This window comes from Peromyscus maniculatus, chromosome 22 (genome assembly GCF_049852395.1).
Source record: "Peromyscus maniculatus bairdii isolate BWxNUB_F1_BW_parent chromosome 22, HU_Pman_BW_mat_3.1, whole genome shotgun sequence".
NCBI lineage: Eukaryota > Metazoa > Chordata > Mammalia > Rodentia > Cricetidae > Peromyscus > Peromyscus maniculatus.
In genome coordinates, this window is record NC_134873.1 from 24,957,394 (window position 1) to 25,029,482 (window position 72,089).

The following is a 72,089-nucleotide window of genomic DNA, read 5'->3' on the forward strand; positions in this document are numbered from 1 at the left end:
GAGAGTGAGACCTAGCTCAAAAAATTAAAATATAAAAATTAATACACATGATGATATGAGTGAAATGAATGGTTTCAATGAAATGTTTTATATATTCTTCAATCTCCAGTTTATTCATTAGCAAAACAAATAACTTAAGGTATGCTTGGCAGGGCATGGTCTATCCTGGTAATCTAGCCACTTGAGAGAAAGAAAGAAAGAAAGAAAGAAAGAAAGAAAGAAAGAAAGAAAGAAAGAAAGAAAGAAAGAAAGAAAGGAAGGAAGGAAGGAAGGAAGGAAGGAAGGAAGGAAGGAAGGAAGGAAGGAAGGAAGGAAGGAAGGAAGGAAGGAAGGAAAGAAGAAAGGAAGAAAGGAAGGAAGGAAGGAAATGAAGGAAAATAAAAGAAGGAAAGAAGGAAGAAAAGAGGGAGGGAAGGATAAATGAAAGAAAAAAGAGGGGAGGGAGAAGAGGGAGGGAGGGAGGAAGGAAGGAAGAGATAGATTCAGTGGTACATTAGTCACATCAAAAAGAAGTATAATATGGGAAGAATTGAACCAAATTTTTGGGCTCCAAACTTACTAGTTAATCCCCATCTATCCAATGGGAAGGAGTGAAGAGAGACAGAGAAAGCAGAAACCACAAGGTAGTTCCTTCAAGCACAAAACAAGAATGCATAGTTTAGGGAGTACTGGCTGCCATGTAACAGTATTGAAGACTAATAACATGAACTGTCAAAAGATTTTCAATTTCCTAGCAAATAACTACATTTCCAGAAACATATTTAAAGAAAATGCTCATCTGTGCAAATAGATAGCAAGTCAAATGCTCATTTTAGCAATAGGATAGGAAAATAACAACAGTAGGGGAAAGGAATAGTACACGCCCGCTAACATGATTTATGAATGATTTTTGTGAAAGAAAAAAGACTGTAATGGTGAGTTTTTAAAAGATAACAAAATTGTATTACAACATAATCCCAACAAAAAATGTAAATGTCTGTAAAAGGATAGATTCTTAAAATTACATGAGTATTTTTTTCATGGTCTATCCTATCATCAATATGATCATGAAATGCTTACTTTTTCCAGATCCGTTAGGTTGTTTTTATACATAATTGAATTCATTCTTTATCTTACATTCTAATTTACTAAGATGAAATTTGTTCATACTTAAGTATCGTTCTTTAGCAACTTAAATTAAAGCAAAGCAAACCTTGTAAGCCTGGTACAGCATATTGTTATTTGCAAAAAGGTAAATATTCACAGCTGTACAGACATACCCACTAGTTTTACATCAATGAAAAAGTTAATCTCTTCCTATTGTAATTTATTTGCAAAACTGAGGCAAAACATTGCCTAAAACATTTATTGATTCGAGGGGATTAAAAATCAATGAATGAATGCTTTTGAAAGCTACAACAATTTTAACTTTTAATTATTCATTATCAGGGATGCCAGAAAGAATATAGGGGGCCCATCCAGATATGAAATTGAGAAAACATTCAACTCCTTTCCTTCCTTTTCACTCCCTCCCTTCTTTCTTTCTCTTCCTTCCTTCTCCCCCCTCCTGTAGATGTAACCAACCGTCTTATTAAATAAGAAACACAGAAACAATGTAAAAGAGAAAGCCGAGAAGTCAGAGCTCAGAGCTAAAATCTCACCCTTCTTCCTGCTGTCCCAGCTTCGCGAAAAGAGACCTACTTCCTGTCGGTTCGTTTTTTTATAGTATGTTGTTCTGCCTTCTCATTGGTTGTAAACCCAAACACATGACTGCCTCGTCACTGTCTGAATGTACAGCCCCCTAGGTCTTAAAGGCATATGTCTCCAATGCTGACTGTATCCCTGAACACACAGAGATCTTATGGGATTAAAGGCGTGTGCCACCACCGCCACACTCTTGCTATGGCTCTAATAACTCTGACCCTGAACACACAGATATCTATGGGATTAAAGGCGTGTGCCACCACCGCCACACTCTTGCTATGGCTCTAATAGCTCTGACCCCCAGACAACTTTATTTATTAACATACAATCAAAATAATAGTTCAGTACAATTAGATTACCACCACACCCTCCACCCCTCCTCTGCCCATTCTTTCCTTCCCTCCTCTTCTTCCTTTTTGCAATCCTGCCAATCAAAGTGAAGCATGCTACACAAGTGCTCTACCACCCGGTTACACTTAAGCCACACTTACAGCCACAACATTTTCTGAATTGTGTCTTTTGTAATTTTTGAGAATGTAATGTAGTCTTTGGAAAATAATTGTTCTAAGAAAGTTTTCCTTGTTATCTGGCTTACTAATTTAACCTGTGTGTGTGTGTGTGTGTGTGTGTGTGTGTGTGTGTGTGTGTGTGTGTGTGATGACATATATAGGCAAATGCTCCACCACTGAGCTATATTGCAAGCCCACCATCCTAAATTCTTAATTATTAATGTGGCAACCCTATTCTTACTGTCCTTTCAAAACTACATTCTCTGCTCTAAATATCCAACACTCTGGTTCCTGCAGGAGACAGAACGATTAAATTAACCAGAAACCAGTTCATCAAGCTAAAACTAGAGCTTTCTCATTCAGATGAAAACTCCCAGTGAGGGTACTTAAAGCCACCCTGTGCTTATAAAACTCAGCGTTTGCCACACTGTAATTGCCTTTATGGACCTCTCCCCGCTCCCATCCCTGTTGCATATTCTCAGATAAACCAAGAGCAGCGGGGAATCCAAGCGTCCTCATTTCCAACTAATTCTAGAAGAGATGTCTCCAATCCCCCACCCGCTTACTCTGAGAACTGCCCTAGCTGTATTCCAATGAACCAATGAAAAGGGTCAGACGACACCAGGAGTATGGCTTCCCAGACAGCAAAAGAAGCAGAAACAACGTATTTGGACTGGGACATTCTTTGCACTGGACAGTAACAAGGACTTGTAGAGGAGAGGCGCATAGCCAGAGAACACACACTGTAGAGTGTGCAAAGGCTACAGCTACTCTAAGTGTCGGGATCATTCACAGATGCTGCGCTCCAGGAAAAGGAAAGGCATGGACTCATTTCTGTCTTAGTGACACAGGGGGCAAGTGTATGGTTTAGAGTCAGTGAGGCCAGAGATGACAGTAACCTGAAGTAGGAAAACAGCAACAGAGTAGGGTAAGTGTGGGTGGAATTCTGGGGATAGTCTACGGGTAGAGCTAGCCCAACCTGAAAACGCAGGAGAAAGAAATGGGTTAGAAGGCTAACGTCCTTGTTTGGCTCAGGACTGGTACTTACTAAAGTAGGGAGAAGAGCCAAGGGCAAAGGCTGGTGCAAGGTCCTCTCCTTCATTATGCAATACAAATTAAACCTACCTTCTCAGACCACCATAGGTTCTCAGAACAGAGAAAGTCAGCCCCAAGAGAATTTTCTTCAGGCATGAGAAAAAGCTGTGATTTCAAAGCAATGCTTTTATCGTAAAACAAGCATTTCAACAATGTGTTATAGGCACCAAGCAGATACAGTGTTCTGACAAAAAGATAACATGTTGGTATTTTCAGTTTGTTTATTTTATATTACTTCTAAGGAAGAACACAGTTCCCCTCTCCATAAAAGCCCCTTCCAATCAATAACGTGTTTAGCTTCAACTTTAAGGGGGTTTTTAAATTAACACAGGATTCTCCAGTTCGTTTGTCCCAGAGAAGTCCCACAGAGCGACTTTCTAAATATTGCTTTTGTCTGGGCCAAATCAACTTGCCATGCCAGAAATACATTACCACGAGGCTGCATTATGAGACAGCACCATCATAACAAAACAGTGCACAGCAGAGCGGGTTTTTATTAATAACAGCAGAATGTAATTTCGTTGGTTTTAATTTACCATTTTCACATTTTACTATGACATTATCCAGATATAAACTGTTATGATGAGAAGCCATTCACTAGGGACCAAAGAAAGTTACAACTCTGCTTTGTAGAAAAAAGACTTTGCATATATCAGTGAAGGACACACTAATAAAGATTGGTCTGGAATTCCTCTCTTTATGACGATTGACTTATCAGCAATAGTTCTTGCAGCACAGTTGGAAATTAAATAATTGCCAGAAACTGTAGATATTTGACTTGGCAAAAAACCCTAGGTTTATCTGATTTATTTTTGTTAGAATTGGGCCCTGTGGATATTTAGAAATGTTTCATGAAAGAACAGTAGAATATAAATGAAACAAGCAAAAATCCTCTTTCAAAGGCTGCCTTTAACTCCATCCTCACTGTTGTGATAACACAAATAAACCAAAGACAAACCTTCGGTGATGGTGTTGGGTGAAAACAGTACTCTAAATTAAAACATTATGGGTTACCGACATCTGGCTATTTTCTCCCTCTTCATAATCATTCTCATCCATGAGCTGTGTGCTATTTGTCAGCGGGCACTACAGAATGACACAGAGTCTCAGAACACATGTCTGGTATACAAAGCTACAAAACAGGAAGGGCTGTTCACCCTGGTAGGCAGGCTCTCCTGACCCCTGCTTGCACTCTGAGACAAGGCCACCCATTGTCTGGGGAGAAAAGGAGACAAGCACCGCGCTACGATCTTGGCTTGCTTTAGTTAGGATGAAAGCTTATAGTCTTGAACTTTGAAATCTTGTGCTCTAAAGTAGACATTGGGAACTATGATGTGCTAAGCACTGGGGGATATTCAAAGAAGTGAAGATTCTTGGAAATCTATGGTTTTATTTGAAAAGAGAAAAATCTTGTAGACATTCATCAGTAATATGGCTAAGTTTGGAAAACAGTTATAATCTCTATGAAACATGTAGCTCATAGTTAGGTATTCTATAATGACTTCTCCCAGGTAGTGTTTAATTTTTAATGTTATTTTTCTAGGATTTATGTATATTTTATGGGTTCATGTAAGTGCCCACATGAATGTATGTAAGTCGTATGCATATCTGGTGCTGTAGAGACAGAAGAGGGAGCTATGGTTGGTTTTAAGCTGTCCTATGGGTGCTGGGAACTGAACTCAGATCTCTGCAAAAGCATCAAAGGCACTTAACCACTCCATTACTGACAAAAGGATTTGGACATGAGAGTTGCTTTAGGAAACTGAATCTAACTGCTCACAATGCACAGGTCTACATTATGTCACATCTTCCACTGTATTCTGGGAAATTTAGGAACTGTATCAAATGCTGGGCAGTGGTGGTGCACACCTTTAATCCCAGCACTCGGGAGGCAGAGGCAGGCAGATCTCTGTGAGTTCGAGGCCAGCTTGGTCTACAGAGCAAGTTCTAGGACAGGCAAGGCAAACAGAAAAATCTTGTCTCAAAAAAAAAAAAAGAAAGAAAGAAAGAAAAAAAGAAACAAACAAAGAAAAGAAAGAAAAAAAGAACTGTATTAATATATTAATATTCTATGAAACATGAGATTTTAAAAAGTCATATCCAATAATAAGGATATGACAACATATTTGATGAGAATTTAAGGTATTGGGCTAAGATTGCAGGATACTGCCTCTGCCACTCATGAATCTTTATTCTCCTGTTCCAGATCATTATGTTGCACCAAGAAAAATAATCCAAGCAGGAGTCACAAAGAGCCAAGAAAGTCAAAAGGGGCAATATGTAATCTTCCTGGAAGGCACTGGTAATTACAGTGGAGGTAATAACAGACCTACAATTTCAGGGATGAGTAGATTATATCAAATATTTCCAGGAAAGCAAAAGTTTCCTGGAAATTGAAAAATGGTGACAAGGAGAGGAAATCAGTTGAAGGAAGAAAAATGCAAAGTCATAAGTGCTCACTGTGGATTATTCAGAAATGGTAGTAAGTCTGGTATCTTTAAAACCTAAGTAAGAAAAAGAGGCAGCAGGAAGTTTAGGTCATGTTAGCTAAGGAAATTCTGGGTAATAAAAGATACGATGTCTTTTTAAACAGGGGAGCTGCGAGGGCAAATTTGAAAGGTTGTTCTGGTGTGTATGTGGAAGTAAGGCACTGGGAAAGAAACATTAGAGGCGGGGAGAGAAAGAGGGTTCTTAGCCTGCTCTGTAAAGTCTCACAGTATAGATGTACTTAGTATGTTGAGCAAAGCCAAAAGAAAGAAATATGGAAATAGGGAATATATTTTAGTGAACCCTGCAAAGGTGGATTGTGACTGGAGATACCAATATAAAACTATGGCGTTGAATGCTACAGACTAATAAGCACATAATGAGATGCAGGAATCATAGGATGACCTATCGGTGTGTGTGTATGTGTGTGTGTGTGTGTGTGTGTGTGTGTGTGTGTGTGTGTATGAGAGAGAGAGAGAGAGAGAGAGAGAGAGAGAGAGAGAGAATGTGTTCTATCCAATGAAAGGGCTTACAAACAATAACCTATGGAACTGATAAACACATGTAGCACCTACACATACTTCAGGAGAAAAAGCTGATTTCTGGGATGAAGGAGAGAATGTACAAGATAATTCTAGGGATTTTATTATTCTAGAAAGCAACAAAATACTAAAATAAATAAGGGGTACTTTCAAAAGCACACTGAGACAGACACAAAAGAGCTTTCTATTGGCTAAATATGAGGTAAACGTGAGAATCAAAACAAAACAATGACAACAATAAATTGCACCCACTGAATAAAATTAATATCTATGAGTCCGTACTCATAGTGTAGAAGAAGAAAAAAGCACTTTATTAAAGTGATAGCTAGTTAACATAGAAGGCATAATGAAGCTGAGGAATCACCAATGGAAACTATAAGCAAAGATAAAAGATTGATTGAAAAGAGTATCAGTTTCCCGAACGGCTCAGACAGGGACAACTGGTGACCTTATAAGGAAAGACACAATCTCAACAAAGTTACCAAACTAATAATATGGGTACAACAATGATATCATGATCTCCTGAATAAGATGAATTGAGCCCTCCCCCATCCACCCATCAATGTCTGAGACAGGAGAAAGAGCTGGCCCTGTTGTCACAAGAACGGGAGAGCCATCCCTGACCCCCACCAGCTGCAACACTTGGGAAAGCAGCACACGAGAGCCAACCCAGTTAGCACAGGTGTGGGTGAGCCAGTCCTGAAGCTGTAAACATGGGCGAGCTGTCCCGATTTCTCATCTGGCAGATCAACCCTACAGCTACCCAGGTCTAGACCCAGGGTTATGAGTTGGCCTACCCCAATGTCCACCCCATCTATGACTTGCTGAAGCACATGAAGGAATCTAACCCACAAACCCAAAACTGCTAGGATACCCAGGAAGAGTCCTAGTGAGGACCCAGCATTGATAGTATGGTGGAAACCAAAGGCCTCAAACCAGACCAGTGACTCTTTGCAAGGAACACTTACACGTAAAGACATATGGACAAAGGGGTTTACCGCATGACTCACTGTGTCTCACTGCAACTTCCACGACGAGATTTTATATTTTTACCTTTTTTTAATTTTTCCTTTTTTCTCTTAAATTTTGTTTTATTGAGGGGGGAGATGCAGGAGTGGAGGACAGGTGTGAAGAGATAGGGAAATGAATGGGATGAAGATAGATGATGAAAAAGACACATAGGATAATTTTTTTAAAAAATATGGCAAAAAAAGGTGAATTAAGGATATAATTTAAGGTTATAATTAGGACATTCACTGCCCTAAGCTAAAGGGCAGTGAATGTCCTAATTATATCCTTAAATTATAGAAACATTTGTCTCATGAGAGTCAAAAATCCAAGGACAAAAACAGTTTTAAACTGTAGAAGAACTATATCAGAAACAGAAGACTGACAAAAGCATGTGAAAACTAAATGTAACTTCTAATATATATTGGATACTGAACTAAGATAATAACATAAAAAAATTTTGTTGAGACAGCTACCAAAATGAATGTAAAGCACATTTTGGATTACAATATCTTATTAATGGTAAGTTTCCTGTTTGTGGTGGCTACTATGTGCTTAAGTAGAAAACGCTCTAGCTGATTAAACACCGACATATTTAAGAGAGAAGGAACACAGCAATTCCAACTTATTTAATGATCAGAAAAAAGGATGTCTATCAGTCCATAAATCTGCCTACCTATACATCTATCTCTCCAGCATTAGTTTGAGAGATTCAGTAGGATAAAACTATAAACAATAGAGGAATATATGTTAAAAGTTTCCAAGAGTTCTGTAAGTTTCAAATTACCCCAGAAATCAAGTGTGCTGTGCACTTATGGAATTTCATGTTCCCAAGAGCTCATAGTCATGCAAAGAGAAAGACACTCAAACAAATACCTAAGAAATAATATGTCAATAGAGTTTTACTCTCGGCACAATGGCCAGGCAAAATAACATGCTCCTGAACTCTACACCTGCTGCAGAAGTCTGTGTGGATGCTCCTGAACTCTGCACCTGCTGCAGAAGTCTGTGTGGATGCTCCTGCACTCTGCACCTGCTGCAGAAGTCTGTGTGGATGCTCCTGCACTCTGCACCTGCTGCAGAAGTCTGTGTGGATGCTCCTGCACTCTGCACCTGCTGCAGAAGTCTGTGTGGATGCTCCTGCACTCTGCACCTGCTGCAGAAGTCTGTGTGGATGCTCCTGCACTCTGCACCTGCTGCAGAAGTCTGTGTGGATGCTCCTGAACTCTGCACCTGCTGCAGAAGTCTGTGTTGATGCTCCTGCACTCTGCACCTGCTGCAGAAGTCTGTGTTGATGCTCCTGAACTCTGCACCTGCTGCAGAAGTCTGTGTGGATGCTCCTGAACTCTGCACCTGCTGCAGAAGTCTGTGTGGATGCTCCTGAACTCTGCACCTGCTGCAGAAGTCTGTGTGGATGCTCCTGAACTCTGCACCTGCTGCAGAAGTCTGTGTGGATGCTCCTGAACTCTGCACCTGCTGCAGAAGTCTGTGTGGATGCTCCTGAACTCTGCACCTGCTGCAGAAGTCTGTGTTGATGTGATGGGGGCGGGGAAAAATAAACAATGAAGGGGAAATGAAGGACCCAAGAGTTGCTGGGAAAGTTACATCAGGAGATCTGAGGGACCCAGTGCCTAGAGGGCTCACAGAGCTGAAAGCTGCTCCACCTGGCCCTCCTGTTCCTGCCCAAGGCTCCCCATGATAATACAGAAAGATCAAAGAGGTCTTGTGGGGCCCCAAAATAAATCCAGTTGGGGTCATATCAATTTTAAGATACCTTATGTCATGAAGTCTACTCATGCTTAAGTTTCTTTAGAACATTCTGCTCTTCAGAGAACACTAGTCAATTACTGAGAATATTTTTGGCTGGTTATAAAAATTCTAATAGTCAAGTAATTAATCTAAGACTAAAGATTAAGAGTTTCAGGTCTAGAAAGTCGTTCCTCAAATCTTTATCTGCTCTCTGACAGACTTTCAAATAAGAAGCACCTTTTTTTTAAGATGGGGTCTCTCTAGGTACCCCAGGCTAGGACTATAGGTATGCACCAACATGCCCAGTTTTCTCTTATTCTTTTGTTACTTTGGGAAATAATTACTTGAAACAGTGTACCATGGGCAGTTGGGCATGCAGAGATGGAGAACAAACAGAATCTAGTCTCCAAATTTGAAAATTAGTGAGTAAAAAGAATCAGGACAAATTATTCTAGCCAGGCAAGTGTGGTGTTTAGTACCATACCCAGGATGCCATGAAAGGGACCCCATATAACACTGGGTATGCAGTGGGAGTATGAGGCTAGGTTCAAGAGATATTACATAAACCAGACCAAAGGATGCTATTAAATTTCAAGGAGAAAGACTCAAGAGTCGAGAATTAATTCTAGGACTGTACCACCTACAGAAACCAAACTCTGAGGGAGGCAGTGGTACTTTGTATTTCACAGGGGAGGAGGTAGTAGGTATCCAAAGGTATTAACTGGAAAAGAGCGGGAAGCTGTCTATAGCAAAGCCAAAACTTTCAAAACTAAACCATGTCACTAAAGCTACATTGCCCATTAGCAACATCAAAGTACAGAACCCAAGCAGGCGCAGATTCGGGACTCTAACCTGACATGTGCTGTCGTCAGGGGCATTCGTCACTGACGGACACTCTGTAGTTATGTCGGTGGGTAGGAGGTGACCTCAGGAGTAAGCTGCTCACTCCTCAAATAGCAAACACACGTATTTTCTCACCATGGAGGGGGCTGTTGCCAGGAAATCACACAGACCCCAAATAAAAAACAAGCCAAAGAAAAACAAAGAGACGATATTCCCTGTCTTTTGTCCATGGGGCACCGGAGTTCAGGGCACGGCCCTCTGTAGGTGGCCTTGGGATCCAGAGGGAAACCTATCCACAGCCCCTGAAATATATTTATGCTGGTGAGTGGGGAGGCAGGGGTCCTGGGAAGAGGCCAGGTATTGATGCTTGTTCTAAGTATCACTGGATTTTCCCCTCCCCTTGTCTCCTTTTCCCTCTGCAGTAAGTATCATTATCATCCCTCCTTTTATAAAGGAGGAAATGGGGGGGGGGGTTAGAGCAAGCAAGCTACAGAGATGCATTGCAAAGAACACTGTTACTCTCAGAGCCCAAGCTATAATGCTGCTTCATTCTTTAGCAACATATCACTCGAGGAGGTGAGCACATCACCTGGGATGTCACCGTGCCTAGAAGTGAAGGCCACCACCACACAGAAAATAACTATCGACAGAGAAGGCACAGCGGGATGAACCCTGTGCATGTGCTGATGATTCAAATTCTCTGCTTCTTTCTGTGGAAGCTATCTAATATAGAAAATGCCTTGCTTTCCAACATTCCTTCTTAGATCATCAGTCGCCCTCATGAGCCAGTAAAGTATGAAACAGTCCTCCCTACGTTGTTCTACTGAAAGCCTGGCACAGATGGCAGATGCATCAGGGTGTCACATAGAATGCGTCTACATACAGACCAGCTTCTGGGACGCACGTCTTTCTGTCTATATCTACTATAATTCCAGGTGTAACTGCTGCTGCGCCATGTGTATACACATAAGCTCCACTTAGCCCTTGCACCAACTGGCCAGCATGAGCAGGAAATCACCCCCTCCCTGGATGAGGCATACAGCAAGTTGATTAATGATGTGAGACAGAGTTGGCTGAGCAGAGGAGTTCTTCACATGCCTTCTTGAAGAGAGCTAGAGCTGGCATGAGGAAAGAAAGGTGTGCTTTGTAAGTAGGAGGTGGCAGGCAGCACTGGCTAATTAGGTTTTGGTTAAGGTTGGTGGGTGTTGAACATTCCTGCTAATGGCTGTTACTAATGGGAAAAATGGGATCATTTGTTAATTTTACTTAAGAGTGGGTGTTGAAGGCAGGGTGGAAGGAAAAAAAAGGTGAATATGGACCGTTTGGGCTAAACTGGATGAAAAGTGGAAAAAATAAGTCACGATTTCTGAAAAAAAAAGAACAAGATACCAATTTCACATTTGGGACCAGGCTATCTTGCCTTTATGAAAATGTTATCACCATCTTCTATTTAGCCAGGCAGATTTTCAAGCCCTTTGGCTGTCTTCCAATTGACCTTTCTCCCCCTATCCAATTTATAGATATGCTTTACATACTGCTTGTCTTGAAGTTATGTGTTGCTAAGAATGTCTGGGCTGGGAGTGTAGGTCATTGATAGAATGTTTAGTGATCAGATCTGGGACCGATTCTGCCACTGAGAAAAAAAAATTGTGGACTTCCTATATACTTTTACTTCCATGACTACATTCAGACATTGCAACAAAGCTATTGGGGTGTTGGTGTGTGCTTGTGTGTGTGTGTGTATGAGAGGGGGGGAGTTTGATTTTGATTCCTATTTTACAAGTGAGAAGATTATGAATACTGCTTTTTTGAAAATTTTATGTTTTATGGCACATCTTTACATTTGAGATCCCCTTTGGTAGAATTTTTTTTAATTCTTTACTAAATTACCAGTGTTTTACACTAAAAAATTTTCTTTCCTAGTCCATGAAAGACATTCCATCTCAGTTTTTGTAGACAGAGTTATTTGGCCCTCTGAATCCATGGTAACCCCTGAATGTATGGATACCCAATATGGACTGGATCAGGAACTGTGAACTTCAAAGACAACTTATTCTTCATGAGGGATCTCTGAAGAGCACTCTTCTCTCTGCACAGGATTCTTAGGACTTGTATTTCACAGCCTTGGCCTATACATACATAATGCTGATGTTACCATGACTTAAGAAGAGCTTGGTATAGACACTGGCCTTCAGTCAAAGTTTTTGACAAGGAATTTCCACTTCACTTCAGCTTTTGGCAAGAATATTCTAAGAGTGTGTTGAAGTAGGGACCCCATGATGGGTGGCTCTTTAATCTTACCGTGAGATTTGGAGAGACGCAGCATTCTTGGGTTAAAACTCCTACTTGGAAACTGCAAATATGTCTGATCCAGTTCTTAAGTCTTTCTAACTAACTGCACTGGACTTCAGATGACCTACTGTGATAGTAGATGTAGAAGACAAGGCAATTGGAGATGAGGAAGGATGGTTAAAATGCCAACTATTATAAATATTAGAGGCCCAAAAGACAGAAATAGAATCCTGATTCCACCAATTGTCACTTTGGAACTTCAGGCAAGTTGTGTCACTTTATACCACTTACAGTTTTAAAAAAAAAAAAAAAAAAAAAAAAAAAGGAAAACAGTGTGAACTATGCATGTCTTCAAATGCTTGTTCTCTTTGTCTATGCTTTCTCAGCCATGAATATTTCAATCCAAACTCAGGGTAACAATAACCCCAGAGATTAAATCACTTAAATACTTGCTGTGACCCCCTAAGGTCTTGGAGGAATCCTGTTACTTTGCTCCCTAAAATCCTGACCCAACTAGGCATAAAAGCGCCAGCTTTATAGACACAAAGAAACAAGACCCCTGGGTTAGCCAGAGAGGTATAGCAGTTTAAAAAAAACTCAAAACCATTAGACTTAAAAAGGTATAATGATGACATAGGTAAACTGGGCATGGGGGTATGGGCCTATTATCCTGTATGTGGAAGGAGAAGAGAGAAAAATTGGAAAACTGAGGCTAACCTGGTCATATAGTGAGACCTGGTCTCAAAACCAGAGTGTGGGCTTTCAGATATTCTTGGAAAGCAACCATGAGAGGTACCTCTATTTATACAGAAAACAACTAATATGAATGTATCCATTTCATTTTTATATTTAATTTTAGAAATGCTCAACAACTATCTTTGTAATATAAATCCCTTTAGGTTTAGAGGAGCACCCAGGTCTGTTCAATTCCAGTCTAGACAAGAATGACCTCAGAGGAGACAGGAGAACTATACTAATCGTCCAAAGACATCCAAACAAAAGAACCTAAAGGACTTAAGCAAGTGCTCCAAAACTTCTGTGCATATTAACTATCTTAGGCCACCATCTTATTAAAAATCGGGACATGTCTTCAAATCAAATGCCCAGAATTGCCTGTATTTGCTGAATGGATGATGATCATCACTGATTGCAACCCTGAGCATTATTCAAGTAACCCCATGCTTTGAAAGTTTAACAAGGCAACATCAATGAAGAAGTATGTGGTCACACCTTGTAACAGCATCAGCAACACCACAGCCAGGATACTGACACTGATGGGATCAAGATACCAAAACAGATCTTCTATGTCATTCTCTTAGAACTACATCCACTTGTCCTGACTAACTTGTTAACTCTGGCAATTACAATTCTGCTCTCCATTTCTACTATTTGTCTTTTTAAGAATAGTACACAAATGTAACACATAGTCTATTACTTTTGAAGATTTTTTTCTCTAGAAAATTGTCTATGTGACTGGCTGTATTGATAGTTTTCTCTTTTAATTGTTAACTAGTATTCCATGTGTGGATGTGTCATAATTAAATTATTAATTAGCCTGTACAAATCTCATTTCATAGGATTGCCAGGTAATCTGATGCCTTCTCAAGTATGACAATGACTAATCTCTGGATAAAGTGCTTACAAAGGTGAACAAGAAAAAGAAATACAGTTAACGGTGGTGGAAGAGGCAGATACAGGAGGACCGTGAGTCTGAGACCAGCCTGGACTACATATTTAGGGGCTAGAGAGATGAATCAGTGGTTAAAATCACTTCTTCTCTTCGAGAGGACCCAAGTTTGATTCCCAGTGCCCATGAGAGACAGACAGCTCACAACCACCTATAACTCAAGATACAGGGAGATCTGATACCTCTGACCTCCTAGGTCATATGTGTGTGCACGTGCAAACACACACACACACACACACACACACACACACACACACACACACACACACACACACATGTTTTAAATAATAAAATTAAATCTTCCAAAAATAAATAAATACAGCAGTTCTCTTATTTCCCACCCTCTGTACTAGTACCACTTCTTGAAGCAAAGACAGTGACTTCTCCATTCCACTTGTACCACTACTGTTAACAGAGGCCTCTGTGCCTTTCTCATCACTGCTAAATGAATGACTTCCCTAGTAGATCAACGCATCCATGAGACAAACATTTAGTAAAGCGCCTGCTAGGAATTGCTCTGGAACATGAAATCACAACACAAGGCATTTCTCAAAAGCTACTTTCACTCCAGTGGGGACTGGAAATATGATCAATAAATAAAATCTTGTGAAACAGAGTCAGGTCAAAATAGCTATTGTGAACAAAAATAAAACAGGTAAGAGTTATAGAGCTAATGAAAGGAGGGTACCAACTTTAATGACAAAGACCTCTGGGAGATGCCATGGGTGCAGAAAGCCAGCTGGAGTGAGCAGTTGAGCTGTGCAGATGTATGAGGAACGTTAGCAGACAGAGCATTAAGTTTAACTGTCTTGACTTGAGACTACTCTTAGCTCATAGACCTAGGAACGGTAAGATAAAGAGAATGCTGTGGGAGATGAGATGAGATGAGAGCTATCATACAAAGAACATTGACTTTGCTTATGTGTATTTGGAGAAATAGAGTTTTGAGTATGATCACAGCTTTAAGTCATCATTTGTGGTGTTGTCTCAGGGTAGGAAAGAATGGATGTGAGATTGCAGAGACCTACTGAGGTCTATCCAAGTGAGAACTGATGAAATTGGTTCTCCGTAATATGCCAAGTTGAAGGCGCTCTAACTATCTGCTGGAATTACTAGCCATTGTGAGAACAGACTTCATGCTAAAGAAATTTTACTCTGGTTAAGCAAAGAAGCAAGGAAAACATTATTTGTACTGAAGAAACATTGGAGATGTCCCCTGAATTCAATAGTAGGAAATTCCTTATGTAAACTATTGTGTATTCAGTCTTTAATGTTATATAGTCATTAAAAGCTATGATTCCCAAAGCAAGTAACAATATGGAAGCTATACTTAGTATTATGCACAAAAAAATCAAAATACTGAATTTTGATTGTTATATAATTTTTTTGCAATACTTGACAGAAAAGATGTTAAACCAGATAAATGAATTCTAATAATTATATTAGTATAGGAAGTTCAAAGATTTTATGGCTCTAATTATTTTATCTTATGATATTTACTCACTTACTTTCCTTGCTTCTTTAATTTTTAAAAAATTGAGTCATTTTTATGACAATTTCATTCATGTTTATAATGTATTCTGGTTACTCTTTCTACTTGTATCTCCACCTGTGCTTCTAAAGCTAACTTCTATGGTCTCATCACCTCTAAGCCTGAGTTTCCCCATATCTCAAAGCACTTTAATGCAGCAGTGAAGGTTGTTGACATTTTTTATGTATTCTTGTATCTTCAGACTCAGTAAAACTAGTAGACTAGGGACATAAAAAATCTATTAAGGCAACAGAGCCACATCCCACAATATTTATTGCTACATATCTGAATAAAACAAGGTAGTTATGGTGAAAAAAGGAGCCCTTGAGTTCTTCCCTGGATAGTAATTTTTAGTTGACTCAATCTTTGTTTTATACTTTTTGAAAAGCTGCAGACAAACCAATAGTCTACTAACATCTCCAAAAATTTCAAGTGATGACACTATTGTCCCAGAATATAAAACCTAGAGGAGGCATGGCCAGGTGGAAACTATGTTCCAGAAATCTTTCTGAACCATCCTGTTAATAAGAGCACTGGTAACACAATGGGTAGACCATCTTTGTAACCATGGCAAGAACTGAAAAGTATTGCTCCAAGGAAATAAAGAATGCAGATTTACAACTCTCCATGTTTCGTGGTTTTCTAACATTCCTTCCCAATCCCTTTATGGATATCCTTTAAAAATTATATACAACTGGAACTGGCCATGATAATTAAATCATTAAAACCTGTCAGAGGTGGTCTTCGAAGGCCACACAAAAATGCCATAATGATGTTTCAATTTGCCTTTATGAGCAAGGTCAAACTCCTAGAGAGAAGAATCCTAGCCAAATAAATTACTTACCTCCTATGCATATGTGTGCTTTTCCATGTTTAACAGCAAAGTTAAAAAGTAGACAAGAATAAAGGAAAATAAATAAAGAAATCTGAAAATAAGCATGAAAGGGCTGTTTAATGTCACCTTCAGAGCTTGAAACCAAACAACATAGCTATATATTTAGATCTCAATTCATAAAATAATTTTAAGTACTTATTAGAATCCTAATCTCAGCCATGCAGTGGTGGTACACACCTTTAATCCTAGTACTGAGGAGGCAAAGGCAGGTGGCTCTCTGAGTTCAAGGCCAGCCTAGTCTATAGAGTAAGTTCTAAGATGGCCAGGGCTACACAGAGAAGCCCTGTCTTGGGAAATAAGAACACTACTCTCTCACATGCTGTGTGATGTTGGAAATATGTAATTGCAAGGTTAGTTGGAGGAGTATAGAAAAATGAGACAAAGATGGTAGGTGCGGTTTAGAAAGTCCAATAAGAAATAACACTGATTTCAGCTCTCTTCTTTGTAACATCTTTATTCTGCAGTCAAATGCTCTATCACCGATATAGCCACAACACCTACTGTATTCTGTAGAAAGCAGGTTAGAGTTTTCCCACAGCCTGTCCTGTGTCAACTGGATAATTCACTGTGCTTGTACCACTAAGGCTACCATGTAGGGGATAGGAAGACCACAAAACTGACATTTGATCGTTCATAAATCTAGATCAACAACAAGTATACTTTAAATTCTGTTCTTACAACTAGATATCAGTAGTTTCTAAATTATTTAAGTTTTTCTATGTAGGTGCAGTAATAGAACTATAGCAAAAATTATGAGCAAAATGAATAGCTAATGTTTATTACTCACTTATAAATGTTTTTGCATACTCTACAATATCTCAACAATTACAACAAATGTGTGTGTGTGTTCACTGATAAGGATGAAAGTGGAGGTCAAAGGTCGTCATTGGGACATCTTTGTCAATGGCTTCCCCCTCCCTATGTTTTGAAACAGGGTCTCTCAATAAACCTGAAGCTGGGCATTTCATCTAGAGAGGCTAACAAGCCTCTAGGAAGCACCTGTCTTCGCCCTGCTTGGTGCTATGGTTCCAGGTGCCCCCAGCATAGATGACTTCTTACAGTAGTGTCAAGGATCCAAACACAGGTCTTCATGCTTAACCAGGAAGCACTTCTTACTCAATTTACCTTGCCAGCCTCGACAATAACTGATTAATATTTATTCAGTTATCCTCTCCATCTTGTAATTAAGAAAATTAAGGTCATGAAACGTAACCAACCCGTTAGAGATCCCAGAAAGATATGATGGTAGAGAGTGGTGATGTAAAAAAAATAAATAAATAAATAAAATCAGATATGAAGTCTGAATGCTTTACTCACTAAAAGATTTTTTTGGAAAACGTCTGCTATTCAAACTTGACAATCAGTGGCTTCTATGAAGATCAGAAATCTGTCTCTGTCTTTGATGGTTTCAACAGCTCATGCTGGCAGGACACATGAATCTTACCTACATTTGTGTGAAGATTAAAATCAGAACAGAAAAACATAGAATATTGTTCGGCTCTGTAAACCAGAGTCTAAGGACTGTCTTTGATATAGTGCTCTCTGTTTACACAATAGGGAAAAATATTTATTTCAAAGGCTAAGGATTGGGCTAGCATAAGGAAAGATAGACAAAGATAGTATAGGCAACATCCTACTCTGTCCAGCCATGGAAAGCATCTTTGACAGTAACTTAAAGAGCCTTTGCTATTATAAAAGCAATGTCACACACTAAAGCAATACTCAGAACCACACTTCATAACTAGAATAAATTCTCGGCTGTCAAGAAGTCTCCAGCTCTGCAGAAAAAAAAAATTTTTTTGAACCCACAAATGCACTTGTTATTCATTGCAACAGTACCAGAAGATGGAAGATCTGAGTAAAATTAATAGGATGAGTGTCAGAATAAGACTTTTAAGGACTTATAAATAATTAAGTTATAAAATTGATATTGTTGTGTAATGGACATTTAAGCAGTTTACACATCAACTCCTAGAGTTTCAAGGGAATGGCTATAAGTAGATATGTTGAAATGGGAAAGAAGGCCATTGCTCTATACACACACACACACACACACACACACACACACACACACACACGCACAGACACACACACGACACAAGCATAATTACATATTTGTGGCATCAGTTAGTTACCACGGAATCACACATGATGTCATAAATTTGACATTCTAAATTCAGAGCTAGACTGAACCAGAAAAGTAATAGGAAATGGGGCTGGGGAGATGAAAACCTTCGTAACAACAAAAGAATTCCAACAGTTGAAGAAATGAGTCAAACATCTTTGAAACAGAAAAAGAAAGTGAGTGAGTGAAGTGCCCTAGAATCTTACTAGGAAGTCGAGGACATGTAAACATTAGTCCATCTTTTCTCTCTGGGAATGCTCTGAACAAACAAATGACGTGTAGAGGGGAGTGGAGTGGTAGTGTGTGGGTCACCCTAGTAAGTCAGCATTTGCTGAGCATATGCTCATAGTTAATATGAAGAAGTTAAGTTCAACGACTCTGTAGGACAGAGACATAAACAGTACAGTTCAGTGCTCAGCAAAATTTGTATTAAAGACACAGAGGAATGTTCAATTCTGGACCCAGACTGGGATGAGCTAAGCTCTGAAGAGAAAGATGGTTTCCACAGAAATGGCAAAGAGAAAAGCTACTTAGCCTAAGTGGAATGTAACAGGAAGGTGGGGAACATGGGAGCCGTAGGTAACGGGGGTCCATCCTGAGGCTTCTGGTCCGCCTGAGTAAATACAGAGTAGAGCCAGGAATGAGCTAAACTAATTTGGCTTACATCTAATTACAGAGACAAATTTGGAAATGGAAAGGCTTTAGAAGCCAAGAACGGTGACCTGAGAGCCAGCACAGAGAGGAGGAAGAGTTGGATTTAAATATCTTTGGGAGCTAGAAGTGACAGAATAGTATTGAGACTAGAAGAGGGGCATGGGAGTTAGCGGACAGAATTCAGTCGGTTCAATAATTATGCAGCTAAGCCATTCCTTATAGTCACATTCTCATTCACCTAACACGTGGAAGGCACTCCTGGGCAGGCGCAGGGAGTAACTGGATGAATACAGAAGTCTCTGGGAGGACTTGGGTCTAACTTATGTGTGGAGCTCCAGAAACAGACACTTAACACCAATATTAGTCACAGTATGCATCTGAATTATCGTGAAACAATACAAATAGTGTCCTGATAAGTATTTCCCAATTAAAAATGAAAACGTCAATATTTGATTATGTTTCCAAGGGAGAAATGGTCATCCTCTCTGTGCTTGATTTTTCCCTATGGGTTTGTTCAGAGGAAATCCCCTTTTTCAGCTAGACGCTGAGAGAACTTTGACATTAAGAACAGATGTTCTGCCAATAAATCCATACAAGATTAAAGTCCTTGTTTGTAAAAATCAAATTAATATTGGTTAGGGTCAGTTAAATGAGTTTCTGTTTCTATATGGAAAATGAAAAGTTCCATAATTAGCAGTCTTAAGAAAATCAGAGGCGAAGAAACAGCTATTATGCAAAGCAACTTAAAACTTAAATCCAAGAGCTGTTGACCCCTGGAAGACTCTCATTACATTTCTCATGTTATCATTCTTAATGATAAACACTGCTCATATTCTGAGTCTATGGAATGACTGAGTCATAGAGCAACATGCTCACGTAATTTTTATTTATAAAATGTGTTCTTTTCTTATACTTGTCAGAACGGGCAAGAAATTGTGTCTAAAGTTCAACATATATTTTTGATGTTGGCAAAGAGACGAAGTTTAGGCTTTATGTACCCTTTTTATTTCCAAACCCAGGGTTTGGAAACCGACATTAATAAACATTCTTTGTTTCCATATTAAGAATGAGCCTGGGATGAGGTACTCAAAAGAGAGTCTAGATGCAGAGAAAAGAAAAGATCCTGACAAAAACGGAGCTCGGCTGAGCACTCAGGTGAGCTACTCCCCATAACACAGCTGAAAGAGCAGAAAACCCACTGGAGGAAAGCAGGTGAGAAGCTGGGGGAGAGCCCCGCGAGCCATTTCAGATCCATACCGTGGGGTAGCTAAGGTCCAGTGAGGAGGTTAGAGACACACTCAGGAGAAGCTGGCCCTCACCCTCCCTCCAGTCCACAGCCCGCCTTGTTCACGCAGAATGAGAAGCGTAGAAAGACCCCAGTCTCCTCCACTCGGCCAACAGGAGGAGACTGGCCCATGCAGATCAGGGAGGGAAGGGAAGTCTGGCCATCGCATTGACCCGTTTTCTGCACAATCTTTCAGATGAGGCGTGCAGGCTATCCGAATCACTCGCTGAGATGTTGCCCCATGCGGTGTCACCACTCCTGTAGACGCTGCCTTTGTGCAGCTGAGGGAACTAGCCCCTGTCGCACAATACGTATTTATATTCACATGTGCCTGTTGTGGGAACAGGGCCGGCACATCACCATGATCAGGGTGAGCAGAGATCTCATGACTCATTTGGGAGGGGAGTCCAAGGCATCCTTGGGTAGGGGAAGGATACGGGACAGAAGCTAGCCCACTTGCCTCTCCCAGATGTCAACCATGAAACAAAGGCTGGCAGGTTGTATGGACTTGTGTGTGGCTGTCACAGAGCCCTGCTGCCGCTGTGGCTTGGTTGCCGTGTGCCCTTACTTTACAGTATGGTAAAAATCACAAAGATGTAATGTGTTTACATATGAGTAGCTTGATCTTTAGCATTAGTAGTATTAGTACTACTTTACTAATTAGTAGTTTGAGCTCTAAGGGAGGATGGAGGTGGGGGAGAATATATGATCAACTGTTACTTGCCATGGGAGAAGAGTCCCAGGTGGCAAACTCTCAGCTACCACAGGAGTTTCTCACTATTGGATGCTCATGCTCTTCTAGGGGAATCTCCACTTTGTTACTTCACGATGAGGTTAGGATCGAGTCCAAAGTAAGAACAGTACAACAAGGACCCAGAAGGACCTAGAGTGAATCAAGAGTCATGGGGGCAGGGGTTGCATCTTTCCATTTGTTGCTGCTGATTTTAGCCTGCCAAGCTTATTCTGTGGGCACATGCATGTAAGGAGTGGGTGGTTAAGAATTAAATATTTGGGTCTCTTCTCTTACACAGGGATCCCAAGAATTACCTGTGCCTAATTCAGACTCTCGAGGGTACATTGTGCGAAATCAGTGGTCCCGAACATCACGGAGTCCATCTACCGGGGCTCCTTCAGTGGATGAGCCCAGAAGCAGGAATACAGTTGTCAAGGTAGAGCTAGGGATAAAAGAGAAGCGTGGACGATAAATAATGACGTATCTATTGGGACTTACTTTTCAAAGTACTCGGGCCCTGCTCTGGATAAGTTACTTGTTTATAGTTGATTTAGCTCTTTCAGAAACACCCAGGTAAACACAAATTTACTACCAGGAAAACTAGAACACAGGGTCATCTGCCCTGGTTTTCACACTGCAAAGCAGTAGAGAGCAGTGTTACACACAGCCTTTAGCTCTAGCTGTATGTTCTCTGTCCTTCAGCCACACAACAAATACGAGCTTAGTACATGTGGCACTCGAGAAAGGAAAGGGACAAAAAAAGTTAAAGCAACAAAAGAGAAACATAAAATGTCATTGTGTGCTATATAGGCCCTTAACTAGGCCTACCGCAATAAGCAAAATTACAAGATTCTTTTCAGGTGCATAGAAAATAATAGATCCCTGGGCTGATACATGCATATATATGTATATATGTATATGTGTATATATGCATATATATGTATAAATATATAGTATATTTACACCTATATTCTGTTGAATTTGGTTCAATAATCTCACCAAGAATATCCTTCCCCACATGTGAAACAAACATAAATTGAGGTAATATATGAATTTTGATAACTTTTCACAAAGCTGTGTCAGTAAAGGTATTTTTTTCTCTAGAATTGCCCCTTCTTACACAGTTCTGCTGTTACCAGATAGCATACCAAAACTGAAGGCACGTGACTCCCCAGCCTCCCCAGCAATCACATGCTAGTCGCAGGGCGAGCAGAGCCAGAGAGGTTCAGGAGAAGTAGAACATTCAAGCCACCATGTCTTACCCAGTTTCTTCATAAAGCTGGCTGGAGTCACTGAGTGAGACAGGGTCTGTGATTTATGCTATGTAAGGATAAGAGGACTTCAGCCTCTTTACACAAAACCAAATTGCAGGTATTACAAGGAGCGCCTGTGGTGTACATTCGTGAGGTGCAGGTAGGGAAACTGGAGGATGAGAGCAGAGCAGTCTGTCTATTTAAACAGTAAGATCCAATGTCTGCTTGGCTGCTTTATGGATGCTTGGTGGCCTAGTTAAAGGAGCTAGAATGCACTAGGATTCTTTCAAGGTCTAGAAATAGGCTAGAGCTAGGAGATGCAATGTTGGAGATCGGGATGTGAATCCTCATGGGCCTGGGCTTCAACCCCCTTTTCTTCAGCAGGCCCCCAACAGCTCCGCGACCTCTCGAACTTCCTCTGCCTCCCCCAGCCATCATGAAACCTCGCCTCCACCTCCATCTTCAGAGAAGCCCTCCCTACAGCAGACACCACAGACCAGACCTAACACCCAGCTTGACTCCCAACCTCCCACACCCCCGGAACATGAGCCCACCTCCAAGCGGACTTCAAAGATGTATGGGGGCAGTGAGCCCTGGGCTCTTAGGGACACCAGAGAGTCTAGAGACTTGCAGTTGCGGGACTACGCGCACAGTTGTGACTCCAGAGAGCTGATACCCAAGACTGCTCGAGAATATACACGCCCTTCTCCTACTGAGTGGAAGCCCTATGTACAGCGTCGCCTGCAGTATGGCACCTCTGTGGACATGGACCAGGAATGTCTGTCTGAAATCCAGCAGCAGCAGCAGCAGCAGCAACAGCAGCGGCGACAACAGATAGAGGAAGATGAGATAGATGAGGCCTACTGGGCATCTGTGAGCATGCTGTACGAGAAGATCCCCAGCTGTGCGCGACCCAGGCCGGTGAGAGTACCAAGGCCTTTGGCAGCCCTGGGCCCCCTTTTTCCTGTCCCTCAACTCCCTCCCACTTAAGGCCTAGGGAAGTCCTTCCGACCTCGGTCCTCTTTCCCTTCCCAGCTGCATTCCCCACTCCCTTCTGTATGCCTGTTGACTCTCCTTCCCTTGACTTTCTCCACAGCCCAAACCCAAGCACGCCATCACAATTGCTGTCTCTTCCCGGGCACTCTTCAATATGGTGGACGACAGGAAAATCTACGAAGAAGAGGGTCTAGAAAAGTACATGGAGTATCAGCTCACCAACGAGAACGTCATCCTGACTCCAGGGCCAGCCTTTCGGTTTGTCAAGGTACTGTGCGAACTGCCTTGCATTCCCACCAGGGACTCTGGATGGCAAGAGAAGGACCCAGGGAGATCTTTGGGAGTTTGTCCAGTCTTCCTGATAATCCCTGGACCGCCTATATAATTCTTGCCCCATTCCAACTGACCAAGTCTCAAAGACTTCTGGAATTGTTGAGAAAAGGTGTTTTGTGTGTGTGTGTGTGTGTGTGTGTGTGTGTGTGTGTGTGTGTGTGTGTGTGTGTTTTGTTTTTTGTTTGTTTGTTTGTTTTTTTGTGTTTCAACCTGCATCCATGGTTTCAGATCTTGGCTTTTCTTAAATGGAGCCCTAGTTGTCTGACCTTTAACAAAAGCCTGTTTCCTCCATACATGTAGAAGTAGGAAGTAATAGGGAGTAAACAATGGTCCTGAGTAGTGGAAATACAATGCCTCATTAAAATGATAGAATTCACTTTAGCTTGTCTGACCCCAAATATATCAAGAAAATCAAGATGCTCCTGACACTTCAGATCATGAATGTGTACTACAACATGTAGCACTTAGAACTAATCTCCTTTGTAAGTTATAGGATTGTTGCACAATCAATCACATGACCATGGGAAAGCCAATGACACCTCTATGGTTTGGGGTAAACAGTGCTCGCAGGACATGTAGAAGCATGGGGAGAAACCACGGGCCTATGAAAAACATATGTTCTAAAAATTAAAAATCTGGATTAAGGGGCTGGAAAGGAGGGTGTGGCATTAGAAGCAGGCACTGTTCTTGAAGAGGACCTGATTTTGGTTCCCAATCGCCATACAGAGAGAGTTATAACCATCTGTAACTACAGCTCCAAGAAATCTGACACCTTCTACGCTGTGGGCACCTGTTCTTCTCACATGTGTGCGCGTGCACACACACAATTAAAAATAAGTTAAATGTTAAAATTGAAATAAATAAATCACAGCCTATGATCTCCCTTCCATAGCACATACAAAAACAAAACAAAACCACTGAGATTATCAATCTGCCTCTGTCTGTTTCCTGCACATGAGTAACATGTAAGTTCCCAAACCATTCCGAAATTTCTCACAATAAAATCAGAATTTACAAACTTAGACACATAGACAAACCAGAAGGCAAATTATAAAAGGGATACCCTGATATTTTTCTCAACCTACCCATGAGATAATTATAGTAAAAAGAATGCTGTCATAACATCCCATGGACATTACTCATCTGTGCCCTGGGCATTAACTGAAGCCTATGTGTAGGAGTTATAAAATGCAGGAATGGTAACATAACCATGTCTTAAAGGAGCACTGATTTCTCAGCCAGGACTCTGTGAAACTTGATTCTGAGCCTGCCGAGGTGTTTTTTTCCGCCTGCTGCCTAATCCCCACCTTGCCTGCCCTTTGGTATACACCTATGTTTGTAACCTGCAGGCGCTGCAGCATGTCAACTCTAGACTCCGTGATCTGTATCCTGAAGAACAAGACTTATTTGATATAGTACTGATGACTAATAACCATGCCCAAGTGGGAGTACGGCTTATAAACAGCGTCAATCACTATGGTAAGTAAAATAAATACCATGTGGAAGACCAGCTCAGAGCTTTGCAAAAAAGAGGCCAGGCTATTTTGCTAACTGTGGCTTAAACCACGGCAGTGTCTTTGATACCGACAACCCCTTCTGCGTGGGGAATGTTTATTTGCCTATGTCAGAACAAAAAAAGGCCATGCTCATTTTTAACTTCAGCACAGAGTTGGGCTCAAAGCTCTGGACTTAACTTGTCAAGTGTGAATTTCAAAGTCTTAATCCCAGGTCCTCAATATATTTCTCTGCTTTATGTTTTTCACTTCTGAACTTGACTTCAAGGAGCCGTCAGCCCAGAGACTTTTTCTACAGGATCAAACTTCTTCCTCACCACAGATCCATGTTAAGGGTTTAAGGGTTTAAAGGTTTTCACCTCGCCTTCCAACTCTTAAAATTGGATGCTTCTGGCTGCCCTCTCTCTCCCACATTCAAATCCATATTCTTACCAGCAAAATTGTCTTTAGCACTTTACATGGAAAAATTTCATTGGTGCTAGTCTTCCAAACATTCCGATTGATGTGTCACTTTCTTGTAAAGTTTCCCATGATTGTTCCATTATGAAATTACCTAACATTCTCTTTGGGACACCATTGTCTAGTTTTCTAGGAATGGATCTAGTTGTGGGTATGTCACCTAAAATACCAGGTTTAACTTGTGCACATAGAGATCCTAGGTTTAAATCAGACATTAACCAAGGAGTATTACAAGTTATTGAGTTTTATTTTATTATTTCATATGATTCTAATTATAAAATTGGCATCTGAAATGTATTTTAATAATGCAACCTTCATAATGTTGTGAATTTAAAAGAGAAAGTGTGTGTCAAAGGCTCTGAGGGGCATATAATATTCATTCAGTGAATGAAGAATATTTCTATGCTTTTGGTTTGCCTTCACATATGTCCTTGCTATATAGCCCAGGCTAGCTCTAGATCATCTTACCTCAGTTTCCCAGTACTGGGATTATAGGTGCGCACCATCATACCCAGTCTTACTGATTAAGTAAGTGATACTGGTCTTTCTGTCCTTTAGCATGTTAAAAACTCCAAGGTTTCCAGTTTCTTATATATGAATTCTGCTGATAAACCAGTCAGTACACCTTTCCATCTTGCCATTTCCATGGAATTACAGCCTTTACCTTGGAAGAGTTAGTTAGTTCCCTCTTTAGGGTACAGAGGACAGCCCATGTCTATCTCTACTGTGGTCTTTGCTACAATTTACATGCCTGGCTCCACAATAAACTGGATTCCTTTGAGAAAAAAAGAGCCAATGTTTTCATTCATTTTTTTAAGTCCTAGTACCAATACATATTTTCCAGAACATTGTGTTGATGTTACTTAAGGGTTTATTTTTTTTTATTTATTTATTTTTTTTTTTTTTTTTGGTTTTTTCGAGACAGGGTTGCTCTGTGTAGCCTTGCGCCTTTCCTGGAGCTCACTTGGTAGCCCAGGCTGGCCTCGAACTCACAGAGATCCGCCTGGCTCTGCCTCCCGAGTGCTGGGATTAAAGGCGTGCGCCACCAACGCCCGGCTACTTAAGGGTTTATAAGGTCTACTTTTGAGTCATGTATGCCCAACATTGGATCAAATGAAAATTCGGTAATATTTTGTTAACACCGAAGCAGATGCTTCTACCCACATTGTTGACCTTTGTCTTTCGTCCTTCAAATAGCTGACTAGACCCCGGGTTTTGCTTTTATTTAGATAGCGTAGTTACCCAGTTTATCATAAATTTAAAGCCAACTTTGAATAAAGCACATAAAATTTTATACTATGCATGATAGTCTCACACTGATGAATGCATTTCCTTTCAAATATAATCCTAAATTCGGACTTTTCGACATAAATATTTACTAAAATTTTGTATTATTCCTAAAATAATATCTTCAATAAAGGAATCTCTTTCTAGACAACTTATACCAATCTATCCTTTCATTCATTGCCAATGTGGGTGCTAGCTTTACAAAAATCTTTTGAACAGTCAATTTTTTCTTATAATTGTTGGAAGGTATTTAAGAGTATATTAATTGGACGTTGAGGCAATAGGCTTAGAATGCCAACTTTTCAGAAGACTACAGCAAGAGGCTAGAGGATTGCCGTGAGTTCAAGACCTACCTGAGCTACACAGCACCACAGCAAGTTGACAACCAATATGGGCAACTTAGCTGTATCTGACTTAATAACTTTAAGAAACTAAATGGATGTGGTAGTTCATTGGTAGAGTGTTTGCCTCTCATATATGATGCTCTGGGTATAAGCCCCATTACTGAAAAAGAGGAAAGAAAATCCAGAGACTATTAATGTCAACTCTGCTAATAGCTGTAATCAAATATTCTAGTCAAGAAGGAGTGAAATTTTCCGATTATCTTTAGAAAACAGTTTAAGTGCTAGAGTGACTTATTACTAGTATTTTATTAAAGAAATATAGAGGAAGCAAGGAAGAGGCTGTAGTTTAAGGAAAGAGAGATATCCTAGTGCAGATATGAGTTAAACATACGGGCTGAAGTCTGCCCTATGTCTGTGAACCAGTGGACTGGATTTTAATTCAGTATCCTTTTCTATAAGGAGAATAATATCTGCCATGCAGTTTTGAGTAAATTGACATGGTCTGTGTGAATATGTTCCATAGACTATAGTGTACCAAACATAGTATATGAATTATCTGAGAGCTGTGAAAGTCATTTTTAATTTTCAGTAATTTATAAGAAGATAACATTCCGTTAGACTTGCAAATGAACTCAAATAGATTTACTAATACAGGCTTTTATTTCTACAGTAAATGTCATTTGGATCAGTGTTGTATCTTTAGTCTGCCTTTCTCACTTGACATTAGGTCTGCTAATCGACCGATTCTGTCTGACTGGCGGGAAAAGCCCCATTGGCTATTTAAAGGCATATCTTACCAACTTGTATCTTTCGGCGGATTCCGAAAAAGTACAAGAAGCAATAAAAGAAGGTAATGGCCTGGGTTTATTCTTCTAGCTCATAAGGTTTATACTGATGGTCAGGTGCCTTGGGTTTCACACAGTTTTAGGTGGCTTATCGTCTTACTGAGTCTTTTGCTAGTGTTTTTACACATGTGGCACCCCTTATATCTGTATATAAGGGGTTTGGCCTCCCTGGGAGGGAACATTTTCAGTGATTATTCCACAACTCATGTTCACCTTCCATTCTGTATAAACAGAATCAGTACATAGATATCTGTTCTGAGATTTGTAGTTGTGGACAGGAGCACAATTATGTGGCGATAGCTACAGAAGAAATATCACTGTGGGGGAGAAGTTTTTACGGGAGGAAACTAAAAACCTTAGGCTTCAGAAGAGTACTAATCTCTCCATGTGATGTCAGGCATTGCCTCTGCAACCATGTTTGCCGGAGCCAAAGACATGGCTTATTGTGACACGCAGCTCCGCGTGGCCTTCGATGGGGATGCTGTCCTCTTCTCCGATGAGTCTGAACATATTGCCAAGGACCATGGGCTGGACAAATTTTTCCAACACGAAACACTATTTGAGAATAAACCTCTTGCTCAGGTAAGTTTACCAAGCTCCCTTTTCCTCTGCTCATCTTTAAGGTGTGAATATAGAGAGCGTTCTTTGTGATGTGACTTTAATTAATTTTAGGTGGCCCCTCTGGTCTCTCTGCACTTTGCTCCCTTTTGTTTGTGAATTCCTTTCTCTGGAACATGTACTGCTGCCACCGCTGGTTTCCACATTGGGCATTCTTTTATTTATCCTTTCGGAAGCACTTCTGCAGTCTGTTACTAATGAGTTAACCCTCAAATCCTTGTAAACACATAGCATAGCTTACCAAGAAGTCATTCCAAAATCTTCAGCCCTCAAAACAGTAAGGTTATTTCCAATATACTGCTCAGTAAACCTTTTCTTGGGTTGTCAGTCTGTGACCCCAGATTCAAGAAAGATGCTGTTTAATTGAAAGAGCTTCAAGACTAAGAGCTCGGATCCAAATAAATAATTAGCCTCCAACACCTCTTACAAGCCCAAAACAAGTATTTGGGAGTGTGGGTTTTGGTTTGGGTTTTTTTTTTAATCTATTTCATGAAGTATTAAAGGTCAAGATCTGAAATGGACATCTGAACAGAAAGAAACTGGAAGCATGAAAATGGTATCCAAATGGAATCTGAACTGATGGATGATCCTTTTGCACTGAATCTGCTCAATTTAATGTTCAGTAACAGGCATGAGCATGGACTGCCTGGCCTCAATCCCTGTCCTTCAAAGGGTTTTCAATCTTACAGTCTTAGGTAATGTGTCTATAGGACCTTTTCAGATATCCTTGGTCAAGTTGAGGATCTACTTACTCACTATGCACTTTTGAGGGTTTATAGAATGAATGTTGGATTTTGATTAATGCCCTTGTACCATGCACTGAGAAAAATCAAATGTCATTGACATGTAAAGTAACTGAAGGATTTTAACTTGTTGAGGAGGTTCTTCACTGAGGGTACACTTGAGATGGCCATATAGTGTGATCCTTTTTATATAATCCTGGATCCAGGCTATAGAATTGAGAAATTGTCTGCCTTCATATTTATGAGGCAAGTATTCTAGAGTTGGCTTGTATCTCACTTGAGAAATAATGATTTCATAGAATGCATGAAAACTAAGCAAACGTCTGGTAAGCCTTTCTAAGCAAGCTAGCTAGGTCTGAACATTTTTAAAGGCTTTTGTATAGTAATATGTATAGTGTGTGTGTGTGTGTGTGTGTGTGTGTGTGTGTGTGTGTGTGTGTGTGTGTGTGAACATACAGAACCAAGAGATGGATGTCAGTAGTCTCCCTCTATCATTCTCCTTCTTGTGTTTTGAATTCACAACGAGAGCTGGACAGCAAGCTCTGGGCATCCTCCTGTCTCTGCCTCCCTAGGGCTGCCATAACAATCCTCCGCTGCCACACTTGGCTTTTTATGTGGGTGCTAGAGTTCCAAACTTGGGTCCTCCTGCTGGCAAGCACTTTACTATCAGCCCCACTCTAGTACCTGCACATGGTTTGAGATGCTTAATTCTTTTTGTTTGTTTGTTGTAGTCACGACAGGAAGACAGTATGGAGGCATCCTAATATAACTGGGGGCTTACTGACTGATTGAGACAGGATCCAACTATGTAACCAAGGCTTCCCTTGAGCTCACTGCCCTTCTGTCTCAGTTCCTCGGGTGCTGGGATTACAGGTGTGTTCGACCACACCTGGCAGTTTTAATCAGTGTTGTATAATGTATTTTAAATCCCACATAGTGAGGATCATTGTGCATATTCTTGACATATTCACCAACTCCTCTTTCTCATGCAATGCTGGCCTAAGTCTGATATTCATATATTCCTGATTTTTAGAATAATGCTGTATTGTTGTATATTTTCAGTACTTTTGTCTTCAACCAGTCCATATCTTGATATTTATCTTGATATATATATATATATATAAAGATATATATTAAGATATATAAATATCAAGATATATATATCAAGATAAATATCAAGATATATATTTTTAGACAACTGAAAATTATTTTTTTAATTATTGTTTTAAATTCTTTGTGACATCCACTCTGTGGGGTGGGTTGTTTACAATTAGTTGAAACAAATTACAACTGCCAAATATTTGAAGAGGTTTTTCCACATATCTGTTACTATGTACAAGCCTTACTTACTCTACCATAGCCAGAAAACATATTTTGGGTTGTACTTTATGTTTTCTGTTTGTCACCTGAGTGTGCTTGAAATCATTTAAATATAATGGGATCAATAATAACTGTTGTGGTAAAATCTAATGTCTTCCTACTTTCCTCTATATAGTCTTTTAATCTTTGTCTCCAGTTTAGTCATTGTGTTTCAGATTCATCTTTATTTATATTACTTAGAAGCAACTGAAGGTTTTCCCCTGTGTTTATAAATCTTGTAACACACAACTTCAAGTAACGTTGATACATGGTCACACAATCCTATTTACCTTGTCTGTAATATATGAACCTTGCCACAGATCACTCAAAAACTCCTCCAAACTTATTCTGTGTTGTGTTGACATAACTTTCCTTTATGTTATATATTATTTACTCACAATAAATTGATGTTCTTTTTGCCTTTGGCAATGACTAAAAGTGAGTAAGAATCTTGTATAATATTTGAGGGACTAGCCTTAATATTATACATCCAAGGGGCTCAGGAGAGAAAACTACAAATGGCGAGGACTATTTTGGGGGAAAAGAATCTCAGCACACTGAGCTCTATAGTCCACTTGCTTTAATTCCTCTAGGATAGCATCCTATTTGCACAGCTTAAGTTCTGCTCTCGTGCCTAGCTCCTGTCTTGCCTGATTTCTCTCTATACTTATCTACTGCTCCCTCTAAGTTCTATCTTAATTCTCTCATCTTAATTCTGCCTCCTCTAGGTCCTTTTCGTCTCGTTCTTACCCAGCTAGTACTTCCCCATCTGACTCTTCCTCATCTTCCATCTCGTCCACAGGTACTCTCTGGTCAAAATCCTCCTTATCCCTCTCTGTTCCCTATCTCTAAGTTCTCCACACCTCTCTTCCTCTCCATCTCCTTATACCTCTAAGTTCTCTCCTAAGTCTCTCTGCAATCCAGTTATAAACCAAAACAATACCAATCCTCTGGCTGAGCAAGGTCACCAGGCTTGAATTCTACAGAGTCATAAGAATTTTCCTCAGGCAGTGACCACCAGGCTTTCTTTTACAATCCAAAATGGGAGTGGCGAAAGAGGAGGTCAACTGAGTGCTAATGACTGGTTAGTATATGAAAAAGGGGGTCTATGTGCTCCGTCTACATTCTTAGAAGTGGTTAGGTAAGAAGTTAGGGGTCTATAAAGTTAGTAAGGTTGTATGAAAGGAGGGTCTGAACTAAATTGTGTAAAGCTACTATTTAAGGTCCACCTGACCTAGGTGGTGTCTCCTTGTGGGATTTACCTTGAATCAGGAGACTAGCATGTGGTGGTCTGGACTGTTATTTGTTAGTCCTTGAAAGTGGCTGATTCCAGTGTTGAAAGGGGAGAAATGGGTGGGCTGGGGGGAAGGAAGCCTTTCCTGAGGCTGTTCTCCAAATACCTTGAATGTATATGTCCAGAGAGTGATCAGTCCACACTGATAGCACTTCTTAGGGAAAAATCAATTGGAAAAACTATGAAGGCACACATGATTTTCATAACAGAAGACAGCTAATATATAACAAGCTAAATAACACCAAAAGCTCCTTGGAATTTGGCTTCCTCTGGAGGAATTCCTTGATCCCTTCAGGTAATGGCTTTGCCATAACCAGCTGAATTCTATAATGTTTTCCTGTGGCCCATAGCATAAGAATGAGACAAAAATGATCTTTTGCCGGGCAGTGGTGGTACACGCCTTTAATCCCAGCACTTGGGAGGCAGAGCCAGGTGGATCTCTGTGAGTTCAAGGACAGCTTGGGCTACCAAATGAGTTCCAGGAAAGGCGCAAAGCTACATAGAGAAACCCTGTCTCGAAAAACCAAAAAAAAAAAAAAATCTTTTATGTTTATGTTCCTTTTTAAAATTACAGGTTCTCTTTTAGCATGTCAGTAGGATATACATGCTAGCAATAAATACTGTTTGCTTTTCCTGGAAATTCTGTTTCCTCCTCACTTTATAATTACACTATAGTCAAGCACAGAAGCATGCACCCTTAATCCCATAAATGGGGAGGCAGAGATCTCTGTGAGTTCTGAGGGATGCCAGGTCTACATAGTGAGTTCCAAGATGGCAATCTACAGAGAGAGACCATGTCTCAACAAAATAAAATGAAAATATATTTTATTTGCCCACTGGTTATAGAACCATGTGTTTCCTTTATTTTTCTTTAGCAACTTCAAGATGCCATCTATGGTTTTCTTACACATTTCCACTGCATAGGTTCTGACCTCAAATGCTTTGAGTCTTTTATCTACTATGATCCTCTGTATATACTATATCTATTTTCACTAACTCATCAAGGTTTTCTGTTTCTTTTTGTTGGAGCAGTTGTATTGCTCTTCCTCCTCCTGCCCCCAAGCCCCCGTATGTGGGTGTATGTATGAGCTTACATGTGTGTGTATGTATAGTGTGCATGTATGTGTGTGTATGTCTGTGTGGCATATGCCTCTGTCTCTCTCTTTCTCTGTCTGTTTGTCTGGGCATGCATTTGTGCATCTCTTCCTCTTCCACCCACCCTCCTGTATGTGAGTGTATGTGTGAGTGCATGCGCACGCATGTGTATGTGTGTGTGTGTGTGTGTGTGTGTATGTATGTATGTATGTATGTGCATGCAATTGTACCTTTTTTCCTATCCCAGCCCTCTGTGTGTGTTTGTGTGTTTCATAGCATTTCAATGTGTTTCTCTTTTTTAATCTCTATATTTAAGTCTATTTTTACTTATCCTCAAGTTCATCCCTCTTTTCTTAGCCATAGAGAGTCTGCTGGTCATCAACTGAAGGCATGCTTCATTTCTGTACAGTAATTTTTAATTCTAGCATTGTATTCAATTCCTCTTTACCGAAGTTACTATTTATGTTTGTTTTCTACCGTTAAAGTAGACATTTGACTTTTGAAGGGATTAATAAAAGTTTTTTTTTCAATTTTTCTATTATATATTTAATATTTGTGTTATCATGAGGTCTAAGTTCTTTAAATTCCCCTGTTTTATTATGTTTAGATTTCCCTGTTTTATTATGTTCCCACATATATATGCATATATATAATGATCAATTGCACTAGCTATACATGGAGGCTTTGCTAAATGCTGTATCAATCTGCTAATTGGCACTCCTCCTCTTCCACTAACTACTGTGACAGACTGGATCAAGGTAATCAAGGGTTGAACCAGTTTTAGTTATTGTTATTGCTGTGGCTTTCTTCAGACTGTCAGGGACTTCAAATTCTTCTCATTGGTTCTAAGATTGGAGATTGTAGATTGGTTTGCCCATGGGCCTTTCTAAGCTCTAACCTTCAGGCCTTCTCTGAAAGTCTGTGCAGAAAAATCTCCAAACTCACCTGTCTGTGATTCTTCCCCTCTCTGCCAGCTTTGGGCCCCTGTAATTTGAAGATGGTGCTACTTTTCCCAAATCCCAGTGACAGGAGATGGCTAGTAGTCTGGGTTCAGATGTCTTCTTATGCCAGCTCTCAGAGCAGACAGCTTTTCGTTTCTCCAGTGAGAGTGGATCTTTCTGTTTGTTTGTTTGTTTGAGCTGAGGACCGAACCCAGGGCCTTGCACTTGCTAGGCAAGCGCTCTACCACTGAGCTAAATCCCCAACCCGAGAGTGGATCTTTACATGTGCCTGAAGAGTGCCTTCCTAAAGCCCTTCTATCAGCTTAAGCCCTCTTCCCTCCAGGTCCAAAGGGCTCAGCAAAGATTCACACTTTTCCCAAATGCAGGGCTCCCCAACTCTTGTTCCAACTGTTATGTCTTTTTCCATCCTCTTCCCTGCCTGTGGTGTTTCTCATGAACATGGAGTGAAGTCCACAGAGATAAACTCAAGAGAGCACTGCTCGGTTAGCAGAGCACAGGGTTGTCCTTTATCATTGTTTTAAATGCTCTGAAATGTTCACACTTACTTGTCCAGTGTCTGGTATTTCCCTCTTCATTTCTCTGGAGATACGTGAGGTCTTGCACACCATCTTTCCCGGGAAGATGCCCATTTCTCCTTGACTCCAGCCTACTTGGCCAGCCTCTGGTTTAGCTGCATGAGATGCAGAAGAACAGTTATGGTTGTTCCAAATATCCAGGTATTTATTATTAGGAAAGGAGACATAGTTTATATAACTTCCCAAATCTTAGACAGATTCCAAAGGTAAACAGCATATAACCGGCAAGATGGCTCATCTGGTAATGATGCCTGTTTGCAAGTCTGAAGACCTGAATTCAATGCCTCAGACCCACATGATGGAAAAAAAGCAAATCTGGCAAGTTGTCTTCTGACTTCCATAAGTGAACTATAGATATGTGTACACACACACACACACACACACACACACACACACACACACACACTTGTAAAATGAGCCAGTGAGGTGTCTTAGAGTATAAGGGTGCTTGCCACCAAGCCCAATGACCCAAGTTCCATCTTATGCAGAGAAAATATAAATCACAGAATCTATATCCAGGTAAAAACCTTACTCAGGTAAAGAGAGGACAGCAAGCAGAATGGTTGATAATATACTAAATTCTCAAAGATTATTTCCACAAACATAAAATATGTTTACTCATGGATTTAAATGTAAAACAATGGTAGAGACTAGAGTAATGTAGAAAAAGAAGCTTACATTATGTCTTAATGTAGAAACTATAAAGATATAAAGATACATACCTTGAAGTCAGGGCTGGACTCAGGCCAAACAAATACCTAGCTAAACAAAGTGACAGTAATTTCAAAGGTAAAAAATGCAGCTAACAAAAATGGGGGGAAATGTGGTTTTGGTGATCAGCTGAAGTACATCTCACCCAGGTAGCATAGATAGTTATGAATGACTTATTTATAGAACATTTTTTTTCACACATAAAATATCTTCGTTTGGATGATAAATGATGTGGTTATCCGAGACTTATTCTAGGCATGCAAAGGGATGGTTGTATATCAGGAAAAACCTTCACATAAATGCAGAGAGTTTGGCACCATGCTGTCAGCTCAGAATCATTCATTGTATGACAGCATTGTGTGCTTTGTAAGGTCAAATAAGACCCTGTTTTGTCAGTAATAACTTCTTTTTGCTCACCCATTCCCAGCTGAGACATATGTTCTTTTTTCCAGGGTCCTCTTAAAAGCTTTCTGGAAGATTTAGGCAAACTGCAGAAGAAATTCTATGCCAAAGACGAACGGTTACTTTGTCCCATCAGGACCTACTTGGTTACAGCCCGGAGTGCAGCAAGTTCAGGTGCCCGTGTGCTGAAGACCCTTCGCCGCTGGGGTCTAGAGATAGATGAAGCTCTTTTCCTAGCTGGAGCCCCCAAAGGTCCTATCTTGGTGAAGATTCGGCCCCACATCTTCTTTGATGACCAGATGTTCCACATCGAATCAGCACAGAAATTCGGCACCATCACAGCCCATGTACCTTATGGCATAGCTCAAAAACGCAACTAGGGATGGGGAGGAGAAATAAACGGTGACAGTCTGGTATTACAAATGGCATGTGTTTTGGATGTCTAGAGTAACAGGGTATTTCCAAAGATTAGACCACAGAACTTAGCCTCTTTTGGTGTTATTTTTTCTCCTTCCTTCCTTCCTTCCTTCCTTCCTTCTTCCTTCCTTCCTTCCTTCCTTCCTTCCTTCCTTCCTTCCTTCCTTCCTTCCTTCCTTCCTTCCTTCCTTCCTTCCTTCCTTCCTTCCTTCCTTCCCTCGAAATGTCTTTCTTTCTTGATGTTGTAAAACATTTTGAACTGTCAAGCTGCTATGGTCAAGCTACTTTTCTGTAAGCTAAGGACATCGAATCTCATCGCACCTATATGTGTAAGTCATAATGGTGGCTCTTTAAGATAAGTTTAGAACTTTCATATTTAAGTTATCCCACAAGCAGCTTAATTTCCAAAAAAACATTGCTCATTTTTTTTAACGTTAGCAGGCCGAATGAATTATCACCCGGAACAGGCAAGGTAGAAGAAACACTATTGGAAATAGGGCTTGCGTCCTTTGTCAGTTCCGTGTGGCGAGCCTTTTAACAAAACGAAGATAAGAAATGGCCCTTTGTCCGCAGGCGTATACCAATTTTAACACGGTCCACTTCTTTATCTATAAACCCACCGGTGGTTTCCACAGGGTAGTTTCTGTGATGAGCTCGACTTCAAGTTGCCGTCAGGAAGGAAACTACAAATCCCAGCAAGCCCCGCGCGCACTAGCCCGGGACAGCAGGCGGAGCCCCAGAGTCCTTCGCGCGCAGTGGCCCCCGGGTCTCCGGAACCTGTGCTCCAGGCCTCGTGCGCCCTGCCCGGAAGGCTATGGCAGTGGCTACTGTGGCCGCAGCGCTCCTGGCCGCACTGGGTGGGGCGCTGTGGCTGGCGGCGCGGCGGTTCTCGGGGCCCAGAGGCCGGCGGCTGCAGGGAGGCGGGGACCGGAGCCTCATGCACGGGAAGACCGTGCTGATCACCGGGGCAAACAGCGGCCTGGGCCGGGCCACAGCCGCCGAGCTGCTGCGCCTGGGGGCGCGGGTCATCATGGGGTGTCGGGACCGCGCGAGAGCGGAGGAGGCGGCGGGTCAGCTCCGCCGGGAGCTCGGCCAGGCTGCGGGTCCTGAGCCCGACGCCACCACCGAAGGCCAGCTGGTCGTCAAGGAGCTGGACCTGGCCTCTCTACGTTCAGTGCGAGCCTTCTGCCAAGAGCTGCTGCAGGTGTGGGTCTAATGGAGCCCCGCCACCCGCGGGGGAGGGGCCCCCGAGGCCTGGTGTGACCTTGAGCGTGGTCAGGACTAGGACACCTGCCTGCCTGCCTGGGACCCTGCTGGGAGGAGGGGCAGGCCCGAGGAGGAATTCCTGGGAGGTCCCCCCAGAAGAAGTGAATAACTAAGCCCGTGCCTGGACATTTCATTGTGTTAGGCGAGGACAAGTCCAGGAATCATCACCACCTGATCTTGGAATTGTTTCCCCTGGGTCAGAAGTGAAATGTGGGCCAGATCTTAACTTGCTGTCACAAGGCCCGAGAGCCCTGCTGGGGAGAAAAGCTAGCCAAGAACTTTGATTAGGCCCATCGTTAAACTTTCTTTTCTTTTTTCTGGTTTCCATTTCCTGGTTTTGTTTTTTGTTTTGTCCTGCTGAAGTAGGAGGGAGTGTCACTTGCTGATTGACACCTTTGCATCATCCCCATACTCGATTCTACCCCGTGTCTAAAGAGAATGGAATTTGGAATCCTAGTAATAGCCCAAAGAGGGACAGGAATAAAAAGCATATGCCTAACTTTATGGAAGGTTCGGTGTGTGACAGGAGATGTGCCAGGCATCTTTTTCAATGATGGAAAAAGTTCATTGGCTGTTGTCAGATCCTGACTGTGCCTCTTGTAAAGCAAGCATTAATGTCTCCATATTCGGGAACTGAAGTGCAGGAAGGTTCAGTAACATGTCTGTCTTCAAGGCTTTGCTTTTAATCTCCTGTATTCCTGGTGCTTGATGGCTGAGGCGTGGGTGGTACATGCACCACTGAAGTAGAAAGACTGTGGCCGAAGTGACTTGCCAGAGGTAGATCTAAAGCCAGCTAGGTACAGGGAGACTACTTGTCACAGTTGGAATCTCTTGAATCTAAAGCTGAAGTTATAAGTGACTCCCACCCCCCCACCCCCCACCCCCGTGATCAAAAGGCCCTTGGTCCGCAGGCGTATACTAATCTTAAGATACTTCGATCAAAAGAAATATCTGCAAGTTCATTTGTTAGCAGTTACATCTAAGCCTGAGTGTCCTAACAATTCCATAACTGTCCAGTGATAGACATCATTCAAAAAGAAGTATCTTATTTAACTCTTAGGTAGCCATAATTATTAGTGGAACAGGGTGCCTGTTGGTCCCTGTAGTAACTACTTTTCCAATCTCCAAGTCAGACTGGACACAGCCCACTCTCATTTGTGTTCCTTTTTGTTTGTTTGTTTGTTTGTTTGTTTGGACAGGGTTTCTCTGTGTAGCTTTGCACCTTTCCTGGAACTCACTCTGTAGCCCAGGCTGGCCTCGAACTCACAGAGATCCACCTGCCTCTGCCTCCCAAGTGCTGAGATTAAAGGCTGCGCCACCACCGCCCAGCTCTCGTTCTTGTTCTACATAGATTCCTTTTAGCTTTTGCACTTGCTTTTAAGACCCTAGCTGTTAATAACTGCTCAAAGCACAGCTATACAAAGAAACCGCCTCATGAGAACACAGCCCATGTTGAACCACTTGGAGGTGGTTTTGAGATAGTGAGTGGAGAGTCTCACTGGTTCCCTCCAAACTTGAGCTCTTGCACAGCAGGCTCTTGTGTTCTGCGGCATCGTGTTGCATAGTAGGAGCTGGTGCAGCTCAAAGAAACTCTTGTTATTAGCATGTCATTGGCATGTAGCTGATCAAGTGGCAATAGTAGTCTTGAGAGGTTTTGGAAGCATGGACAGCAGGTCATCCTGTCTCACTGACCTGTGAACAGGGTTGAGCCTGCTCCTTCCTGATACCATTGCTGCTTCAGTCAGAGCACAACGAGGTAACTAAGTTGTGTTATCCTAAGTACTTACGTCATTGCTTGGCTCTGAAATTTAGTGATTATAATTAGAAGGGAAAAGAAATAGAAGTTTTGACATTCTACTGTTTGGTATTCTTGGAATTTATGCCATTTATCTCCTAGAATTAAAAAAAAAGTAAATGATAAAGTCTTAACACAAACCCCCACAAAGAATGATAGTTCAGAAATGATTGATTCTGGAAACCTTTCCAGAAGATTAGTGACGATGACACTCCTTCCTTCCCGGTATCTGTGAACTCACATCCTCCTTTTGAAGTTGGCTGGTGGAAAACATGCAAGTTTTTCCGCTGGCCAGCAGGAGAAACAGTTAACCCGACAGGTAGCCTTTGATAACAGTTGTGAAATGTAACACATTTTTCTTTCACTTGCACTTGGCAAAAAAAATAAAAGAGAGAGAGAGAGTGGAAATTCGACCTGAAATTAATTTAATCATGGGTCATCGCTGTGTCTTTACACCTGGAACATATTGTGCATTTCTTTTCCTCTGTCATCAGAAGAGACAGAGGAGCTAGGAAAGAGCCAATGAAAACCAACTTAAATGATGTCAGGAATGAAAAGGCTCCCTGTGCGAACAGTACAATTTAGGACTTAAATTGGGGAAGATAGGGAGGTATATGATGCTTGGAAGATATTTCAAACAGAGAAGAATGGGCCAAGTTCTGAAATCACCGTGAAGGTTAATGGTGCCTGTTGATGCTCTTTCTTTTTTCTCCTGTACAATTGAGACTCCTGTAACAGTCACTGTGTTGTTACTAATGCTTTTATGTTACCCACTCAGTGATTTTATTAACTTTTCTTTCTTGATTTATTAACAATATTCGCTCTAGTGAAAAGTTTACATCTCTGGCTTTTCTTTGTCCTAATTCTGGGGAAGTGCCCTCAAGTTATTCTGTCCCTGTGGTGACATTTTACACGTACTAGGACCGCAGAGTCCTAATTTACCATTGATGATGTTACCGGTAAGGTGGGAGCCACAATACCAGCCCTTTGTCGGATATGGTCTGCCTTGCTCACCTTGACTCAAGCTCTGTTTTAAACAGCCCAGTTAGAAGACCAGGCTAGGTTACTAATTGTGAGAATGGGCTTTGGAGTCCAAAGATTTCATCTTCAGACTGATTCTGACTTGCCTCTTAGGAGCTTGGTGACATTGACCAAGTCACCTGGGTCTGCCTTGAACTTAGAACATTAGGAGTAGATAAGATTATTTGAGAAAGGGATCAAACAGGCCCCTCCTAATCATGCATCATTGCTTTAAAAGTATATTTTTTCATGTTTTACAAGCGTTTTTAAAGTTTATCACAGAGACACATTATAAATTTAATATGATAATGCCAAAAATTGGTATTTTTCTAGTTCAACTGAAATTAAGGGAAGACATAGGATCCTAGGAGTCCCTCATCCCCAGATTTGCTGTATTTCTGTTTTAGGAAAGACTTTGATAATTATATAATCAACATCTGAGTGAAATGTAAGAGTATACATAGTCATAATCCTTAAGTTGTAAAAAACCCAAAATTGACACTGCCTCAAATAATGACTGGATACATGGGCTAAAACTTGAGATTAGTTTTAGTCACAAATTCTTTTCATTGTTAGTAAAACATACATGAATGAAAAGAGCTATGGAAAATGTGTATTCATAACTCTGCATTCTCTCCCTGGTTTTAAAGGAGGAGCCCAGGCTAGACGTCCTGATCAATAATGCAGGGATCTTCCAGTGCCCATACATGAAGACGGAAGATGGGTTTGAGATGCAGTTTGGAGTGAACCATCTGGGCCACTTCCTACTCACCAATCTTCTGCTTGGACTCCTCAAAAGTTCAGCTCCCAGCAGGATTGTGGTCGTTTCTTCCAAACTTTATAAATACGGAGACATCAACTTTGAAGACTTGAACAGTGAACAGAGCTATAATAAAAGCTTCTGCTATAGTCGAAGCAAACTGGCTAACATCCTTTTCACCAGAGAACTAGCCCGCCGCTTAGAAGGCACAAACGTGACTGTCAATGTACTGCATCCTGGTATTGTGCGGACAAACCTCGGGAGGCACATACACATTCCACTGCTGGCCAGACCACTTTTCAATTTGGTCTCCTGGGCTTTTTTCAAAACTCCACTGGAAGGTGCCCAGACCTCCATCTACTTAGCTTCTTCACCTGAGGTAGAAGGTGTGTCCGGAAGGTACTTTGGAGATTGTAAGGAGGAAGAACTATTGCCCAAAGCTATGGATGAGTCAGTAGCGAGGAAACTGTGGGATATCAGTGAAGTGATGGTTGGCATTTTGAAATAAGAGTAAAGATAAAAGGGCTATTTCTAAGACTATCCATTACATCCTTAGTCAGGAGCAGCATGTTGTGAGCGTGTGCTACTTGGAAACAGTTTGGGTTTTACAATAATACTGCTGAGAGGTACTCATGGATATTTGAAGGGCACTGGAGGTATGTGGACTAATACAAAGTTCAAGCAAAGATGTTTTAAATAACTAGAATGAGCAACACATTTCTGTTTTGATATCAAAAATTATAATTGGGCAATCATAAATTACAAATACTAAAGATACTGGCAATTTAAAATATATCTTGAGAGTTTTAAAAACCTTTTGAGTTTCATAGCAAAAATGTTAAGAATTTTTACTTCAGTGCTTGTTTTGTGGAAAAACTGTGCCTAGTGTGTGCACATAAATTATCACTTGGAATAAATGTATATGCAGATTCCTCGGTGTGCATTTCTTTAGAAGTATCTGAATGCAGTCCAATAGTTTGTCCTCATTGGCCTTTCTTGGTCTGCTGTACCCATGTTCTTCCTGCCGACTGCTCTGAAAATTTATTTTTATAAAACTCCAATCTGTGACTTGGTGTCCTGACGCACTTCCAAACCCGTGATGGTTTTCCAGTTAACCATACAGTTAAGTTTTCTTAGCCTCTTTTTGTTGTTTTAAGGTGTTTTGTTTTGTTTTGTTTTCCTTTTCCAGCTGTAGAATTCTTTATTCAAAGAAGTCTTTTACTCAAACATCAATGTTGAGTATATAAATATAGCAGTGATATAGGGCTGAAATCCCCCAAAGGGACAGCTCTGTAATACATGCTGGAGACACTCCACAAACTGTCCACAAGTCCTGTTGAGTGGAAAGAACTCTATCCACCACAGCCCAATAGAGTGGACTAGACATGTGGAAACAGAGTACATGAAATATCATTGAGAAGTGAACTTATAATCTTATTGAAACAGGGAAATGTCTGGTGACTACCCTCTTAGACTGTCCACCTGCAGGGATCAGCCCTGAATATAGAAGGGTCGTTCATTCCCTTCCTTCAGATCATCTCTTCATGTTCCTTCAGTCTGAAAAGCCCTGTTTCAAGACACGACCGACCTTTCTTGTGTCTGTCAGGTGTACCCGTGGGCAGAAACAATTCTGTCTTCTTGCTTTGTTTCCTTTGACTTTGGTAGCTGTGCTTAAAATGCACTAATTATTGACTCTAGGTCCAGTTAGACAATTCAAAAGGATTATCCAAAGGAAGTTTTTCTCCCTCAGGAATCAAAGTGTAGTAGCCGACATGGAATGAATGAAAAAGAGCAACAAAAAATGAAATATAAATATTTATAATTACATATGTTTTATAAAATTATAAATATATTTCATATATGTATTTTATTTATTAGGTATATAAATATAAATATATAATAAATATAAAATGTTTTTTAAAAATAACTGAGCCCAAATAGGCATTTTGTAGGTTTCTGTGTTTTAACATCAGAAGTATCAACTTAATAACTTCATTTCTTTTTGTCCTGTCACCTTAGAATATTAATGAAAACACCAAATGAGAGGCAACTCCACTTAGTTTAATGACCATTAGGGCAGAGCTAACGCTTGCTATTTTTAAAGACATGTCTGGTTACAAATACTGGTTCTTTTCCAGACTGGCAAGATCTTGGCAGATCATGCAAAAGGTCTGCTTTCTTTTAGAGCATGGCCTTGTGAGTACAACCAATGGCCCTCTCGTCACAGGTGTCTCTGCGGGTGCAGTGGGCAGAGCTACAGCATGTAGCTCTTTGAAATGTATTTTAGAAGGTTGTCCTCCAAAGAGACCTGCTAAACTTGGAAATATGGGCAGGAAGTACACGAGAATGCAACTTGGAAAAATAGAAACTAATAAATCTGTCCTACACCTCGGCTTCATTAAAAGGGAGCTCCCTTTTTCATTTAATACCATCTTTTTCTGGCTGTATTTTGATACCTGATGCTTTGGCCCTTTTGAGCCTTTCAGAGTTCTTGTTTGTGGCACCACAATAAAAATAGTTATATTAATTTATAGTGATGGCAAAAATAACTTATCTGCAAACACCAACTATTACGGTAAAATGAGCTGCCATTTGGAAGATGTCTTTCCCACTACTGTGGCTGATGGAATCAAGGACCCACAACACTAGCCTGACCAGTTAGGATTGGAAAATTGTTCCTGTTCGTTCTTTCTGCCATAACTCACTTCTGACATTCCACCGAGCAAAAGAATAAGGGAAACAGTTCTATTGCTTTGATACTCAGCAAATACTGCTAGAGTAAGCCTGGGCCAGGTAATGGAATAAGTGAGGTGAAACCCATTTTTCCATCCTGATCCTTGACTTTTGTTTGTTTTGAAACGGACTTCATTCAAGCAGTTTGGTCCTGTAAACAACATACTCATTGGCCTGTTGTTTCAGCATCACTCATACTACTTAATCTAGTGGGGTTCCTAACTACCATTTAACTGGGAAAGGTTCCTTTCTTAGCATACCACATTGGCTTTAATTAATCACTTCCCAACGTAACTCTCCCAATGATCATGGGAAATTATTTAACTATTCTAAAACATTGTTTTCCTAGCTCTGGTGTTAGATAGAATGTACACTTTATGCCGGGCGGTGGTGGCACACGCCTTTAATCCCAGCACTTGGGAGGCAGAGGCAGGTGGATCTCTGTGAGTTCGAGGCCAGCCTGGTCTCCAAAATGAGTTCCAGGAAAGGCGCAAAGCTACACAGAGAAACCCTGTCTCGAAAAACCAAAAAAGAATGTACACTTTAAAGTTCATTGTTATGTATGAGAGAAAGCGCATATGTGCCTGTGTCACAGTGTATATAGGAAGGGGATAGAACAAGTCTGTGGAGTCTGCTGTCTCCTTCCACCTTGCCCCTGGTTCTGGAGATCAAGCTCAGGTCAGCAGGCATCTGTAGCAAGCACTGAACTATTTTCCTGGCTGACAACTACCTACTTTAAAGGACTGGTCAATGAATTACCGTGACAGAGAGCATCAAGCGTTTCATAAAATGATAACATAGACACGCATCCACCTCTATTTCAAAACATTCCTAACAGTGACAGTAACAGTACTAACAATCAGTGATAGAGATGGTTAGCTGAGTATATCATGGACTCTAAACCATGAATCAGTAGCCTGTTTTGGTAAAAGGCTAGATGTGCATATTTAAGGTTTGGTGCCTCATTGCCAATCCATGTTACATATTTTTACATATTTTGTTTTTGCTCTAATATTATAAAATTGTAAAAAACCGTTCTCAGCTAGTTGAGAACATTCTATCGCACTTCAACAACTAGTGCCATCTTCCAAGCCTGGTACATTCACATACAGTTCATCTTTCTGCAGTGGTTGTAATAACAACAACTCCTTCGGTAGGGAGCTGCTTCTGTTTTTCTATATGATTTTTAATCTTGTATGATTATTTGCTCGAAGACCCAGGAGGTCTGCAGAGTATATTTTTAAATCTATCTCCAGCTATAGATTCTGGTGTGAGGAATAGCAGTTATCTGCTTCCAACTCCTTCCCCACACAAACCTGCTGGGCCTGGCCAGAGATCTAAGAAAAATCTATATTTGAATATTTAATTGATTCCAAATGTCCCAAGGAACACTAAAGAGAACATGTTACTAATCACCCTTCAGGAGCTGGGCCCCCACAGACAGCTTCAGATGTTCACAAGGCTTCTCTGGACAATGGGGAGTTAAATTAGTTACAGGTCAACATGGAGGAAGGTAGTTAATTCCTAGAGGGAAGTTGGAAGGCATGCCCAGTTTTCTGCAGGCAGCAAGAAAGAGGTTTTGCCAAGCCAGATGTTTAATCAAAGTAGAGTGGATTCACTCTTCGGCACCACCATGTAACTGACTTACTGTAAGACCAGAATCCCCATTCTTTCTGAGAAAAATCACAGACTGAGCCTCATAACCTGTAGAGGTGGTGGTGATGAACTCCTTTCTAGCATAGTGTTATGTCCAACCTTTGGACATTGAAAGAATACATTGTCAACGTTCATTCTGGAAAGCTGTGAAACTACATTACAAAAAGTGAGAGAGAGAGGAGAGAAGGGGAGAGAGAGAGAGAGAGAGAGAGAGAGAGAGAGAGAGAGAGAGAGAGAGAGAGAGAACCCTTGTAACATTTTAAGTAAGTGTATAATTTTGTGGTAGACCACATTTACAGCTATCCTGGGGTACACGTGGCCCACATACCACAGGTTGGATATGACTGTGAACTCTTTGCTCCCTCTTGTCCTGTCATCAATAAGACAAGGAAATGAGGTGCCACCACGTGTTCAATTAACAATGAATGTCTTTTACATGTTAGACATTGGCCTGGCTCTGCCTCCTGGGGAGGTAGGAGGCAACAGAGAAAAGCCGGCCAGAGCTCTGTGTCCCTGTGTGCCCGTCAGCTATGCTTTTGGTTAATCATAGAACGATTTAATAGTTGTGACACAAACTGGTGAAATGTAAGGGCAAAGAAAAAGTGAATCCGATAAGGCTTAGCCTGAGGGCTTTGCATTCGACAAGAAAATGAGGGCAGATCACCGGAAATTTACTGTTAAATAAAGTTACACACAACTATCTTTTACTAAAAATACACGCTGTGAACACACCAAACATTGGGGTGCTCGGTACCTTGAAAGTGACAAACTCTGAGTCCATTTTTTTCTGCTATTTTTCCGCTTGTTTTTATTTATATTTGTTTAATTTGTAGGCAGACAAAACGATTAGCTTTATTATGGCATTTTTATATGCACTCAGCATTATACTGTGTTCCTGTTTCCATCCCCTCTACTGCACTGTTTGGTCATCTTTTTTAAGAAATGACACATGACACCAAAGTTGGAAAGCATAGACTGTACCCCCTAAGTGAACACAGTGTAAGAAGATCCAATCCCACGTGGATACAAGCTCAAAGAGCAGCAAGGAGGTTGATTAAGCCCTTAGCCTCACGTTCAGGTAATAGCTTCATGGTGTAGATGACTCACCATTATTATTTCCTCCTTTCTTAAGCCTTTTCACGTAGCCAGCCAGTTTCAAGTAAGAGGGCTTCTACTGTGTAAATCAGTCATCGCTGGCATTCCAGAAGAATCTCAGTTTGATGGAATTGGTAATACATATTTTCGGTGGGGTGATTTGCAATTATCCTAAGGCTTTTAAATTTTGGAATAACTTTATTTTTTCAATGGACCAACTTGCGGAATTGATTATCTGACATAATCAGCGGAGTCCCCACATGTTTTTGCAGCTGCTCCTTCAGATTTAATTTCATTATCGGCTTTGCCTCTCTCTCCCTCGTTTAAAAAGTGCCAACTAATTATGGTAAATAGCAAAGTTCCTGAATGCTGAAGATTTATTATTGTAACATTGTCATCTTGCATTCAGAAGTTGCTGTGTTATGTATATGTTACAGGCCCATTGCTGATATTTGAGTTTGTTGGAAAACAAAACAAAAAAAATCCATTCATTTATAAATCCAAACTTCCAAAAAGTGATGGTACCTTTTTGTTGTTGTTGTTGTTACACCACACACATCTAAGCAATCATCCAATCATTAGCAGAATGGAATGGGAAACCCTTCTAACCGCTCCCATTCTGTGTACCACCATGAAACCAGTAAGACGAATAAGTCAAATATTCTGTGGTAAACAGATAAAATGGATTCAGAGATTTTTATCTTTGTACGTCTGCATACATGTTGGGCTTCTAGCTATACCTGGAAGCTATACGTATGGTTTGAAGAAATGCCAAGTGCCAAGCCCTATTGTTATTAGCTTCTTCCAGAAAGAGAGAGAGAGAGAGAGAGAGAGAGAGAGAGAGAGAGAGAGAGAGAAGCAAAACGAGTTTCTGCCACCAACCCATGAAAGCACAGGAAATAGCCTCATGTAGTAAGTGTCCAGGTCTAAGCAAGCTGTTGACAGAAGGAGATTCTACCCAAGGGTTTCTCGTTAATGTAATCAAACACTTCAGAGCCGGAGCCCAGCAAGATCAGGTCCACCCACCTCTGAGTTTATCTTTAGCTCATCTGGAAGAGTTTATTTTCAACACTGAACATTGTTTGCTGCTGTTGAAATGAAAGTGAAGGAGTTACAGGCTTTATTCCACTGCCATCTGGCAGATTTACTGATGGATCGGGTTCTTTAATCCATGTAACCCCGTGTGTGGGAGCTATTGTCTTTGTGTTGATCATGCAGCTGGCTTGGCTGAACTTTCAAACGCTCACACAAAGCTATCAAGAGCCATCCTATACATAAATGAAGTTGGGGTTGTCGTAAAAGTCATCACAGCCTTTTGGAGAAGGTGTGGATGTATATTATCTTTATTCTTCTCTGAATACACATTTTTGCTCTATGTCTCTTTCAGTGAACTGGGAAAGAATATGACTGTATTGGGATATTTTAGGAAAAAAATAATTGAAAACTACAAAAACTCAACTGTGCTTAAATAAGAAAAGTACATAGCAGAGTAGAAAGGAGGGGAATAACAGCCAGGTTAGTGCTGTTTGCTGTGAAGGTTTGTATGAGTGTTTGGTCTTTCTCATTCTTTATGTGGTATAGGCTTGTTCAGTGATACACAAATCACATAACAAGTCACTGTGTGAGCATAGGCCATAGTAGTACCTAGAATTCCAAGCAGTACTTTGCACTAAGCACAATTCATATCCAAGTCTAGGACACACCCATACATGTAAATGTACACAAGAATTAAGACATTATATGCAGACAGGCAAGATAGCTGAACAGGTAAGTCCACTTACCACCTACATGGATGACTTGGGTTCAATCCCTCATACGCACATGGTGGGGAGAACCAATTCCCCCAAGTTGTCCTCTGACTTCCACATGTATGCCATGTCTTGTGTGTACCCACACAAATAAGTAAGTTAATTTAAGACATTCTATGCAAGCAATAGGCTTTGTGGAAGGGAGGCTAGCTTGCATGGCATATATAAGGTTTATAGGAAAATGATCAGACAAATAGAAGTTGAAACATTCAGATATAATCAATTAGCATTCAGTTTTATTTCTATCTAAAAATCCCTATTCTAGTTTGTTTTAATTTTATCTTATTATTCATTCTTAGATGTCTGTTGGTAGTCTAATGAGAAAAAGAAAGGTTGTGATTTTGGGTAGCTGAGGAAATTGTGTCTGGAAGGAGTTGGGGAAAGGGAAACTATAATCAGAATATACTATATGGAAAATAAATTTTCTATTACAAAACGAAACTGGATTGAAAATTTTTACAAATTATTGTGTTTAAAAACAAAAGACAGGGATGTAGTTCAGTTGGTAGAGTTCTACCTCCAACAACACATCAACTGGAGATGGCTGCATACCAATAGTTCCAGCATTCAGGAGGCAGAGGAAGGAAGGTCAGAAATTGTACTTCCCCTTTAGCTATAAACCAATTAGGGTAGCCTGGAATAGGTAGGACCTTCTCAAAAAAAAAATGTTTTTATAAAGCCAAACCCAGAAAGAACTGCATTGCCTGTATTGTGGATAAAAACATGCTAGCCCAAATGCATGACACTAAATAGGATTTTGACAGAAACACAGAGAAAGAAGCCTTCCTCTTGCCACTATGGGATATTTTCTACTGGCAAGAAAGACCATCAAAACAGTCACTTCTTTTGGCTCAGCTTCGTTTATTGCATAGTTTCTTTGGAGGACAAAGAGCAATTGGGACATAGCATTGACGAATATGGGTACACTTACGCCTGAAGGTGTTGAGAGAATGGGACAGTGTTGGTGGCTGAGCTGTTATACAGAGCTGTGGTGACCCAAGTTCTAACTTGTAGTTCCAGCAGAAGCCTCCAGCCTCCTTGCCTTCCTGATTATGGCAGAAGTAGTCCCTTCACCAAGCTGATTAGTTCTGGTAATATGCTCAGCCATTCTGTAACTTATTCCACTCTTCTAGCCTTTTCCATTACTTTGTTGGTGCTTGTCTTACTATGTTTTTGTCCCTTTCCAAAATGGGACCTATACCAGATGGTTTCTGCTTCCAACAAATGAAAAAGGCCACCAGGGTGCCTGACCTGTTCAATGACTAAATGACACTGGTATAGATGGATGGCATGAGTCGAGCACTTGACTGTTTTACAGCCTGAAGGAAAAGGAGACACAGAGCCAGTGAAAAAGGCAGCTACGACAGCAACTCGGGTAAAATTTAAATTGCGTAATGTGATAAATCCCAGCCGATCAGCTTCAGGTATTTAAATTTGTTGATGTTTGTTGACGACGAGAAACAAACAAGCAAGAGAGAAAGAAGAGGAAATCTATTTTTTTTTTTTACCCCAATGAGGAAATGTGTTTAGAAAACCAAATGGTAACAAGAATTTTTTAGCTACAAATCCGAGCCAAAGAAGCGAGTCCTTGATTGAATGTTTGGTAACATACCATAATGGTTGCATTAGGTGAATCCTTGACCACTAGCAGGGGCTCTTCAGGAAACCCCTGGACTCATGCATGCTGCCTTGTTGGGTGTTGACTTTTCTGTGACTTTTTTCCTTTTAATTTTTCACGGCTAACATTTTTATCACTTTGTATATCTCAGAGACATAAAGGTGGCCACATTAAAAAATTGAGGGCTAGAATATATATATATATATGATGTCTGCTGAACCAATTAATTAATCACAGCTCCTTTCCAGCTAAGAAACCTATGGTACACCATGGGCCTCCTTAGCAGGAATGTGGTTGAGATTTTAGAATGACTTGTAATGGATATCCCTGCGTAAGTTTTTGGGATATTGAGGCTAGATGAGAAAGAGGTTCACAATGGAATCCTCAGGAATATTTAGTTCTGCTTCTCTGCTGCAAATAAAATTGGAGAAGTCACCGTAAGAGGTGTGTCAAAGGCTCAGAAGAGCTAGAGAGGAACATTGTGACTGCACAGAAGTCACACATTTGAGTGAGTCATTTCTATTCCCTTATTCTGGCAAGAGTGGCCATAAATCCATTACAAAACACTGGGTTGTTCTTCTTTTTTTTTTTTTTTTTTTTTTTTCATTCTCAACTCTACTTCAAGGTAAAGGCTGAATTTCTTTCTTTTTTTTTTTTTTTTATTGTAAATGTAATTTTTTTTCCATCACAGGCAATTTATTTTGTTCTAGTCATTCACAGTTAATACAGAAAATACTTGGAAACATTTCCATATAATATTTGACACAGAAATCATCAAATAGAAGTATACAATGTTGACAGGAGGCAGTACATTTATAATTTATAACCCCAAATGTATTTATAAATTAGAAATGGAAAGATCTACAAATGAAATTATGAAGGTTCACCAAAGTCATTTAATCTGTCAGTTTCTCATTCATTTTTATGTCTTAATAATATTCTATTGTATGAATAAGCCACATTTTATTTCTCTCCAGTATTTGATAGCTATTTGAGTTGTTTTAACTTTTTTACTATTAGCAACACACTGCTGTAAACCTTCATGTACATGTTTCATAGGTGCACATTTTTAGTAGTTTGAGGTTATATTCCTAAGGGTAGAATTGTTGAGTAACAGAGTAACAATGTTTTGCATTTTGACCAACCACCAGACTGTTTTGCCAAAGTGGCACACCATTTTACAATCTCACCAAATCCTTGTTTTTAAGGCTCTGATTTTTGTACAAAAGCATTCAATCATTCTGTCAGACCAAACCAGGAAAAGTAAGCTATAGTTCACAGCTGTTCTATTCCATTTACTATGCAAAGCCAATCTTGGCGTTTGCAACTCTCAGCCCTTTTGAGTATTCTTGCAGTGTTCACCTTTTCCTCCACCACTTTTTTTTCTTCTTTTTTTCTGGTTTATTTCTATCTATTACAAATGTATAAAAAATCCTCCATCAACACTGCTGATAGCAGCAGAACCTTGAGAAATATACCTTTTGGGTTCTTAATTAGTTAACTGGTAACCTGAAAGGTAAGATGCATACCACCTCACTGATGTGCAAGTAAGATGGAGATGATGCAGTGGCCCCCTAGAGCAGAGCAGTGCATCTCACACTCTCAGAAATATGTCAGGGTTCAGAGTTTGAAAAGAGAAGGGAGCCCTTTTGGCTGGGTCAGACACAGCCGCGTTCTCTGGGACAGCCCTATTCAACAGTGGAAATAGGAACCAGGAAGCAGGTTTTCTCATTTTCTGTAATCATAATCAATGGTCATTGGGAATTAGTATGAGGGAAGCTGGAATGTCTACAGAGAAGTCACACAAAAGAAGTCACAGAAACTGAAAAAAAGAGTTTTGAGTCTAGCCACCAATTCCCCTGGTTGCTTCTGTGTTATTAGTCAAACTATTGGCTCCCACCATCTAGTTGTTCCTGGAGACCCAATGAACTGTGTTGAGCAGTCTGCTTTTGGTTGCTTAAGCAGGGCATGCTAAGGCCGACATAATTATTTCTACCATAACCACCATGCATTTATTTCATCCCTTCATGAATTTCCATGTGAGGTAATAGACATAAAACTTGAGGGCTTTTTATTCTTTTTACAATACTAACACATTCTTTTGTGATCCTCTAGACCAAAGATCATCACTTAATAAATAACACAAAAGGAACATGTGATCAAACTCACTGGAGAAAGTTTTTTCTAGTATTGCTACCATTTCTGTGACAGATTTTGTATGTATCACCTCTAATATAATAACATGGTATGCAAGAAATTCTTATTCCTCTATAATAGATAAGAAATTGGAATTCAGAAAACAAATAGTGATTTACCTAAGGCTTGATGAGCCAGTGGTTGAACCAAAATCCCTTAGGAGTTAGGGTTTTTGGCTGCTTTAATATATTAGTAAATGCTTCTTTTAGGTACCAGATAGGTTACATAAAACAAATTAACATTTCCTCTAAACTCAAACAATAATATATTTTTAATTCTCATGCTTATATCTATTATTTTTCAATCTTTTTCCTAAATATATGCATGTCTGAGAATAGGTATTATTTTAAAAAAGATTGTTTCTGCCAGGCAAGTCAAGAATGTGTTAATTTTTTTACTAAGTATACTATATTTAGTTTCTCTGTCAACACAAGCTAATTGAAAAGGTTTCTGCATAATATCCTAAGTGTAAATTATTTATCAGAGTGGTTAAATAACCCAGTGCCCAGCACGGTGTTCGTTTCCTGCCAGGGGGAAGTATATCGTCTTTCATGGCTTTGGAGAAATGGAACAAACAATAGAGATGTCTGAACTAAATCATAATGCAATGATCAAAAGAACCATGTTATGGTGCTTATAGCAAATGCATTTATTTCTCCTGCAATGAAGCACTTTTAACTCCCCCACAGCTGCTTAGGAGTCAGAGACATTAGACATACTCTATTAATGAAACCCCACTAATTAAGGCTGACACTTACTTAGAATAGTTTTCCTATTCTGAAACTGGTAACATACTTGCCATATCAATATTATTTCATGCACATTTGCCTAAATAAAGTGAAAGGTGACAAAGAAACAATTTTTGTGGTTGGTATGTAAAATAAATGGAAAAAATGTTATTTAAATAAAATAAACTAGTAAAAAAATTTTAAAATAGTTGAAAGATCATTGGTATTTGGATTTGATAGGCTAAGTTATACAAACTAATCATTGTTTTAAGGACAACTCTGGGTGAAATTTCATGTATTTTTATAAACTTCAAAGAGTCATAAGATAATGAGATGTTTTCAGATCAAAATCCGGTCAATGTGAATAAATAAATTCACACAAATTGAAAGATGGTTCTTGTCAAGCAGGCACTTCTCTCCCTCTGCCAATCTAGAAAACAAGGTACACGAACTTTTGTTCTTTTATTTTTCTGACCCTTGAAGAACAAATAGAAGTGAAAAATTACACAAAATTAGACAGCTACAGAATTCACATTAAACTGGATTTTTGAATAGCTATCTGTTCAAAGTAAATATATGCATGAGTTAATGAGATTGTATCCTGGACTTTCTTTGGTATAGAAGTTCTACTACATAGAGCAGAGGAGGGAGTGTTAGAAAAGAAGAAAGTTCATCCCCTCAAGGCTACATACAACTAAGCTCCAGCTTCCCGTGAGTACAAACTGAGTTGAGCAGGAAAGTCCAAAGAACTCAACCCAGTGATTTGGTTCATAATTGTTAGGGACCAGTAGTTTCTTAGTAATTGACAAGAGAAAACAGATTTTCACTGGAAGGCACCTTCCAAAAAGGGTTGAGTGGCCTCTATGAAGAGTTTTCTAAGGGCAATAGCTAACACTAAGAATTCAGGCACAGGGATATCAACCCTCTCCTCAAAGTTCAGACAAAAGAACCACCAGGTGCAAAGGGTAAAATGTAACAGTTGCTACGTGTAATAAAATTAAAATTTCAACAGAGATAGAAAACTATGGAAGTGATAGTTCCTAGCCTGGGTAATAATGAAATAAAACCTCTGTAAATGAAAATATAACTGAAAAGACTCAGAGGTAGAGTTGAATGAACCCAGTAGAATGGAGAAGTGAGAACCAGAGGGGTAGAGTTGGGGGATAACTGGGAAAGAAATGACCAAAATTAAATGAGAGACACAGAGGACAGAAACCGTGGGAGATATACAAGGAAATATCACAGGTGGAGCAAGTAAAGAATTTACTGGATGTACAGAAATAAAAGAATAGGAAATGAAAACAGAGGCAATATTTGAAGCAACAGCAAGAATTCTCTATGAGTGATTAAAACAATAATTCACAGTTTCCAGAAGCTTAATTTGAAATATGAACAGTAAAAAGCTACACGTTAAAATATTAGCACACACACAGACATAAAATCTGCAGATATTCACAACAGTTTTAATCATGACAGTCCCACACTTGGAGCCATGGAAATAAATAAGTGAATGGATCACAAACTGTGGTACATCTAGGCAATGAAATAGATTTCACTGCTGACAAGATACATGCTTCCAGACCTATGCTGAGGCCATAAATAAATCCACGAAAAAGGCTACATGCTGTATGAACCTACTGAAACCAACGCTTTCTGCAAAATACAAACCATAGCAGTAACAGGGTGATCAGTGGTTAGCACAGATTGGAAAGAATGAATATACAGAGCACAGTGGAGTTTTTGGACATTTTAGTTGTACATACTTATTATTACTCATCTTTCAAGAGCCCTGGTAGCTCACCAGTAATGAACTGTATCAACAGCAATAAAGAAAATATTTCTATCTAGATACACAGTGAAGAAACTTACAGAAAAGAAAAAGAGACAAGGAGAAAAATCTAAGAAGCTATTGAAAAGAATAGATGGATCACCCTCAAAAGATAGCTGAGCAAGTGCTCTTGTGGTATGATTGAGCATTTCTTGGGTATATGCCCAGGAGTGGTATAGCTGGATCTTGGGGGATATTGATTCCCAATTTTCTAAGAAAGCGCCATATTGATTCCAAAGTGGTTGTACAGGCTTGCATTCCCACCAGCAGTGGAGGAGGGTTCCCCCATCAGAGGCATCCTCAGTGATTCACTTCTGACCTAAGGAACGTCATTTCAGATGGAAGACAACATAGAGAATGCTGAAGCTAAAACTCAGAGGTATATTAGAAAATACGAATGTAGAATAGAATATATGCATGTGTGAGCGCGCATGTGTGTGTGGTGGGAGGGTGTGGTGTGTAAAATAGCAAACTTAAAATGCCTAACAGTGTTTAAATATAAACTATTTTCTGGATAATGGAAATATTGAGTTCTAGTGTTCTAAGATTTGTTTTCCATTACTCTGAAACCAGATACAAGTAACTATTGGTACTAAAAATTTCCTAAGGACACTGATGTGATATATGTGGCCACTGCAACCATCACAAGAAGGAACCCTCTCCATCATCACACAATAGAAAACCAAATGATAAAATGACCTGAGGGAAAATGAGAAGCAAGAGAAAAAGTAGAACGTGCAGGGCATGGAAGAGCTTGGTGGAGTCAAACCAAAATGCATAGTTGAGATAAACGTGAGTGATGCAAACCACAAGACGCACACAGGGGGTTTGGGACAGTTTTCTTTGAAATCTAATACGTTACTAGTAAACATAAAATGTAAATATGAAAACAGTTTGAAAGTAAGAAAGAAGAAGGGGAGATGGTTCAAGACATTATTAATCAAATGAAAACTAGTGTAGACCCATTGAGGTCTACTCAAACCAAGTCCAAAAGTTGTATGGCTACTGGCAGAGACCATATCGTGATAATAAAGGGTTTAATTCACCAGTTTATTACTGTTTCATGAACTTAACTATATACAAATCTCAAATCGTACAACCTCAAAACATTAAAAAGCCGAGAAACCCCAATAACTCTATTTACCAGAGGGATTGCTGCATATGTCGCTGGAATAAAAATTTTAAGTATGCATCAATTTCCCAGAACTATGGTACAGTAACTGTATAGACCAGATACAGAACATTGCTCTCACTGACTGAAGGACATGTTATCTGTCAAGCTCCTGGAAATTTTCAGAAAGTGACTTTGTATTTTGTAGAGAACAAGGTTTAACTCATGTCATAGGTTTGAGAGTATATGGAAACTCTCCCAAAACACAATTCAGCCAAGAAAAAAACATCAGGAGCTAAACCATAACTAGTTGTTATTATTATCGTGACAAGTCTTTTCCTGGGGAGAAGTGGCACATATGTCCACTCACCCCAGATAAGGAACCCACAACAGACCAAAGTACCAATACCACTAAAGTCCAACTTGCTGAACCATGAGTTTTATTGAGGTTACTTTTGGAAATATGGGTGAGAGGTCACTTAGCAGAAGTAGAAATGACTCAAAGACTGCAGCTGTATGGACAAGGCCCAGCCCAGCATGGGTGACAGCTCACCAAAGCTGGGAACCTCCAACAGGTCGGAGGCTGCCTCTTCCAAGTGACTCATTTGTTTTAAACCTCTTCCAGGAAGCATGCTGGTTTCTGCTTCTTCCATGCAGCTGGTCTGGTCCCAGAGCCGTTGAAGCTTGTCCTGTCTAAGAGCCTTCTTTGCCACTTAGCTGACCTGAGAGTGACTCTCAACAGCCTTTACTGCTTGGTTACTTGGGTGGGGAGGGACCTAGTGAATCTGGTTAGTTTCAGGGACTTCCTGAAGTTGTTTTGAGTTGTTTATCTTCCTGTGTTAAGGAGATTCCCTGGGAAATGGAATGTTTTGCTCTCAGAGGAAAATGCCATATAATATTAGTAAATGTATATATTTGAAAATTAAGAACTAGATTTCTAAATGACTAGTGAGTCAAAAAAGAAATAAAAATGGAAGATTAAAGATATTTTGAAACAATGATAATGAAAAGATAACCTTGGATAAATAAATTAGAAAAAGAATAAAGAGAAATCAATATTGTGCTAGGAGTTAAATAAAATATGGCAAAAATTCATGTACAGGAAATTAAAACAATTTAAAGCAAAAAGGATAGTTCATCTACCATTCATAATGCTTCGACTACCAAATACGTGGAGTTTACTTTCTCACACTAAGAAGTTCTCTAATGCTCTATAGCATCCAGTAATTCAATTCTGATTCAATTTTTCAGTCAGACCTTTTCAATTAACACTGCCCCAAATTGCAGGTCTGAATCACAAGTGGTGGGGTACCAGATTACTCACTCATACTGTTTCAAAATTAATCACAGTTGGACATCCATATACTCCCTTTTCAGCTTACTATGACATCTCACAACACTGAGAAATCTTTACCTACTATTAAAAGTTTATTATTATAAAGGATGTTATAAAAGACAGAGATGAGGAACCAGATGGTGAGGTACAAGGGTCCCGTGTGAGTGCATGGCTGTTTCTGCCTACCTGAGGTCATTGTCATCCAAACATGTGGATGTATCACCAACCCAGAAGCTCTAAACCCAGTTATTTGGAGGATTTATGAAAGCTACATTATGTAGCAGGCATAACTCATTCAATTATTGGCTGTAGGCCATTGACCTTAATCACCATTTCTTCTCCCTTCCCCATAGGTTGGGAGGTGGTGTTCAATATTCCAGCCTTTAAACCACAGGCTGGTTCCTCTGGTGACCAGACTTGATTAACATAAAAAGACTTTGAAAATATTGAAAACTGTTCTTTTCATTTTTATCAGAAACTTGCAAAGGATATGAAGCTCAGAGCCATGAGTGATGAAGACCAGTCATCTATTTCATATTAACAACAAAATCACAAAAAAAGAGAAGGTATTCATGAAATAGAAACAAAAAAGTAAGCAGAGATTCAAATAATCAATGATGCTTTTTGAAAAGGCCAATGAAATTGATCTAGTTTTACAGAGAAGGCTCAAATAAAGACATATCACTACTCACTGCCTTCATAACCCCATAGACACTATCATTATCAATACTGTTTTGATGAATTCTTGAGGACCTTGCAGCTCCAACATGCTACCTAGTCCCATCTTTGTTTTTCTCACCATTTCATTTTAAGCTATCAGTCTTGTGTCTGCTTCCCCTGATGGTGAGACAAACCACTCCATAACAATGTTGCTTGATACCACACGGCAATGTGCTTTACTTATGAGTCTGTTATTTGGGACTAGGCTCTACATATCTACTCGTCTCTTTTCCTCCTTGCATTAGCTAAGGGCTATTCTGCATCCATCTGGGCTTTTGTTATCATTAAGCCACCCAATTAAATGCTTCCCTTTATAGAGTTGCTATGGTCATGGTGTCTCCTTACAGCAATAGAAACCTTAATTAAGACAGCTACATAGGTAGCCTGGCTATCTGATGCCTATTGTTCCCTTAGAGATGACTGGTGCCTGCCACTACCTTACTGATTCCTTACTCTTTCAGAGACCTAGGTCCCTGAGTCTATAATCACCTGTTATGTGTGTCTCTTTGAACAACACAACACTAAAAGCTAAAACGCCCAATAGGCCAGTTTAAAAGTGACCACAGAGGAAGAAAAAAGCAACTGAGGCAGGATGATTCTTGGGAATTTTAGGTCAGTTTAAGAGTTGTGATGGGTTTGTGGTCATCAACCTAGGCTACATAATGAATTCAAGACTAGCCTTCAATACCTAAGAAAACTTTTGTGGAGAGGAGAGGTGGGGCGGGGGGGAAGAACAGAGGGAAGAAAGATGACATTTTTTTTTTCTAGCTGAGGATCATGAGTGTCTGTGTTTTCATTTTGTACTGCTTTCCATAAATTAGGCAGCCAGTCCTGAACTGGAAGCATGACTTGGTTGAGGGACCAGCTTACAAGATGACTGAGTACCTAGATATCCGATAGTGGCTCCAGCTGGCTGCTCAGCCAGGGCTGCTGCCCAGTGGACCTGGTTCCTCCGGCTGTCAGCTTCGGCATGAACTGCCTTGAGCTTCTTAGAGCCTGGCATCTGGGTTTTCAGTGACAAGAGGCCCTTTCCTCAGGCCTAGGCCTCGAGACCTGAAGCATCACGTTTGACTGGTACTACTGCTGGAATCAGTCACAGAGTCCATCAGACCCAAGCGGAGGGACCGGAGACCCCTCCCACCTTCTCTGAGGAGTCTCAAGGGCTTTGTGATCATCTACAATCTTCCATGGGGACATGGGTGGTAAAATAGCATGGTGATCAGGAGGTGGGATAATTATCATTGTAAAGGAGGCAGTAGGGATCAGGAAAGAGTCTGTGGGGTTGTGGGAATGTGACCTCTACAATAAAAGCACTTTTTTCTTTCAGAGTTTTTCTCTCCTTTTATTTTTTGTGATTTTTTAATCAAAAAATAAAAACTGCAGGTTCTGTATTTTTAAACCTATTGCATAACAAAGAGGAGATCAGAAATGAAAAGAGCTAGCACCCTGTAATCTTATTTCATGAAATATTTTTATGTATCTTAAGCATAGGTCCTTAAATCATTTTCATAAGTGTTACGCTTTTTTGGCATTGATATCATTTTTGAAGTTGAAAAGTGAAAAGAAAAGCTATTGAATTCAGGATAAGATTTTTATATACTTCTGATCAAGCCATAACACTTATAAATATTGTCATACATGTCTTAGAATTCTCTCTCTCTCTCTCTCTCTCTCTCTCTCTCTCTCTCTCTCTCTCTCTCTCTCTCTCTCTTGATGTAACTGATGTGGGGTAAAACTTTATCACATAGGTTTAACTGAGAATTTCCAGTAGCATGACTGGAGACGAAATGAGTGGCCTCAGACTGTCTAAAGTCAAAGCATAATGAACACATGAAACTGTAACAGTGCTTCTCCTGGCCAAGTAAAATAGTTTTGACCCAAAGCAGAAATCAACATGGACTACGAAACCTGTTCTCTATCCTCCATGTCTGCAGCAGGGCTGCTCCATCCAGGCATTCATGATCCAAGGGCCAGGGACAAATTAGCTGATGTTGACTCTGGACTGTTGTATACATAGTCCTGCCTCCTCCATGGTAGATGCTCAAGAGGGGTCACTGCAGCATGAATGGGGAGGAGTTCCCAGGGCCACATGGACTGGTAGTTAATGGCTGCTGGAGGAGGCAGAGACATTTTTCACTGGGTGTGTGGCCACTGGTAGTTGTTCATCCCCTAAAGGATGGTTCCACATCTGTGTATATATGGGCAGCACTAACTGGACTCAGTAGAATAATTTTTAAGAATTAAGGACATAAAATAGGAAAGGAAATGTAATGGAAGATCTGGGAGGAGTCTGAGTGGATGTGATAAAGATACATTGCATACATACATGAAAATATCAAAGAATAAGCAAAGGATTAAAAAGAAGTGATAACAAGCAATTCAGAAGTCTTTACACTTTATGTTACTATGGACCCCTTTTCTCATGTGTTATCCCAATAGTATGACCTCTCTTCATATCTTTGACCACAAAGCTAAGATTTTTACCACTGTCCACAAGTTACATACATTCTTAACTTGGTACCTTTCCTCCCTCACAAAGCTAACAGTCAGACTTCTTGCTGTGGAGCCAGCCATTTCAAGAAAATCTAGAGGCAGGTTTTGATCCAAATTCTCCCGTTCCTTATGTTTAGACACCATTCCTCCTATCCAAGCAAGGCGCTGAGCCTGGCTTAGAGACTTCTCACACCTGAGCATTCAAACTTCCTTGAAACCTTTCCCCACCTAAGTTCCAAGCCTACTTGCCCCACCCACTCCTCATCACCCTTGGGTCTAGGTTTCCATAGATTAAAGTTTATTTATATGTTCTCAAAGAATCCCTGGTTCCAATGCTTCCCCTAAAATTAGAGATTAATGACTCCCAGACTTTGAGTCTCTCTCTCTCTCTCTCTCTCTCTCTCTCTTTCTCTCTCTCTCTCTCTCTCCCCCTCTCTCCCACCCCCTCTCACTTTCCCATATCCACAGCACTCATCAAAACCTGTCTGACTTTAAAGGCTTCATAATAACTTTCCACAGGCTTCTCGAACACCTGAGATACTGCATATGTACTACATTTGCTTCCTCCTTTCCCATCCCAGCTCGCCCAGGTGAAACCGCTAACAAATGGGCTGCTACAGCAGACCACAAGCTGGCTGTGCCTCACCTACTTCCAGCAATGGAGTGCTTACTGGCCCTTGGCAAAGGGGTTTAACCTGGAGCTGGGTGACACCTTCTAATGGGCAATTCTGTGGTGAGAATCCCACCTGGGAATAACAGCAAACTGCACTGTTTGACAGAGCATGTGGTGGCCACGAGATAAATCCTGATGCCAAGGAAGGGGACCAGAGGAAGCTTATCACAGAATCTGCCACCTTTTATTTCCTATTTTGCTGGATTTTAGTGAGCTTCCAGTGATGAGAACAAACGCAAACAGTGGGACATAAAAGTTGATCAAAGTTGCCCCTGAAAACTTCATAAACATAGTGCCAAAGACCTCTGAAAATAGTTGACTATTATTGTGTTATTTTACTTAATATATAATCATAGCATATTGTTTATATAGGATTTGTTTATAATATGCATTTATAGTATACCATTCATGCTTACATTCACTTTTTCCTTTATTTCTGCAAAATATGCATATGGAAGTCAGAGGACAACTTGCAGGAGGCAGTGCTCCACTTCTACTATGTCAGTTTCTGGGAACTGAACTTAGATTGTCAGGCTTGACAGCAATCAATCATCCTTACCCAGTGTATCATCTCACCTTCCATATACTTGTTTGCAAGGTGGTTGGTGTGTCCCTTAGGAGGGGGCATGGCTATATGTGGGGGCAATGTGAGGGCTCTGTGTAACAGAAATACTGTGTAACTCAACTATACCAACGTGCGTATTTTGTTTACTATCTTGTGGTTTAGTTTAACATGATCATTGGGGAGAATTAGTAAAGGGTATCTGTCATGTCTCTATATTGTTTATTTAGAGTGAACTCCTAGAATCATGATATTTCTATTTCAAAGATGTGTGACCTTATACTATATTTTGTTGTTATTGTTTTTGCTCTTTGTGGGGAGGGGTCTGCCACCCAGCTCCCAAATACATACACAGAGGCTTATTCTTAATTATGAATGACCAGCCTTAACTTGACTTAATTTCTAGCCAGATTTTCTTAACTTAAAAATTACCCCATCTACCTTTTGTCTCTGGGCTTTTCCTGTTCTCTTATTCCTGTAAATCTTACTCTTACTCTGTGGCTTGCAGTGTAGCTGGGTGGCTGGCCCCTAGAGTCCTCCTCCGTCTCTGGCTCCTAGCTCCCTCATACCTTTTCCCAGATTTCTTCTTTTATTTATCCTCTCTGCCTGACAGCCCTGCCTACTTCTCTCTACTGCCTCGCTATTGGCCATTCAGCTTTTTATTAGACCATCAGGTGTTTTAGACAGGCACAGTAACACAGCTTCACAGACTTAAGCAAATGTAACATAAACAAAAGTAACACACCTTAAAATAATATTCTACTACAATATTTTATTTATTTATTTATTTTGTAGCCTTAGCTGGCCTAGAACATTATAAAAAAAAAACTAACCCTGGCTGGCCTGGTACATTATCAAAAATTAGCCAGAAGTTCAGAGACTTTGCTGAGAGATTGTGTTGCCTAGTAATGTCAGAAGCTACACCCATAAAGTCTTATCAGCATGGCTGTCGACAAAGGAGCTGAACAAGGGCACCACCACTAGACATGCCAAAGTGGATAGGGAAAAGCTTATGAGACCTCAAACCTGCACAAAACATTACAGGAAACTGAGGACTGCTGACATCAGAAGAAATAGTCTTCCCCAGTAAAGGGCACACCAAAGGTTACTTCAGTGCCAATTGGTCAGCCCTGAACATATATGTATAAGTACCCTTATTTAAACTGGACAGGTTATATTTATAAATATATGTATCTACAAGTATGCATACAGTAACAGTTAATGGAAAAGCAAGAGGCCATGAACTTGAAAGAGAGTAAGGAGGGGTTTTAGAAAGAGAAAAGGAGAAATGTTATAATCATAATACCAAAATTTAAAAGTTAGCCCAATAAAACATTCAAATACCTAAGAAAGGTTTGTAAGCATCACTTGCTTTTTTGAAGGGTAATCTGGGATGCTGAGTATCCTCCACCATTTCTGTCTATAGGCTTTCTCTTTTCATTGCCCTTGAGCAGATGAGCATTCAAAGACCAGAGATGAAAGTTCCTGGCTAGTGACTGTGTCCTGTGGTTGGGGAATAAATAGCTTGTCTTCTCTGACTCATTCCCATACCCGCAATCCTCAGCCTCTTCCAATCTAGCTCATTTGATAATATGAGTTTTGCCAGACACACTCCTGTCTGCCAATCATAGCATCCTCTATTGGCAGTGAGTAGTAGTGGGGGACTTGATGCTTACAGATAAGGGGCGGCTAAATTATACCTCTGCAGGGGTTTTTCCTCAAGTGTGTACTCAACAGCCATCATTCTCCAAGTACATAAGCTTTCAGATCTTTCCCTGACCCTATGGACACGAATCTCTGGGAATGTGGTCCAATACATCCTAACATAAGAGCCAGAATCTTTCAGGCTGTTTTCGTTTGAAAGGCCTTTAAAGAGACAGCTGAGAGATCCTCTTCTGGTAGATCTTCAAGAACAAGAAGTCAGGCTAGAAAGGTGGGTGGTCACACCCGAGCCCATCTCTCTGTACATGAAGAGAAGGTGGATTCTGTCTAGGAAAATGAAGTCGTGGTCCATTCTGAGGAGCGGGAAAGCTTTTTCAACTGATCACATCATCTTAAGAGACTTCCAGAAATTGAATAATACCTCCAGAATTAAATAAATCGCATGTGCGGTTGTAAGAAAGCTGAGCACTTATTTATCCACATCATTAGTCATTGAAATTCTTGTAAGGAGGAACAGCCCAGCCCTACAGGTCATCCACTTCATGTTTCCTTAACACTTCCACTGTTTTTTAAACACCCGCTTCTTGATTTATGACTGCACTGTGACCTCAGGCTGGGCCTAATAACGCAGCACGTACCACCCCATCAGAATGACATGCACGTTCCCTAGCACCAATTTAAGTCATCCCATATGTGAGCCTTTGCTTTTTATTCTGCTATCTGGAAGTTCATGGAAACAGGTGACCTATGTGGCAATCCCAAGTCCTTTCCTGTGGTTCACAGTGCTTCTCAGATTAACTTGAGCCACTCCGTGTTCCTGCAGGTCCCCCCCGCCCCAGTCACTTGGGGTTTCTCCCTATGGGGCACTTTCTTCCCAAGGGAAATATTTTCCCTTCTCCTTGCATGGCATGGGCTGAGAAAGAAAAGAAATTTCACTCCTCTATTGGGATTCTCTAGAGGAACAGAACATATTGTATGAATCGATATTAAAGGGGGATTTATTAGGTTAGTTTACGCACTATGGCCTGGGTAGTCCAGCCATGGATATCTTTATCCTGAAGAAGAAAAGAGCCCAGTGTCTGCTTAATCTATGAGGCTGAATGCCTCAACCATCACAATCTGGCAGTGAAGCATTCCTGGAGATTCACTGGTCCTCAGATCACATTAGGAGGTGGCCGACACTGGGTTCTGATGTCGGTGAAGAATGGCTAAGGCAGAGGTAGCAGCACAGAGTGGAACTCTCCAGAAACATGGGAACAGACAAATGAGCTCCCCATAAGGAGGGCAAGCAGGCAAAGGCAAAGGCTTTCCCTCGGACCACCTTATAGCCAAGTTGCCGTAAGGTAGCAGCTGCACTCGGGTTGGGTCTTCCCCGGACAGGAGATGTCATCAAGAAGAGCCCATAGGCCTTGCCTCTTAGTTGATCACAGATTCAGTCAAGTTGGCAAACAATGCTCATCTCCACAACTCCCTTTATAAAATTGCTGCCCGTGTAACAAGTCCCAGGCCACAGAGGGTTACTCCTCCAACAGGAAATATTCTCCTGGATTTGACTTCACTTACCTTCCCTGCTTCATCTTCTCACATTGGCTCATATGTCCTATTCTACAGCTAAGTGAATATCCTCAGGACCACCCTCCTTGTCCACAAGATGCCACTTCCTCTATATAAACTCCATCCTTGAGATGGAGGTCATGGTTGTGTCGCCTGTCTCTGGGTCCAATTAATGTGTGTTTTAGAACTCGGCATCAAGGATGCACATGACAGAGGAAATCGACAAGTGAGGACCAGCAAACAGCACGTATGCAAACCAAGGCAAAAGGACTCAGAGGGAACAAGCTTACCACTGCCTTGATCGTGACGTCCAGCCTCCAAAACTGTGGGAATATAAGGTTCTCTTATGTAAGCCATCAGTCTGGAGTATTTCATATACTAACCATGGCAAAGGAATACAACAAATAACTACAGTTTGTGGTTATAAGAATTTGATATAGTTAAAGATCACAGAACCCATGGAGGAAAGGAATCATGATTAAATTCAGCCTGGGAGATGCAGAACAGGAAAGAGTTCCTCAAGCAAGGCTCAGAAAGATGGACATGAACTTGCAAACAAAGACAGAAGGAACACATGCTGGATGGAGGAATTCCTCTTTAACATCCTCAATAGCTTTCTTCGTATTGGTGCCTTAGTCTATCCCCAAGACCTGACTTCCCTTCTTTCTCTTGGCCAGTCCCTATGAATAGGAGTATAAGCTATCCTTTCCTGAGGTTTTCTCTCTGCCTGCCTCAGTTGGTTATTTTCCTCAGAAAATGCCTTCCCATGTTTGTGTGATGACAGAGGACAGGCACACCCCATGCATGCTTTTTGCCAATATGGCCCTCCAAGGGGCCAACATCTACAACAACCTTATCTAACCCCATAGGGATCCTGGAGCACTCTCAGATCCATCTATACACCATCATCTCCATAAAGTGTCATTCCCTGATTGGACAGGCTAGTTCGGGTGGTAAGGCAACCCTGTGGCCATCAGGATCAAGAGTGATGGGTGTAGGAAGGCGGTATCTGTTATCAAGGGCAAGAGGAAGTAATAAGTAGGCCAAAGCAGCAGCTACCATTTCCATGTATTTTCCCTATCTAGAGGAGGAAAGTGAAGCAAGGAAATGAACCCATGAATTCATTCATTCAACAATTTACTGAATTGTGTATCTACTGGGTACAATTTTACAAATTTTAGATAAAGAAACAGAGGCTATCACACTTCACAGACTTATCCAGCTGAATCATTCAGAGCCTAGGTTCCGCAACTAAAGATTGCTTCATATATTAAGTGCCATGCTAGGTCTTTGGACTCTGTATTAGTAAGTTTTTCCTGTAGCTGTGATGAAAATAACTAGCGAAAGCAATTTAAGGAAGGAAGGTTTGCTCTGGTTCACAGTTACAGGATCCTCTGTGATGACATAGAGGTGGACTGGGGGAGCTGGTCATATTGTGTCCACAGCCAGGAATCAGAAGGGGAATGAGTTACTTGCTCTCTTATTTATGTTTGATCCAAGCCCCAAGATCATGGAATGATGCTATGTATGATTAATGTAGGTCCTGCCATCCTAATTAACCCAGTCTAGATAATCCCTCACAGGAATGCCCAGAAGCTTATCTCCTGGGTGATGCTAGGTCCTCTCAGGTTGACAGGATTAACCAACCATTTCATAATCTAACAACTGCCTTCATTCATAGAGCTTATATTCCGATAAAAGGAGGCATGGATGAAGAATGGAATCAATCAATCAAATACACCTGAGGTGATCAGGGGACAGGAAATCAGGTACCCAGTTACCGTAGTGTAGTATTGGTAGAGATGGAGAGACACACAGAAGGAGAGTTTTATTTATACGGATACGTTAGGCAAAGACAGGAAGGATGTGAACAGGTAGCTCAGCCTGTTCAGAGGAGGAGCTGTCTACCTCTGTTTTCATGCCTCATCACTAGCACTCTGTGAGGACTGTGGCATTGGAGGTAGGAGCTGTATGGCCCGGGTTCTAATCTCAGCTTGGTTCTCCCTAGGGATGAGCCATGGGTCCAGTTACTTAATCTAAGCTTATCTCAACAGCGTACAAAGTGAGCATATATGGAGTAATGTGTAAAATCACTCAGTCAAGCTTGGCACAGTGTAAACCGCTGAACATTAGCCATGTCAATATTCATCTAGATACAGAAGATATGAATGCAAGCCCAGCTCTGCACCTTCTCAGCTTTATGAGGCTGGGCATCCCTGAGACATCTCCAAAAGGGTGGTAATCACCCTTGACTCTTTTCCAGCATTGTCTGGAGACTATGTGACATTACAGATGTGCAAGTGGCTGTGCACTGTAAATGGCTGTGCAGATATATGCAAGTCTCATTGTTACGAAGCAAATCCTGGGGAGGCTCTATCCAGTGTCTGGATAAACTGACAGAGAGAAAATATATTTCACAGATTTGGCAGAGTTGGAGCAGCAGCCACCCGAGACATTCGGAGACCAGAGTCTGGAGACACAAAGGATTCCATATGGAAAGCCTCGCATAGGACCTCTTGTTCTTTTGTACCGGTTAAGTGGGCTGCAGGCGGTACCTGAGACCTATAAATACCACCTGGAACACAATCCCTTTCCCTGACTCTGCACTGTCGGTTAGGATGCAGCATTATTTAGCAGAAAACAAAGGTCACGAGAGACGGCAAGCAGCAGGGAGGACTTCCAGGAGTCAAAGCCAGCTAAACACACATGGTACTGCCATGGATTTCCTGGTGTGGCATGAGGATGGAAGGGAATGATGCAAGCACATTAATAACAAAAGTAACTGAAGTTTTGCATTGTTTTAGCCTTTGAGCTCTTTCATATTTTGTATGTTTGCATATGCACAAATGTAGGAATGTGTGCATCCATATGTGAGGGTGAACATATTCGTGTGTGTGTGTGTGTGTGTGTGTGTGTGTGTGTGTGTGTGTGTGTGTGTGTGTGTGTGTAAGTTAAAGGACAGTCTCAGGTGCTCAGGTGTCAGTACTGGCCTCCCACCTTAATAGAGTCAGTTTTTTCTTTGTTGTTGCCTGTTGCATGCACCAGCTGATCTGGCCTTCTAGCTTCTGAAAATTCTCATGGTTGATCTTCTCCTCTCTCCACAGAAGCACTGGGGTTATGGGCACATGCTACAGCATCCAACCTTTATATGTTTTCAAACATGGGTCCTCATGATTGTACATGACCTGATTTATCCACTGAGCCATCTTCTCAACCCTGACTGGTTTTTCTCAGATGGGGTCCCATTCCATAATGCAGGCTGGCCTTGAACTCTTCATCCTCCTGCCTCAGCCTCCAGAGTGCCAGGATTATAGAGGTATGTCCCACCACACCAGTTGTTTTTAGATCTGTTTAAATTAGTTAAGATAAGGTTAAACAGTCTGCATCCCAGGTGGCCCAAACACTTTGCCCATCCCAGGTGTGAACGTATTATCTCATTTAATCTTCATGAGCTCTAGGAGGTTGGCATGGCTGTCCACACTTCACAGATGAAGAAAGGAGCCTAAGAGTAGCCATGTGGCTTTGCAGAGGTCATGCACTCCAGGCTGATCCATTCTTCACAAGAAGGAAATGAAGCACAGAGAGTTTGAAGAACTTATTCTGGGATATTATGGCTGATAGAATGAGAGACAGATATGAAAAGGGAGGTGGGGGGGTCTGAATCCAGGATGCTCAAGCCTTTCATCTTGATCTTTTCCAGACTGCATGAGCTGTGTGCTATGGAAGACAGGCTTCCTCTTCCTTCAGCTGTTACCACTGCTGTGGTGCCTGAGTTAATTGGCCAGCCTAGATTTACCAGTGAGGCTGTGCACGTTACCTGCCATAACCCAGACTCAGGCTAACAAGGACTGCTTCTTGGGGTCGGATATGTGGTGTGAGGTACATCAAAGAAAGCTGTGGGATGGACTTATGGCAAGCATGCCACCACACAAAAGCAATAGACAAGTCTAAATGCCAACTGGCTGTCATTTGGGTTCCTTACTATTTGTCGTCTCTGGGGAGAAGCATTCCCTTCTCATCTTCATACTTTTTTTAACTTTTCATTCTAGCCTCTGTTTGAGGCTTTGTGTGACCCTTCTAATCTAAAGTAGCTGCTTCCACATCCATCCTTCTATCCCATCTTCCTATATGACGTTTAGAGTGCTCCTTCGGAATTGATATAATTTTACTCATTTTGAGTTTACACATTGATGATCAGGCTTCTTGGGTAGAATGTATGTGTTTTGGTTTGAATGTAATTTGTCCTCCACAACTTCATGGGTTGGCGGCTCAGTCTCTGCTTGATAATGATGTGTGGGGAGCAACTGGAAATTATAAGAGGTGGGACCAAGCTAGAGGAAATAGATGACTGAACACACACCTTTGAAGGTTCTACCTGCTTCTTACTCACTTCATTGCCCCCACCTCTTTCCTTTTCCTCTTCATCAAGAGGTGAATGGTATCTGCTGCATGTACACTCCTTCAGTCATGACAGACTGCCGGGTCCCAGGCCCAGAACTCTCAGAGACAGAACCATGGACTGAAACCTCTGAAAAGGTGAGGCAAAATCAACTCTTCCCCCTGGAGTTGTTTGTGTCAGATATTTCGGGGCATCAACATAAAGGCTAACTAGCACATTTGCCTCATGACAATGGGCAGCCACTGTGCGTGACCCACCCTGATATCCCTAGCACTGTATGTGGAAGGCATGTAAAAATCCCTGTGCATGACTTGCCTCACATAGAGCATGATAGGCATTCATTGGCATTTGGGTTGTAGAAGATGAAAGTCACAGGGGACAGATACCCAATGGAGAAATGAATCAGAGATGGAAACCGTGTCTCCAGAAGAGAACATCTAAAATCCAATGAGCTAAGGACCCCAACATCATTCAAACATAAGATATGCATTCGTTTCCACATGAGAAGCAAAACCGAACAGTCTCACAATCAGCCATTGTCACAGTCAGTGGTAAACACACACCCATACGCTGCTGGTAAAATGCAAAGTGGTTCGTCTACTTTGGCAAGCATTTTGGCAACACATTCCAAAATTTAAAACGAGCATTCTCCATGGATCCACCATTCCACTTCCAGATGTATATTCTAGAGGAATTCTTAAAGATGTCCACAAGTGAACATGTGCAAGAATATTCATTGCAGCATTGTTTTTAACAGCTAAGGAGTTGGGAAACATCCAAATGTCCATCTATAAATAAATACACTGTACTATATATATAAATTCTATGCAGCTGTTAAGAAGAATAACCCAAATCTATACACATAAATCTCAAAAACATATGTGACTTCCACTTCTGCCTGAGACGCAGTAGCTGTCGCAAAAGCACGGCTCTCTCTGAGAAAGAAAAGAAAAACACAGAAGAAAAACAGAAAATAAAATCTCAAGAATCCTCTTGAAGGTAGCGGGAAGCTGCTGGGGCATCTGGAGCAGAAGGTGGTTAGTTGCGTGTGCAAGGCCAGAATAAAACTGATTTCTTACATAGGCTAGTTCTCTGAGCTCAGAACGTGCTGAGACAGCCTCTGAAGCACTCATGGCAAACTTGGGAGCTTGAAGCTGTCCGAGCAGCCAATCCATGAGGGACTTTAGACTCCTACAAATTCCCTGCAAGCACCTGAACAATGAAACACTGGCATGGTAGTCTTGTGAAAGCTGAATAAAGCAAGTGTCCATGACCTGACACCTTCCTGGCAGTGATTTCCCCAGCAGGAGGAAAGAAGAGCCAAGTGTGCCAAGAATGTAAAAATGGTGCTGGGTAAATCCTATGTAAAATTGTTCTGAAGCAACAGTTATGAATTTAAATCCTGATACTAATACTCCAGCCCCCTCCACTGAGCTTCTATATCATTTTGCTTGCTGTATAACATGATAAGAAGTTATGTGCATTTATGCTCTAAATGTGAAATAACTCATTTACAAAATATATCAAATGTAGTGACTCATTGGAGAGATAGTTTTGTTGGTCATCTGCCTGCTTTACAATCATGAGGACTGGAGACCAGTCACTAGGACTGCGTTACATTTTTTTAAAAGCAGCAAAAGCTCACTACTTTTAGTCTCAGTATGAGAGAGGAAAAGACAACTGGATCCTTAGGGCTTATGGACCAGCCACATTAGTCTACTTGTGATAAAAGACTACTAAGAGACTCTGTCTCAAAAGAACAAACAAAAAATAATGGACAGTACCTGAGAAACAACACCCAACACTGACCTCTGGCCTCTACATAGACACAAAAGAACACATAGATACACATACACATGCCACAGGCACACACCAATAAGAACCACCTCCTGGGCCATGGTGTTGACTTGGTTATTGCCTGCTCTCGTGGGTGCTCTGTGGAAACATGATCTCTAACACTCACAATAAGTGCTCAGAAATTCCTCCCTGTTAATTCTATTGTTTCCTCAAAGTGCTGAGTATATAATATAATGTTCCTATAAGACCCAGAAACACACCCTGTGGGCGGGAGAGATGGCTCAGCAGTTAAGAGCACATACCACCCTGAAGAGGATCCAAGATTTGGCTCCCAGCATCCACACGACTGCTAAACTCCAGATACAAGAAATTTAATGTTCTTTTCTGACCTCTGAGGGCTCTTGCAGGCATGTGGTGCTTAGACATATACTCAGGTACACACGCATACACACAAAAGACAATAATTAAATACATAAATAAATTTAAAAATACACCTTTCTTCTTGCATTTAGAACTATATGAATATTAGTTTTTAATTATTCAGATTTACAATTAACCAAAGTCCCCAGAAATAAATGACTTGCATGGAAAGAGACTTTTCCATATCCCTACCAAGATCCTTGGAGCCAAAGCCAACATCTCATGTGAATGGTCTGTTAACACATCCAGGTGGGCTCTCACCATGCCATCCCAGAGCAAGGAGCAGAATCCATACTGGAGCTCGGTCCAGAGAAGTTTCCAGCATCCTTAGCCCTTGTCATTTGGTTTGAGGTCACACCCATGCCATCCATAATCCTTACCCTAGTCCCAGGGACAGAACAAAGATGCAGGGCCCCATGTAAGGCGAACAAACTGCCTGGTAAAGAAAAAGTCCAGGAACTCTGAGGTGGCAAAAAGCTCCAGGAAGAGAGAGCTGCATCCCAAGACTTGATCATTTCTATGCGCATCTCATGT

General features: G+C 40.8%; 2 protein-coding genes across 5 annotated transcripts; both read left to right on the top strand.

The window, feature by feature from the left end:
- The first annotated feature begins 18,462 nt into the window (after window positions 1–18,462).
- Nt5c1b (5'-nucleotidase, cytosolic IB) lies at window positions 18,463–36,331 on the top strand. 4 transcript variants are annotated; one of them, XM_042266907.2, is made up of 10 exons: window positions 18,463–18,622; window positions 20,166–20,255; window positions 20,582–20,755; window positions 21,417–21,554; window positions 22,753–23,292; window positions 23,468–23,635; window positions 25,050–25,179; window positions 28,032–28,154; window positions 28,547–28,731; window positions 35,959–36,331. In XM_042266907.2, the coding sequence occupies exons 1-10, from the start codon at window positions 18,590–18,592 to the stop codon at window positions 36,286–36,288; spliced, it is 1,911 nt and encodes a 636-aa protein (XP_042122841.1). In that variant the 5' UTR covers window positions 18,463–18,589; the 3' UTR covers window positions 36,289–36,331. The 4 variants fall into 4 exon arrangements, with proteins under 4 accessions (XP_042122841.1, XP_015855506.1, XP_006981515.1 ...); XM_016000020.3 differs by having other exon boundaries at window positions 18,470–18,622; window positions 22,756–23,292; XM_006981453.4 differs by lacking the exon at window positions 20,582–20,755 and having other exon boundaries at window positions 18,470–18,622.
- A 743-nt stretch (window positions 36,332–37,074) lies between these two features.
- Rdh14 (retinol dehydrogenase 14) lies at window positions 37,075–42,095 on the top strand. The gene is made up of 2 exons (XM_006981456.4): window positions 37,075–37,529; window positions 41,057–42,095. Exons 1-2 carry the CDS (start codon window positions 37,140–37,142, stop codon window positions 41,672–41,674), a joined length of 1,008 nt encoding a protein of 335 aa, XP_006981518.1. The 5' UTR covers window positions 37,075–37,139; the 3' UTR covers window positions 41,675–42,095.
- The last annotated feature ends 29,994 nt before the right edge of the window (window positions 42,096–72,089 follow it).

Coding starts and splice junctions, on each gene's coding strand:
- Nt5c1b (XM_042266907.2), top strand. CDS start 18,590: ATGAGTCAAACATCTTTGAAACAGAAAAAGAAA. Junction 20,256..20,581: donor GAGCTCGGCTGAGCACTCAG/GTGAGCTACTCC, acceptor ACAATCTTTCAG/ATGAGGCGTGCAGGCTATCC. Junction 28,732..35,958: donor AGAATAAACCTCTTGCTCAG/GTAAGTTTACCA, acceptor TCTTTTTTCCAG/GGTCCTCTTAAAAGCTTTCT.
- Rdh14 (XM_006981456.4), top strand. CDS start 37,140: ATGGCAGTGGCTACTGTGGCCGCAGCGCTCCTGGCCGCACTGGGTGGG. Junction 37,530..41,056: donor TCTGCCAAGAGCTGCTGCAG/GTGTGGGTCTAA, acceptor CTGGTTTTAAAG/GAGGAGCCCAGGCTAGACGT.